Here is a 66,195-nt window from a genome sequence, read left to right as displayed (position 1 = left end):
ACAGACCGTCGAGGGTACAACGGTCCGTCGTAGATGTACGTTAGTGGACACTTAGAAAAAAAATGGAGACCCTTAGGACAAGGGTCTCTGACAACCATGACGGTTGTGCAGGACGGACCGTCGTGGGTACGATGGTCCGTCGTAGATGTCCATCAGAGGACACTTAGAAAAAGTTGGAGATCCTTAGGAATAAGGTCTCTGACAACCATAACAGTTGTGGAGGAAGTACCGTCGTGGAAACGATGGTCCATCGCATATGTCCGTTGGTGGACACTTAGAGAAAACGAATAGTGGGGTGTTGGGACAGATCCTATGACGGTCTATCATCGGGGGTCTCGTTCTGTCATTCAGTGACAGAACTGAGGATGCCACAATCATCCTTTGTGACTCAAACGGAATACTTGATATTAACTTACATGTTTCTAACCCAAATACCTAGCAAACTAGCAATGCTAAAGCACTAATTTCTCGAATTTTGACAAGGCAATTCGAGGGAGTCTCAACCTAGGTCAGACAAAATTGGATCAAAGAGCAAACACCCACTAAAAATAAATAGGCCAATAGTAATTGAAAAATAAAAATGCAGTGTAAATGGGTAGAGATCAGAGACACATACCTGAGAAGAGAAGAAAAACAAGCAAGTTAGGCACTCAGCTATCAAGAGCAGAACCACGGCAGCAGAATCCGACCACTAGAAAGAAGATTTGGGGATTTCGGGATGTCAGGAAGTGATGTGGATCAGTTGATAGAGAAGAGGATGAGAAAAGGTAGGAAGTTGGAAAGGGAAGAAATGGGATAAGGAAGGAAAGAAAATGTTTAAATGAAGGGGTGGGGGTTTAAAAGGTTGAAAACTTTTAAAATTCCCCAGTTGGATCGGGTCGGGTTGCTGGTTAATGACGCAACGAGTCCTCAACATGGTCCATCGTAGATGCAACGGTCAGTCATGGGTTCCGTCATGGGTGGCCTAATTTTGAAAATAAATGAAAAACGTACCTAGCACGATGGATTCATGTGACGGTCCGTCGCAAGCATGACGGTCCATTGATGTGTCTGTCAGTGAATGTTGCGGAGTGATTTTCTGCAGAATTTCCTGGTGATGTGCTACATGCAAATTTAAAACCCATTAGTAGAAAATGCTACCATTACTAGAAAGAAAACTATAGTTGGGTTAGAGGATACGTATTGGGTTTCCTCCCAACCAGCGCCTAATTTGACGTCATGGCATGACTGAAGACACTTGATTACTCAGACTTCTTCAAGATGGTATGCCTCGATCACTGCATTCACCGATTCAGCATGCCCAAAATAGATTTTTATTCGTTGTCCATTCACCTTAAACCTCACACCCTCCTTGGTTTCCAACTCAACTGTTCCATGAGGGAATAGTTGGGTAATCATGTAAGGACCAGTGTGTTTGGACTTGAGCTTGTCCGAAAACAAGTGCAACTTAGAATTGTATAAAAGAACCAAATCCCCAACCATAAACTCTCGTTTTTTAATTTTTGGTCATGGTACTTCTTCATCTTATCTTTATAGAGGGCTGAGATTTAATAATCTTTCACTCAAAATTCATCGAGTTCATTCAACCCAGTTAACCGTTGTTCTGTAGCTTTGTTCCAATCCATTTTCAACTTCTAGACCACATGGCTTTATGCTCTAATTAAACCGGAAGATGACAAGCTTTCCCATATACAAGTTGGTATGGGGACATACCTATGGGAGTCTTATACGCTGTCCAGTAGGCCCAAAGAGCATCATCAAGCCTCCTTGACCAATCCGTTCTACTAACATTTACTGTTTTTGACATATCAGTTTAATCTCCCTATTTGACACTTCAACTTGCCCACTAGTTTGAGGATGGTAAGGAGTGTCCACATTATGGATAACCCCATATTTCTCCAATAATCCCTTGACCCATTTGTTGCAAAAGTAGGATCCCCCATCACTAATAATTGCCCTTGAGGTACCAAATCGAGAGAATATATTCTTTTTCAAGAACGCAGTGACACTCTTCCCTTCATTGTTTGCGAGGGTGATAGCTTCCACCCAATTAGTTACATAATCAACCACTACTAAAATATACTTCATTCAATGAGAACTCACAAAAGGACCCATAAAGTCAATACCCCAAACATCAAATAAATCAATCACAAGAAAGGGGTTTAGAATCTTGAAATGCTGCCATTTTTTGGCATTTATCACATGCTTTGGATAACTCATGAGCATCTTGATGAACAATTTTCCAATAGTAACCACATTGTAATATCTTATGAGCGATTCGGATACCTCTATGATGTCCACCAATGGGTGAGGAATGACATGCCTCTAAAACACGCAACATCTCAACTTCTGGCACATAACGCCGAATAAGCTCATCGGCACAGCTCCTATATAAGTATGGTTTATCCCAAAATAATTTCTTCACATTGTACATGAACTTTTTTCTTTGATGAAAGGACAAGTCCGATGGAACAATATCACTAGCCAGATAGTTCGCAAAATCTGCGAACCATGGAATCAAGTCTTGTGAGGCAGCCAATACATGCTCATTGGGGAGAGTATCATCAATATCAGTCTTATCCCCTAATATCTCATAGCTTCATCTTCTAGACGCGACAAGTGATCGGCAACTTGATTTTCGTTCTTTTTTCTATCCCTCGCCTCAAAGTCAAATTCTTGAAGCAGTAATACCCAACGAATCAACCTTGATTTCGCATCCTTCTTTTCCATCAAATATATCAATGTCGAATGGTCAGTACGCACTATAACTCTAGTACCTGGCAAATAGGAGCGAAATTTTTCAAAAGCAAAGACTAATGCAAGGAGTTCTTGCTCAGTCACTGTGTAGTTCTTCTGGGCTTCATTTAGGGTTTTACTAGCATAGTAAATGGGGTGAAGGATTTTGTTTCTTCTTTGTCCTAACACCACACAAAGAGCAACCCCACTAGCATCGCATATTACCTCAAATGGAATGTTCCGATCCGGAGAAATAATGACAGGTGCAGACACCAATTTTTCTTTTAGCTCTCCGAATGCTTTAAGACTAGATTCATCAAAATAAAATTTACAATCTTTCTCCAGCAGTTTGCACAACGGATGCGCAATTTTTGAAAAATCTTTGATGAATCTCCAGTAAAAACCTGCATGCCCAAGAAAGATTCTCACACCTTTTATAGAGATAGGTGAAGGAAGTCTCTCTATTACCTCGACTTTAGCTCGATCAACCTCTATGCCCTTTTCTGAAATGCGATGACCCAAAACAATACCTTCTTTCACCATGAAGTGGCATTTTTCCCAATTTACAACTATATTGCAGTCTTCACATCTCTTAAGAACCTCAGATAAATGGCTCAAACACCGCTCGAATGATTCACCAACCATAGAAAAATCATCCATAAAAACTTCAACAGTATCTTCCACCATGTCGGAGAATATCGACATCATACATCTCTAAAATGTGGCGGGTGCACGCAAAAGTCCCATATGGACAAGTAAAGCTGGTTTTCTCTTGATCTTCTAGTGCAATAGAAATCTGATTGTACCCCGAATATCCATCAAGAAAATAGTACCACCCTTTTCCGGCAAGTCTATCCAACATCTGATCCATGAAGGGCATAAGAAATTGGTCTTCTTCAGTCCATGCATTTAATTTATGGTAATCCATACACACCCTCCATCCAGTAACCGATCTCATTGGAACAAGTTCATTTTTGTCATTGGGGACCACAGTCATTCCCCCTTTCTTAGGTACAGACTGAACAGGGCATACCCAACTACTATCGGCGATCGGACTGGCATCCAACCATTTAATGATTTCCTTCATCATGACCTCTTGCATAGGTGGATTTAAGCGTCTCTCGTGCTTAATATTTGGCTTATGATCGGGCATGAGTTGGATTTTATGAGAACAAATACCAGGAGATATCCTAATAATGTCCACAATAGTCCACCCAATAGATCTTTTGAACCTTTTTAGCACTTTCACCAAACTCCCAACTTGTTGTTCATTCAAGTCTGATGCAATGATTACCGGCAAAGTGTCACCATTTCCTAAGAATTCATACCTGAGATGATGTGGGAGAGCTTTTAGTTCTGACTTTAGATACTCCTTTTAGTCTGATGCAATAATCTGGCATTTGTTCTAGAGCTTCTACCAAAGGGACATTGATAGAAAGCGACTTCAACATTGTTATAAAACGCCGATATTTGCCATCCTCTGTCTTTTTCACTAATCTTTGACGAAAAGGGGGGTCTAGGCATGGGATTTACCTTTTTAGGCACGTCGGCATCTTTTCTAGTGTTATCTTCTACTTCACCACTAACCTCTATCACTTTATCATTATTTTGTATGACCTTTTCCTCATTATACGGCATAGGTGGGTCAATGGTTTGCTTACCACCCCGAGTAGTGATTGCCATACAGTGTCTATCATTTTTCGGGTTTTGGACAATGTTGCTAGGAAGAGTGTCAGGTTGTCGTGTGTTCACGGTCGCAGATAATTGGGCCATTTGCAATTCAAGCTACTTAATCGATATTGCATGTGTATAGACTTTCTACCCGATACCCGCTAAATCACTCCTTAACTCTTTAGTGTGCTCATCACTAGCATCGAACCTCCTTATCATTTTATGCAACATATCCTCAACTCACGCCATACTACCTCCACCATCCCTAGGAGCAACTACACAATTTTGAGGAGGAACATAGGGCCCATTCCTATCATTTTTGTTACCATAGTTACCCCTATTGAAGTTGTTGTCGCGGTTGTAATTTCCATCTCAGACATAATTACCCTCACGATTATAGTTACCATAGTTCCGACCTTGATTTCCTTGACCTTGGCGCCAAGTCTCCTAATTTGAGCCTTGGGCATTCGGTCAAAAACCTCCTGTTTGCTCACTTACCGCAAAGGAATACTCCTCATAATAATATTCATCATTTGGTGGTGGTGGTTTAGAAAAGTAGTTCACTGCATTTATCTTTTCTGCACCCCTAGTAACATGTTTTAATATCAACCCAAGCTCAGTTCTCATCTGAGCCATCTCTTCACGAATCTCATCTGTGGCTGGGTTGTGTGTGGATTGCACTGCGAAGGTATTTCTTCCAGCATTTGACTTCCTAGTACTCCAAGCTTTATTATTCCAGGAGATTTTTTCTAAGTTTTTGGCAATCTCAGCCTAAGGACACTCCCCATAAGAACCACCCGCTATAGTATCCAATACCGCTTTATTATTATCATCATGTCCCCGATAGAAGTATTCCTTCAGTGACTCATCATCTATGCGATGATTGGGGACACTTCTCAAAAATGAAGTGAATCTATCCCAAGATTTGCTAACTGACTCTCCTAGTAGTGCCACAAAGTTGTTCACTCTGTCTTTGTGATTTAGTTTCTTGGAGACCGGGTAGTAACGTGCTAAGAAAACATCTCTTAGTTGGTTCCAAGTCAAAATTGAGTTATAAGGAAGCTCAGTGAACCAAATAATAGCCTCTCCCATCAGTGAGAGAGGAAATACTCTTAGCCCTTTTACATGATGCCCTTACCTTAGCTATATAAGCATGTGGGTCTTCAGAAGGTAGCCCTGAAAACAAACCTCTAGCAGTGAGCATTTGCATAAGACTACTAGGTACCACAAAGGTGTGGCCTAGTGGTATAGGAGGCAAGACAGGTGGCCCATCCGAGTCTGCAATATTATCATGATCTCTGTAGTATTCTTGAGGACATGGAGCGGTATTTTGCCCCCTTTGTTGATTTTCACCAGGATCATCGGGTAATAACTGACCATGAGCATCAACTGGAGATGGGATGTTCTGGTTTGGATCATCATCGTTAATACCCAAGTTTCGATTCATATTCTGTAGTGTACGCTCTAATTTTTGGTCGTAGGGAAACAAGGGTTCTCTTCCTCTCCTTTTATTTGGCATACAAGGAAGATAGTTCTGCAAGAATCAAAAACAATAGAAAATTAAAATTAAGAAAATATTGACTAAACTTTAGTAATAAGTTTAAGTTAATCTAAAAACCATTTTCCCCGGCAGCAGCGCCAAAATTTAATACGCTCAAACTTGCTTCTCAAATAAGGAGTAAAGCGGTCGTATCAAGTAAAGAACCCAACTAATGAGGTTAGGGTCGATCCCATGAGGAAAATAGTTCAAACTTAACTTTATTCTATTATTACTATTATTTAGTCAACTATTTCCCTAGAAAGCAAAAGACAAAAAAGGGAGGTTTTATTTCTAAATTAATGAAAATAATTTAACTAACTTAAAGTAAACAACTAATAGATTCAAATCTCAGAGCTTAATCAATTAATAAAAGTAACTAGGGCTTAAGTGTTCCCCACAGGTTCCTAACTTGATAATTCTAACTATAACAATTCTTTCCTAGTATCTTGCATGTAAAGTGATAAGTTATGTATCTCTAAATCCTTGGTCACACATCTAGAAAATTTCACTATGCAACTTGGTCCGTCTATGTGTGTTGCTATACTAACCCTTACCTTTACCTCATACTAAGCATTGTATTCGATATTTGACTAAGTTATTACCTCGTACCAATCGACACTAGACTATTAGATAGTGTACACTAAATCTATGTTGATAATTCTTTTCCTATTATCTACCTCCTTGGTCCGGCAAGTAGAATTAAGGTGAGTTCTAACGTTGGTCATCCGTTAAAAAGACTTCTAAACGAAAGAATTATCAATACATGCAAGACACTATTCTAGAATTTCTATTTTAGTTAGATTTTACCTCACTATTCATCCATGGTTCCCACAACCCTAGTTATGGAGTTTATTTACCCATTGTCATAATCACACTATTCATATATTTAATATAAGAATTCATGAACTTACTTTAATGAGAAAAAATCCAGAAATTCACTTGATTAATCAACAAAAGCACCAAGAATCAATTCCAGAAAAAGTGTATCAATTACTGAAATTAATCCTTCAATACTTGAACAAGAAAACTAAAGATTATCGAAAAGTCTAACCCTAAAAACAAGGTTTTTCGAACTATCTATAATGAAAATAAAAACCTAATAAAAGAAGGATTCTAATTACTGAAAATTTGTCAAAACGCGTTTGAGTCGACGGACCTCGTGACAGACCGTCGTGGTCACAACGGGCCGTCATGGTCTCCGTCGTCCCATATTTCACAAATTCTTCTGCTGCTTTCTTCATTACCCTCAACGAACAGGTATGACGGACCGTTCCAAGCACGACGGTCCGTTGAGGATCTCTGTTCCATAATACTTTAACTTCTTGGAATTTGAGTACTAGACTACTCTCTAATCATTAAGATGAACCAGCAGGACGGACCGTCGTGGATATGATGGTCCGTCATGGACTTCCGTAATTGCACACTAGGTCAGACTTCCCTATCTTCCTTGAGCAGCTTCTCTCCTCACTACGATACCACCTACAGACCATCATAGATTCGACGGACCGTCATAAGCTCCATAGAACCTCTCTTCTGCATTTCTCGCTCAAAAACTTCCTTGTTCATCTTTGGATAGATTTCCTAGAAATAAGGAGAAATTTACATAAAAATCAATACATTAAGGCTTAAGACACAAACAAAACTTAAGGAAAAAGCATTTAAAATACCGTGAAACCACGGTACATCAAGGGATTTTGCGGGGTTCAATTCCCATGTACGCTAGCATGTTTTGGGTCACTTTGGCCAGTGATTTCACCTCTTTTCGATGTGGGGTTTAATGACACTGGATTTCATGGTGTTCACATAATCTATGTCGGCTAAAGTTAAAGTTCCCCATGAATGAATGAGGTCACCCTCAAATGATGTACATAATGAAATGAATGATACCAAAGGTGTTAGGATAAGATAATCAAGAGGTAATCTAGACTTAAGCAATGACACTAGGTCATTCTTGATCATTGCACAGTGAACCTGATGAAAGTCTTGAACTACATCCTAGGTATAGCTGGTGTTTACACTAGCCTATGAATGAAATGAAATGAAGTAAGTATGAATGAATGAAGTAGACTCTGTGTTTGCTAAATAAGGATGAGCCCCCATTTTTGGGAAGTTTTGTTGTCAAGTCCATGATTCCAAGGTCTCATGGCCGGCATATGAACGAATGATATGAAAAATGTTATGTGTTATATGCAATATGGTATGTGCTATGTGCAAGATGTTATGTGGTGTGTGCAATATGATAAGTATGATGATGCATGTCACTCTCGTGGCATGACTTTGCTAATCCAAATTAGGAAAGTTCACTCACTTTTCTAATCCAAATTTGGAAAGCTCACTAACTTTCCCAATCCCAATTTGGTAAGTCCACTGACTTGACTTTCCATAAACATGTTGTTAGGAAAGAGTTGTTCTTACTCATACATGTCCTTGGTGTGTGATTGCATATACCCATACTTAGTACAAGTGTGTACTAATTCCATACAACTCTACAATTTTAGGTGCAGGCACAGGTGGACGCTAGAGCTACGGGTTGACGCTGAAACTATCCGGACGTGGAGCATTTATCCGAACTTGGTAGGCCCTCATGCTTTCGAGTATGCTTGCCCATTATATTCTAGCTTAGTTATAGGATTGAGCTAGTGGAGTATGTTCCACTAGCGTTTCTTTCCACTTTTGTTCAGACATTGTATTGGTGCCATTTTAGAAAGTATACATTTAATTCTATATTAAATTATTTCTTTCATTTGATGATCTTAATGCTAGATGGTTGATGGTGAACAATTATGAATCTAATAGAATGATTAGTATGTATGTTAAGAAACAAAAAGTTTCAAATTTTCCGCTAAAATTAACCTAGACGAAGTAAGAATAACGTAAGTAGGCTTGTCTGCGACCTCTGAGAGGTCAAAGACGCTGGTCTCGTCTGGGGTCTAGACTCCGGTCATGACAAACATAATCAATTCCAACAACCTTAATCATCTACAAGTCCAATTCATAGCTAAGGTTAGGAAAAAGGGTTCAATCATGGATCTTTCAGAAAACTAGGCCAAAGACTAAGAACTACAACAATTAACCAATATACAATCATAATCTATCAATATTAATCAAATGAATTCAACATCATAACAATTTGAAAGACAATTCATGGAATTGGATTAAAACCTACGTTATAGACATCTTTAGAAACCAATTTTGAAGAGCCTCTTGTGGAAAGAGATCCAAAGAGTGAATAGCTTTCATACATTAAGATTGTTTGAAGATTGATGGAGAAAAACTAGAGTCTTGGAGCCCTATAGAATCTTGAACCTTGGTCTTCAATGGTGGGTCTTGGAATAGAGAGATAAAGTAGAGAGAAGTTGCAAAGAATTGAGTTTGGAAATAATGAGGTGTTAAGTTGGGTTTAATGAGTTGGAACCTTTTTATAGTCCCCCAACTATATTAATTAACCACCCGTTAATCCCTAAATTAATTAACTAACTAGTTAACTAATTGACCGAAACTTGGCAGTGAACCAAGACCCCAATCGACAACCCCCTCTCTATGGGTTGTCGACCAGACCACAGACCATATTTGAAGTCTCATTTGAGACACTTTTGGAAAAAGTCTAAGTGTTAACCAACGATGCCATTGACGGTTTGTTGACCCATCAACCTCTCATCGTTTGGTCCGTCGTTAGCCACTTTCAATTTGACAAGTTTTTGGTCAAATGCAAGGGTCCTCCTCAAGGACTCTTAGGGTGGTCCTTGGTAGTCGTACCCAGACGTTTCGACCCTAAACACACTCTACTTTATTTTTCACACCTTTCCACAAAATTTAACTCAATTTTGACTCTTAAAATCCCTTGAAACATGCCAAAGCACACTAGCTCAATTTCATAAGTCTCCCGATGCCTTGGTCGTTTCTTGAAGTGTTGGTTCTAACACTTCCTACTTAGTTTCAATACATTAATTTAGGGTTAGACACATTGTTTTAGGCTTATTTCATCAAGTAAGGCTCTAGCTAAGTCATGGAACTTTCGGAGTGTTACAAATTGATATGGAATTGTTGTATTCTAACGCATCCAAGTCAAAATTGATCGGTTATGCAGTTGCTGCCTATTTATCTGGTTCAGCTATATCATGGCTTTTGATGAAGCAAATACTACTTGCTAATTCTTCAAATCATGCAAAGATTATAGTCCTTCACAAAGCCAGTCAAGAGTGTGTATGGTTGAGATCAATCACTCAACACATTTTGCAATGATGTGGTCTTTCTGTGGAAACAAAGATTCCAAAAACATTGTATGAAGATAATGGTTCTTGCATAGCTCAATTAAAAGGAGGATATATAAAAGAAGACCGAACAAAGAATATTTCACCTAAGTAATTTTCAACTCATGATCTTTAACAAAATGGTGAGATAAATGTTCAGCAGATTCGTTCGAGTGATAATCTGGCAGATTTATTCACTAAGACATTGACAACAACAACATTTGAGAAGCTAATATATAAGATTGGAAGGTGTTGTCTCCAAGATATCAAATAAATTGTTCATTAGGAGGAGTAAAATACACGTTGTACTCTTTTTCCCTAAGACAAAGTTTTGTCCCATTGGATTTTTCTGGTAAGGTTTTTAATGAGGCAACACTCAAGGCGTTTTACAAGATGTGTGTACTCTTTTTCCTTTTCTAGGTTTTTTCCCATTGGGTTTTTTCCTAGTAAAATTTTAACGAGGCACATTATCGATAAACATCCAAGGGGAATGTTACAAATTCATTTAATATGGATGTTTCTTCTCATCGACCTAATGTTATGCATGTCTTAATTTAAAGCAAAAATTAATGATTTCTGAAGTATTTTGGTTGAGGTAGTAAACGGATGATTTATACCTGATATAAAAGGGTCTTCTTCACCCTTAAGAAATACAACATTGAAGATATCAAAGAATACTTTTACTTAATATTTCTATTTGTCTTACCTCCTTGTTTTAGTATTACAATATTTTACTCTCATGTTACAACACTTTTGAGTTTATAAATAAAAATATTTTCCTGCAGTAATTTATAAAATATTAAAAATTAAATATTCACAGTCTTATGCTTAGTGCCTCGAAGCTTACTCCTCGCGCTACGTCGTCTCATGACTTTTATAACACTGATTAAAAAATTCTACAGATGTCACATCTTGCAAGATCATGTTGCTCCTCTGTCAAAATTAATCTCTTGAATTTTTGATTTTCCAATTATAATTAAAAAGTTGTCCCTTTAGGTCCACTGGAATATTAGGTTGAATAAGTCTTCCATAAAAGGATAAAGACTGAGACTTACAGGAATATTAATGGTGCTAAAACCACTATCTACAAGGCCATGATGCATTGATTCTAAAAGTTTCTATCACCATGTCTCTTTGGCAAAAGTGGATTTTGCTATCTAACTTGTGAAAAGTCTTTTGAGTTTTAGTTAAGGCAAAGACTTGATTTGATTCATACCTACTCGAATCACTTTCTAAAGTTAATGTGTGGACCTGAATTTTTTAATTTAGTTTATTTTATTTCTTATTGTAGTCTGACAATTTGGAAGATTTCCCTATTTTGTTTAATTATCTAAGATGTAAGGTAGCAATCTATAAATACATACAAAAACTATATTATAGAAATTATATTTTTTTTAAAAGGTGTGGTGCAATTAACTAGGACGCAATAGTCAATGGACAAAAAAAATCTACCATGGAGTTAGAGAAGAAAATTCTTTCGTAACCACTATAATTTAATCGAGACTATTTATTATATCATTATCACGATTCAAAAAGTCATGAGTGATAATCATACTAAACAATATGGTGGAAGAACCAAAGACCAGACCAAACTAAACCCAACATCCTTTTTATAAAACAAGTTCATCACATAAAGTAGTAAAAATAATTAAACAATTAAAGAATTAAGTCTTCATAAACTCAATCCACTAATCAAAATATCTATGCTAAAATAAAGTCTTAAGAACTCAAAGTCGTTGTATCAAAATTTTAATGTCTAAAATGAAGGAAATGTAAGCCCAGAGTATCTATTTTTTAGTTTTTACAACATACCTCCTTAAGTTGACGTTCCAAACTATCTCTTTAACATCAAATTCGATTTCGGGAGGTCTACTCGCCCAAATTCGATTTTGTGAAGTCCTAAAAATTTCTTAATATCTTAGCTACAAGAAAAATAACAACCAAGCCTAGACATTACTCCCCACTCCCCTCCCCAATTCTCGGATGTTCTTACACTGCACCAAGCATAGATTCCATCCGAGGTTGGCCTAGCCTAAAATTTTGTATGTCACCACTCTAAATGTTTTTTAGTCCAAATTCTTTCATTATTTGCTTAATCATAATGACCGTGAGGATTATTTCACTATAATATTTGGTTCTTCAATCTAAAATTTGGTAATCTGTATTATTAAAGTATTTAGAACAATTATTTTGAAAAACTTCGTAAAAACAACAAAGCTGAAAGAATATTTTCAAAATGAATAAACAAAAATTACATAATTTCATTAGTTTAAGGTATTCTTATAACTTTTAATTTAATTAGGAGAGATTTTTTGTGCTCAACTCCAAAATAAAAACTCTCAAACGCCTAAAAGTACTTTCACCACCAACAAATCACCCAATGAGTTTCTACTACACCCCGTCCTAATGTTTAGATTCACCACTTTAATGTAGTCTACTTCAGCATCGTTTTCTTTCCTATCTACAAATTTATTTGTATTTTTTTAAAATAAATTAGGACTTAAGATTATGGGTTCTGCATTTTAGAAAACACATCTTGCTAGATAATTTATTCATATTATATGTTAAGAGTTAATATCTCATATGGCCACTCAATTTTGAATAATGCATTTGAAAGTCACTTAGAGTAGTTTACTTATAAAGCCACTCAACTTTGTTTTGTAACTTCAAAGTCATTCAAGTATTAATATTTTACTTAGAAAGTCACTCAATTAGTTTAAAAAATTTTAATTATTAAATATTTTTTTTATTACAAATTTTTTTTGAACTAATTTTTATATAAAAGATAATATGCTAATTATAATTACTTGCGATAAGGTACAAGTAACGCTCTAGACTATGATCGAAATCTCATAGACACCTTAATTAAACTAAAGTGACTTTGATTTTGAATAGTTCTATAAAGGTTATATATAATACATAGATATTAGTAACACTAATAAAGCTCGAATAAAATCAAATTTATACTAATGTTAACCAAAAAATTAATTCAACGCTAATAATGATAATAATGTTGAATAATTTGTCTTTTAATTTTTTATTGCTTTAAACATTTAAAATACATAACCTATATTTAATTTATTTTAATGTTTAATCTTGTAATGAACACTTATTTAGACTTATTTTAGCACGATTTAATAATTTTAAATTATGATCATTTTCATTATGAATTATAACTTGCAAAATTTATTTTATGTGATTTCATTATTATATTTTGTTGAATATTTAGTATCATCACTTATCAGGGTTGTATTAATTTTGATTTAATTTATAAATCTAAAATTTCGCGACAAATAATCTAATAGTTGAAAAATCTAAACTAATTCTGTCATAAATAATAATTAAATGCACACATTTTTACCGAATAGGAACTATGTATATGTATGTGTTCCAAACCCATTACAAGAAAAGGCAAGCTTTAAAATTGTGCAAGTTGACTTAGTCAATCTGTAAATATGTATGGAACAAAAGAGAAAAGACATAAAAGAGATCATCGAAGTTGTCTCATATTTGCATAAAAATACCTAAACTTTTGAAGTGTCTCATCACCCCACTAAACAACTATATATCGTTGTAAATTAGTCAGTTTTACCCATTAACTCATCTGGGTTGTTTACACGCACGTTAGGCGCGTCATGGGTCATTTTTCCTTTTTATTTACCAGTTTAAAAACTGCCACTTGTCATTTTCTTTCTTTAATATTAATTGTTTAATTAATTTTTGTATCTTCCCGAATTTAAACTCAAAAATAGCCTTTGGTAGCCCTAAAATTTTGATTTTCATGGCAAGAACAATATTGGTTCTCTCTTTTTGACGACTTCATCATCTTCCTCAAGAAAGTAAGGTAGGAATTCGTCTTTTCTCTTCTAATTTCCAGTATAAACGTTAATTTGAAGTTTTTTTTATGGTTGAATTTCTTCTCAATTTTGTGGTTAGTTTTTGATTGAAAATGTCAAATGCAATGTTGAATCGTATTTGTAACAATGGCAACTGTAGGAGGTCGATTCTAACACTTCTACACTATAATAATCCATAAAATCAGAATAATCGAAAAAAGTGAAGATTTTAGAACCCTAACATGTTAGACCTTCAATCTCCAAGAATCTTCACAAATACACATCAACAACAATCAGCAATGATCAACAACGAGATTGTCAACAACAACACTGTGTATTTCGTTTGATTTTTTAGGGAAAAGTTGAGAAATGAAATGAAAAGGAGTTCACGAATTTTCTTCAAAAAAAAAAAGTCGGGTCGGGTTACCTAGAGAGTGAGCAACGCGCGCATTACATAGATGACGGAATGAGTAAAAATGGTCAAATTACAACGATATATAGTTGTTTAGTGGTGTTATAGGACACTTTAAAAGTTTAGGTGTCTTTATGCAAATATGGGACAACTTCGATGGTGTCTTTATGTCTTTTCTTTGGAACAAAACAAATCCTACTTATTTTCTCTCATATTATTCTTCACATTTTTCTTTAACATTTTTATTAAAAAAATTATATATTAAAATAACTTTTATACTTCATTCTTATATTTCATCAATAAATTGCGCTTTATATAAGTTACATTTGTAATATTGTTTGAACACATATTACAGTACTATATATATATATATATATATATATATATCATTTTATAGAATTAGAAATAAAAGTAACAAAAATACTTTCTCAAATTAGAAAAAGAAAGAAAATGTAACAATTAAAGATTTAGACCTTGCAAAAAAATAACAAATAACAATTATTTATTTTCTTAATTTACGTATTATTTTATTGTAATTTGAATTTTTTTTCTTAACTTTAGAGTACTATAAACAAAAAAGAGATAATAGCTAAGATTGAACAAAAAATAATTCTCTTTTTATATTTTTCAATAATATTTATCTATTTATAATATTAAATAAGAATTTGAATATGTATGTTTTAATTAATTAAATTAAAAATGTAATCAAAATTTTAGTATTAAATGTTTAAAATTATTTCTCCGTATAAAATAATCTTAATATTAGAAACACATTGATACTTGTCTTTTTTTTTTTTGTACTTAGACTTTAAAGCACTTTTTTTTAATAAAAAATTAGTCAAATATAAACTGCTTATCAAAAATACTTTTCAAATGAATGTGGTCAAAAAAAAAAAATTCTTTTTTGAAAAATACTTTTGTAAAAAACTATTTTATAAAATCGGTTCCAAATATAAGCAATTTTTAATAATAATATCAAACGGACTTTTAAGTTTCAGAGTGTGCTACAAAACTTGAGATACCATGTACTAAAGGCGATTCACATGTGAACAAATTACATACTTTCTAAGTTATTTAGAATCTCTTAAAAGTTGTCGTTATAATTTAAATAACTAAGATATATAATTGAACATCTCTATCTTCCTGAATTTAAACCATTTGAATATTTTTTTAGCTACATGACATATTATTTGTAATTCACGAAATTTAGGGGCGTGAAATGTATTTAGTTTTGTATTTTTGTTTGTAAAAGATGTTCTTCCTTCATCCTCACCTCTTTGCCATCACTCCATCCACCGCACCAGTTCGCGGCCGCAATCATACAACCTTCTTCTTCCTCTTTTTTCCTCCGATATTTTAGTTCTTCTCTTCCATCTGTTTTGTTTTTCTCCATCGCCATTCATAGTAGGATTAGTCGTATCGTCATTTCCACTGCCATGGCAACCATCATAATAGTTATTTTTATCATGTTAATTTGTAGAGGGATTGAAGTTTGGATTTTATTTTTGCTGTAAATGTAATGTTTTGGGGTTAAATTGATGTAGATTTGTATGACTTTGTTTGATTAATCAACTATAGAACTCAAAAGAAATTCGACAGTACTCAATTTTCCCCAATAATGTCATTGGATTTGGTTAATTTTCCGATGAAATTCGTTTCACTGTACAAAAAATTGAACGAAGAAGAAAGTTAACAAAAAGTTATATCCAATTTAGCATAAAGAAATCGACAAGAATTAATGTCTTGGAAAAATTTATCATCAATGAACCAAGAAAGTTAGATAATATTTTCTCAGTTTCAAAAAGATTGATTTAGTTTGACTTGAAATTAAATTTAAGAAAAGAAAAAAACTTTTTAATCTTGTGATTTTATTTGAATTTATGTCAAATTTACCAAAATATTTTTAATTTTGTAGTCTTAAACATGTCATGTGAAAAGTTAAAGTCAAAGTTATTAGAAAATAGCATACACAGCGGAAGCATTCCAGAATCATACATCTTGCATGAATATAATTAACAATCACAAATAGTTATCACATACAAAGTATGCTGAAAATTAACTCAGGATTACCTCTTGAAGCGTGTGCAGATATCTTGAAGTAAATCCAACTCCAGTTCTATAGTCTTCTACAGTGATCCCAATCAACAATTAAACTCACTCAATACTTGGGTGGGCAAGTATTGTATAGAATACTCTCTTAAATCTAGGTTAGAAAAATCCCTATTTATAGAGATGTCTTCCTAGTCCAAAGAGGAGAGGAAAATCCAATTCTTTTTCTTTTAGGAGAACTTGAAAACACACGTTTTCCTCCAAAGAAAAAGAAGGCTACTTTTCCATCTTCTACTAGAAAATAGGATTCTGAGTTCTAGTTAAATTTGGCACTAGAGGGACCACAGAATTTATTACTGAGGCTTCCTATTATGGAAATAATTCTAAATAATTAATTTAAATTATTTTTACCATAATAAATTACAAATCATTCCACTAAAAATTCGTAATTGAACTCCTCTATTTATTTCAAAATTCACCACTAAACACTTATTTGATTCCCCATGTTAAGATTACCAATACTAATCAATAAATTAAATTACTGACGAATTTAATTCAATGATTAACTTCTTTTAGAGCAATACTTAAATTATTTCATGTGCTAGATTCATAAATCTACCGGCCGGGTTTACACATGAAAACTTACAAGCTTCTCATAAAAGGTGTATCATCAATCTCTATACTGAGACATGGATTCTATCAACTAACTAATTATTTCACCAATTTATATTATTATCATCTAATCTACCAGGCATATTGACCCATCTCAGAATCTTACCTTTTAATAAACCAAAATGATAATTAATATATACAGATCATAATCGTTATATCAAGATTAAGAATATAAGTACATTTAATAGTTTCGAGAATATATTTTTATCAGTCAGTCTAAAACAACTATCTCTGCTTGGTCCCGTTCAATACATACCAAATGCACTAGCACGAGAAGTTAAAACTATGCCATTCTCATAATCAAGATAAATTACATTTAATCTCGTGCTACAATCTTTCTGATGATTTTGTCCAAATTTCCATCTATGATTGTGAACTATAAATTTTAACTTATAAGAACTGATGATTTAATCTTCTGTGTATAAGCTTAAACTCTATACACCAAATCATCTACTATATAAGTTAAGGACACATATATGATAATTGATCTATTTAATGTAACACTTTATTGAATTGAATAAATGAATAAACAATTGTTCAATATTAATACTATATCAAAACGCATGGTTAATAGTATATCCTAACAATCTCCCACTTAGACTTATAATCATGCACCCACAACTCTAACACCCATTCCTTCAACATGTCTATCAAAAGACTTTTGCGGTAAAGCTTTTATGAAAGGGTCTGCAAGGTTGTTCTCTGATGCAATCTTCGCCACCATCACATCCCCTCTCTGTACTATGTCTCGAATCAAATGGTATTTTTGCTCAATGTTTTTGCCTTCTTATGACTTTGTGGTTCCTTTGAATTTGCAACCGCTCCACTATTATCACAAAACATTGTAAGTGGCATTTCTATTGCAGGAACGACCGCCAAGTCTTTCAGAAAGTTTCTGAGCCACACTGCCTCCTTAGCTGCTTCAGAAGTTGCTACATATTCGGCTTCCATGGTAGAATTAGCAACACAGGTTTGCTTGATGCTTCTCCAAACAATGGCTCCACCTCCCAAAGTAAACACATTTCCTGAGGTCGACTTTCTAGAGTCCATATCAGACTGAAAATCTGAGTCTGTGTACCCTATGGGCACCAACTCATCCGAATGATAGACTAGCATGTAATCCCTAGTCCTTTTCAGGTACTTGATTATATGCTTAACTGCTGTCCAATGTTCTCGTCCAGGATTAGACTGATATCTGCTAACCATGCCTACGGCAAAACAAATGTCAGGTCTAGTGCATAACATGGCATACATGAGACTTCCTACCGCTGATGCATAAGGAACTGTCTTCATGCTTTCTGTTTCCTCATCTGTCTTAGGACATTGATCCTTAGATAAAGAAATTCCATGTCTAAAAGGAAGAAAACCTTTCTTGGAATCGTGCATGCTAAACCTGGTAAGAATTGTATCAATATAAAGAGCTTGAGATAAACCTAACATCCTTTTCTTGCGATCACGTAGAACCTTGATCCCAAGGATGTGAGCAGCTTCTCCCAAATCCTTCATATCAAAGTTTGTGGACAACCATTTCTTAACTGAATTCATCAAACCCACATTATTTCCTATGCGCAAGATATCATCTACATATAATACCAAAAACACCACTTTATCCCAATTCCACATTTTGTACACATAAGACTCATCAAGAAATTGCTCAAAACCAAAAGACTTGACTGCATTGTCGAAGCAAGTGTTCCATGCCCTAGAAGCTTGCTTTAATCCATAAATAGATCTTTTAAGCTTGCACAACATGTGTTCTTTTCCTTTTTCTATGAAACCATCTGGTTGTCGCATAAATATGCTTTCATCAAGACTTCCATTAAGGAAAGCTGTCTTGACATCCATTTGCCAAATCTCATAATCATAATGAGCAGCAATGGATAAGAGAATTCTAATAGACTTAAGCATGACTACTGGCGAAAAAGTTTCCTCATAGTCGATCCCTTCTTTCTGAGTAAACCCTTTTGCAACAAGTCTAGCTTTGTAAGTTTGCACTTGTCCATCTACTCCTCTCTTTTTCTTATATATCCACTTGCATCCAATAGGTTTGACTCCATCTACAGGTGGTTCTACAAGATCCCAGACTTTGTTAGAGTACATACACTCCATTTCTGATTTCATAGCAACAATCCATTTTTCTGCATCTTTATCTTGTAGTGCTTCGTCGTAATTCACAGGTTCGGTATTCGACTCTTCAGGGATTCTGTCAAAAGACTCTCCCAAGAGTGCATACCGAAGTGGTTTTCTTATCACTCTCCCACTACGACGAGACACTACAGTTGCAGGGGCAGGTTCAGAGAGATTTGCATTATTATGATCTTGTGGTGGAACCACATCATTTTTAGGATCTTGAGTTTCCATGTTATCTTCAGTATCTTGCGGTGCAGAGATATGAACAACTTCTTCCTCTAATGCAATCTGCTCATTATTACTCCCACTACCTTCATGCAATGAATTTTCAAGATCTTGTACTTGCAGAATTTTATGTTTGTTAACATCTCTCCCACTATTATAATGCAATGGTATGTTAACTCTAACATGTGGGGTTTGAATTTGGTTTTCATTATTTTTAGTAGATTGATTTGTTTTCTCTTTGCTCAATTCCTGTAAAACTAGTTTACTTCTAGGAATATGGTTTGTTAAAAAATCCGTTTCCAGAAACTTGGCATTGGTAGACACAATGACCTTCTTTTCTTTAGGATTATAAAACATACCACCTTTCGTTCCTTTAGGGTATCCAATAAAAACACATACTTCTGTTTTAGGTTCCAATTTTTCTGCCTTCCCTTTTAATACATGTGTTGGACATCCCCAAACCCGAATATGTCTCAAACTAGGTTTGTGCCCAGTCCACAGTTCAATGGGTGTCAAAGGAACAGATTTAGAAGGAACTAAGTTCAGAATGTAATTTGCAGTTTCTATGGCATATCCCCAAAACGAATGCGGCAAATCAGAGTAACTCATCATTGATCTAACTATTTCTAAAAGAGTTCTATTTCTTCTTTCTGCTACACTATTTTGTTGTGGCGTTCTAGGTGCAGACATTTGAGATGTAATTCCTTGTTCTGATAAGTAACTAATAAAATCATTAGAGAGGTATTCGCCACCACGATCAGATCGCAATGACTTGATATATATTCCATATCGTTTCTCTGTTTCAGCCTTAAACTCTTTGAATTTATCAAAGCATTCAGACTTACGACGCAACAAATATATATATATATATATATCCATATTTTGAGTAGTCATCAATGAAGGTCACGAAGTACTCATACCCACCTCTTGCTTGAATGTTCATTGGGCCACACAAATCAGAATGAATTAACTCTAGTTTATCATTGACTCTATTTCCTTTTGAGGGAAAAGGTCTCTTAGTCATTTTTCCTTCTAAACAAGATTCACATGTTGGTAGTGTCTCCACTTTTGATGAACCTAAAGGTCCATCTCGAACCAACCTTGAAATCCTATCTAGATTTATATGACATAGACGCAAGTGCCATAGATAAGTCTCATTAAAATCAGAAGAACGTTTTCTTTTACTTTAAAGGTTAACATTATTCAATTCTACGATTTGTTGCAGTTCTGGAGAGACATTAATAATAAAAAGACCATCAATCAATGTACCAGCAGAGACAAGATGTTTATTATAACTTATAACACAACCGTTATCAGAAAAACTAACATCATAACCATCTCTCAAAACTTTAGAAACTGAAATCAAATTTCTTCTAACAGCAGGTGCATATAGAACGTCTTTTAAAATTAAAACTCTACCACTATTAAACGAAAAAGTAATATTTCCTAATGCTAAAACTGGAGCTGCAGAGCCATCTGCTTGAAAAATGCTAACTTCACCTCTAATCAGCTTGTGCGTTTCTAGAAACCCCTGCATAGTAGTGCAGATATGATCAGTGGCTCCTAAATCTACACACCATGAAGTGGTAGAAACAACCGCTAAAAATGTTTCAACGACAAGTGAAAGTGAGTTACCTGGTTTGTTTTTCTTCTTGGCTAAGAAATCTGGACAATGTGCCTTCCAATGACCTGACATCTTGCAATGAAAACACTTACCCTTAGACTTTTTCACTCCCCCAGTTGGAGGTGCAGTTGCCTTAGCTTTGTGAGCCTTTTTCTTCTGTTGTCCACCTTGCGGTTTAGAAGTAGAACCTTTCTCAACATTAAGTGCCATTGATGGTGCATGTTTTTTGACAAGGGTTTCTGTCGCCTGTAGCTCATTCAACAATTGTGCCAAAGATAAACTCATCTTATTCATATTATAATTTAGGCAAAATTGTTGAAAACTATCAGGCAGAGACGCAATATCATCTCAACTTGGGAGTCATTGTCAATTTCAGCCCCCAAAACCTCTAGTTCATTCAGAAGACCTATCATCTTCAGAACATGGTCTCTTACAGGAGTGCCTTCAACCATCTTAGTGTTCATGAGAGTTCTCATGGCAGTCTGCTTAGCTGATCGACCCTGGTCTCCAAACATTTGTTTGAGATTCTCCAGAATTTCAAAAGCAGACAACATAGCTTGATGTTGATGTTGCAAAACATTTGACATTGAAGCCATAATGTAACATCACGCCATCTCATCAGCTTTGCGCCATTTCTGATAAGCTAACTTATCCTCATCATTTGGTTTCAATGGACATTCCTCATGAAGCACAAACTTATATTCTTCAGCAGTTAACACAATGTCAAGATTTCTCCTCCAGTCAACATAGTTAGAACCCTCTAGTTTGTTTTGACCCAAAATAGTACTAATGGGATTAAAAGGAGACATGTTGAATCTGAGATTGAAGAAATAGTTACAATAGATCAATAACATAGTCATATAACATTGAATATTTACATTCAAACTCATGATATACATATACATTCATGCATCTTAAATAGCCAATTGTTGGGATTGGAGAACTATTCATACAATGTACATATATAATGACCGATTATTCACTCCATAAACTTATACAGACCTAACTCAGTTGGAGAGTCTACTGTTACTTTAAGTCAAGTGAAAATCCTCTAGTTGCATTGATCCAATCATATATTACTCAGTTTAGGAGAGTTAATACAAATTATCAAACTAGCGATTAAATACGTAATGACTTGTATTAAATTCATCCGATGGGGAGGAAGGTGTAAGACAACACATAAACTTAATACTTCATTACTATTTAATCTTGGTAATTATTTTTTTTTAAAAAAAAACTCATCACTATTTTATTTTCTTGGTAAAATTTTATACCAACAAATTTCTAGAAAGAAACTATGCAAACAACAAAAATTCAGCTTATCATATTTTCAAAACTGTTACAGTAAATCCTTTTTTTTTTTAAGTTACTGTTTCAATTTTTTTTTTTCAAAAGTGGTTCAAATTCTTCCAAGAAACATGGGTCATTAATTTGCACATTAATGAGTCAAAATAATTTTATAAAAAAAAATCACAAGTGGTAAGTCTTTTTACGAAGAAAAAGATTACACCCAAACACATGTGATTACAAACAACCAGCAGCTACCACGATAAAAAAATTGAAAGTTTTTCTGACAATTTATATCCAATCACGTGAGGCCAAAAAATTAATTTACACCCAAATCTTCCGTAATTTTTTTTAATATATCAGGAAAAAAAACAGCCACATAGTATGAATATAAAATTGTACACAATTGCTGCCACAAGACAACACAGAAAATTGACCGATGCAGCTATCAAATTTCTCTTAAAATTATCCATCCAAGGAACACCGTGCATGACAATATGAAAATATTAACAAATCTTACAAATCAATTTTCATAAGTAACTATTACCGTATGCATTTAACAGAAAACAAATCAAATCAATTTTTTTTCTGTCCTTTTCGTGATAAAACAAAATTTACAATCACGAATCATACATATAATTTCACATATGCATATTTTAGGTTATGTATAAAGATGCAAGTATGGCTCTTGATGCCAATTGTTAGAAAATAGCATACACAGCGGAAGCATTCCAGAATCATACATCTTGCATGAATATAAATAACAATCACAAATAGTTATCACATACAAAGTATGCTGAAAATTAACTTAAAATTACCTCTTGAAGCGTGTGCAGATATCTTGAAGTAAACCCAACTCCAGTTCTATAGTCTTCTACAATGATCCCAATCAACAATTAAACTCACTCAATACTTGGGTGGGCAAGTATGGTATAGAATACTCTCTTAAATCTAGGTTAGAAAAATCCCTATTTATAGAGATGTCTTCCTAGTCCAAAGAGGAGAGTAAAAGCCAATTCTTTTTCTTTTAGGAGAACTTGAAAACACACGTTTTCCTCCAAAGAAAAAGAAGGCTACTTTTCCATTTTCTACTAGAAAATAGAATTCTGAGTTCTAGTTAAATTGGGCACTGGAGGGACCACATAATTTATTACTGAGGCTTCCTATTATGGAAATAATTCTAAATAATTAATTTAAATTATTCTTACCATAATAAATTACAAATCATTCCACTAAAAATTCATAATTGAACTCCTCTATTTATTTCGAAATTCACCACTAAACACTTATTTGATTCCCCATGTTAAGATTACCAATACTAATCAATAAATTAAATTACTGACGAATTTAATTCAATGATTAACTTCTTTTAGAGCAATACTTAAATTATTTCATGTGCCAGATTCATAAATCTACCGGCTGGGTTTACACATGAAAACTTACAAGCTTCTCATAAAAGGTGTATCATCAATCTCTATACTGAGACATGGATTCCATCAACTAACTAATTATTTCACCAATATATATTATTATCATCCAATTACCAGACATATTGACCCATCTCAGAATCTTACCTCTTAATAAACCAAAATGATAATTAATATATACAGATCATAATCGTTATATCAAGATTAAGAATATAAGTACATTTAATAGTTTAGAGAATATATTTTTATCAGTCAGTCTAAAACAACTATCTCTGCTTGGTCCCGTTCAATACATACCAAATGCACTAGCACGAGAAGTTAAAACTATGCCATTCTCATAATCAAGATAAATTACATTTAATCTCGTGCTACAATCTTTCTGATGATTTTGTCCAAATTTCCATCTATGATTGTGAACTATAAATTTTAACTTATAAGAACTGATGATTTAATCTTCTGTGTATAAGCTTAAACTCTATACACCAAATCATCTACTATATAAGTTAAGGACACATATATGATAATTGATCTATTTAATGTAACACTTTATTGAATTGAATAAATGAATAAACAATTGTTCAATATTAATACTATATCAAAACGCATGGTTAATAGTATATCCTAACAAAAGTGTTACAAAAAAAGCTCATTCTTTTTGGGCATAATACATGTATTGGACCCTAAATTTGATTTTAAATTTTTATTTTGATCTCCAACTTTCATAATGCACAAAGAAACACATTAATTATTCAACTTTTAAATATATAAACACATAATTCTACATGACAAAATAGACATAGGACACTACGTAGGACAAAAAATTAAATGTAGGACATGTGTGTCTATAGTTCAACTTTATACAAGTTTAAGTGTCTATTTGTGCACATTCAAAGTTGAAACATATAAATGTGATTAAAAACTAAGTTAGAGAATATATTTATGTATTATGTCTTCTTTTTAAAATAAATTAAAAAAAAATAGAATTACTTTTTTTTTTGAAACGAAAGAAGTAACATATTTTATATCTATCTATCTATCTATCTATCTATCTATCTATCTATCTATCTATATATATATATATATATATATATATATATATATATATATATATATATACATACGCGCGGGTGGACGGTGGTTGTCGTGTTTGGGGTGATGGCACCGTACAGGGAGAGGACTTTTAGGCTCCGCTGGTATAAAGGGGTGGGGTAAGTTGGAAGATTCTTTTTAAAATGTCTATTTTTAACTTTAAAAAAAAATTCTTACTTTATAAGACATTTTAATATTAAATTTTGTACTAAAAATTCCGAGATGTCATTATTTACTTCGTCAACTTGTTATGTCATCAAGAATATATTTTACGCACTTTATTTTTTAGTTTATTATCAAAAATGTTTAAATAGTTCAAATTTAAAAAGATAAAAGTGTTTCATAAATACAAATATTAATTTAAATATATAAGTGAATTATGCTGACAACTTTAAGGGTTCATGAATGATTTAAGTCTTACGTTTTCAAATTCAAATTTAACTATTGATACTTAAATTATGCACTTTTAGATTGTCAAGTTGAATGAGTACTATTCAAACTTATATTAATTGTAGCCACAATTTATAACATCTCATAAAAACGTGGGAAGCCTACATCATATGAGCCGTCAAATTAACGATGTATAATTTTAAATGAACGTTCTTCCCTATTTCTTAGATACTTCCTAATCTATTTGTACTAAAAATACATAAAATTAATTGATTTATAAGTCCTTTTGACAATGGTGCTGGAATATTGCGTCCACACACCGGGTTTGACTGGTCTTTTTAATTAATTAATTTATAAGTCTTGTTGGCATAATTAGTCATTTAAAAAAAAAATGAAGATGTTATTTAACCAGGTAGGCAAATATTTAAAACCAGAGGTAGGCAAATATTTAAAACCAGCTCATGAGAGTGATGATATTGATTGGTTATCAATAGATGAGACTATAATCGAGTTAAAATCTTGAATGGTTACTCAACTAAAAAAAATAACGGAAAGAAATTATTAGTTAAGTGACTTTTTGAACTTTTAGTTGAGTGATCTGAGATATATAACAACTCGATTATACTCTATAGAGCTAGCTCCTTACAAATAAAATCACCTTTTATTTGTTTTTCAATTTATTTGGAGTCCATTTTGAAGTCTTGATTAAATTTGGATTAATCATCACATGACCCACTGCCAAATGACGCTCTCAACATATTTTTTTATACCAAAACTCGAACAATGACATCTGATTAAAAATTAAGCAATCTTATAACCATAATCCATGTCGGTACAAATAGAACCACTTTATTAACAGCAATGCCAACTCTAACAATCAGAGATACTGTGTAAAGAAAACTAGAAGAACCATTTCACTTCTTTTGGCATGAGTCAGTTATGATAATAATGAATCATATTTAAGGTGCAAATATTGTATATAAGGCAATAGTTTTCACATGTCTGTTTGGATCAGTATTTAAGTTTATTAAAATAAAATAAAACCAAATAAAATTTGTCTTTGTCAATTTTGGCTTGATTATTCATTATACATAAAATATATATAAAAAAAATGATCCTCTTAAGGGGGTCAACATTTCATTAAAAAAATACTTGCTGTGACTGATATATATTAGAAATTAATTTCCGATTCTGAACTTGTTCTGAATAAAGCTTCAAAAATTTTATTTTTTATTTTTGGCCTAGACAAGAAAGAGATATGATTTTTCTAATTCAATGAACTATCATATACATGAAATAAACAATAAAAAATGTGTTGAGTTTGACCTTTTTCGCTTTCATAAATAAATTTTAATGAAAATATGTATAAAATATTTTAAGATTTAAATTATTCACTCGTATATTATTGAGATATAATATTAAAAAAATATCTATATAATTTGTCAGTTTGACTTTTTCTTTGTTTTTTTTAAACAAAATCAAAATAAAATAAAATATTACCTATTTTAAAAAATTTAAAACCAAATTATTCAATTTGGCTCTACTTTTTTGGTTTTGATAAATTTTTATCCAAACAGTAAATAACGATAATAGTAACAGTGTGTTTCCCTTAAATATAGGGTAAGATTGTTATGTATTTAATGTTGAAGAATTTTGTTACCATATAATAGGATTATTTGATTTACCCCAAGCAAATATTGTTCCTTTTTTCTTTTTTCCTATTAGGATTGTATTAATTCAGGATATGATTTGTTATTGGGTAGACCCCAGATATGATGTGGTCAGGGATTTTTCTTTTTATTTTGACAAATACACTATTATGAATTTTTGAATTTTAGAAAACACAACTAACTTACTGCATATATATATTTGATAAATAATACTCATTATTTATATTAAAAATAAAAATAGAATTCTAAGTGAAAATTATTTGAGTTGTGTTTGAAGTGTATAGCTCTGCCCCTTAATATAATTCCTATATAAACATTCCATTAGGTAGCAAATTAGATTGCCAGAAAAACAATATGGGGAACGTTAAGTTTTTGTTGTTCGTGTTTTTTCTAATACTAATAATGGCGAATGGTTGTTGGGAGGAAGAGAGAAGTGCTCTCTTGGATCTTCAAGCAAGTATAATAAGTTCAAATAGTGAATTGTTGGTCGATTGGGCTGGATATAATAATTCTAATGGTTTTACAGATTGTTGTTTCTGGAAAAGGGTAAAATGCAGCTTAGAAACAGGTCGAGTGATCAAACTCAATCTCAAAACAAAATTTGGTAGAGGGGATGGTTGGAGATTTAATGCCTCTCTCTTTCTTCCATTCAAGTCACTGCAAGTTCTGGTATTGTCTTCCCGAAATATTATAGGGTGGACAAAAAATGAAGGTATATATGGAGTATTATGACTTGTGAAAACTGATGAAACAAATTACTACTAACATGTTAATTTCTTTGTTATCCAATCCAGGTTTCAGTAAACTAAGGCAGCTGCCTAACCTGAAAGAAGTGGATTTGCAATATAATTCCATCCATCCTCAAGTTTTACTATCATCTTTGTGTTCGATTTCATCTCTCGAGGTTCTAAAACTTGGTGTAGATGTTGATACCTCTTTCAGCATACCAACGCCATATAATAGCACTAGTATATCCTCCAACATAAACTCTTTAACTGTGGCCATTATAGTTTGCAATATATATAATACTTATAGTATAGTTGTTGTAATTTTTGGATGAAGGCATGAAGAGTAAGAAATGTGGAGGAGGACTAAGCAATTTAAGAGAACTTTGGTTTGAAGGTTAAGGAATTGATGACATAAATATCCTTTCTGCATTGGGTAAGGTGTCCTTTCCACAAGAGAAATTCAGAAAAATCAATTCACACTAATTCCAAGTACAATTTACTTTTCATAAATCAAATGCAGGCAGACTGAGGAATTTACAGAAACTCAATTTGAATTTTAATAACTTCAATTCCACCATCTTTTCATCGCTCAAGATTTTTCCGTCTCTCAAGCATCTCAATCTCGCTGCCAATGAAATAAATGGAAATATCGAAATGAATGGTTTGTTACACTCTCTTCCCATAAAAGTCTTACCCGCTAACCATATTTTGCTCCACTAAGATGCATCTAAATAAATGGAAATATCAAAATGAATGGTTTGTGTCCTTACTATTTGCATGTGCAGATATAATTGCTTTGAGCAACTTGAAACATCTGGATCTCAGGGCAAACAATATAGAGAGCTTTGTGACTACCAAAGGTACACGATGCTCTAATGAAAATGCAAATTTGATCAGATAATGAAATGTGAACTAGGATTACACATCTTTACTAACTCATGTAATAAGATTGATTTATTCATTCTTATGTAAAAACATATATGATTTATTTAACAGGTATCAAAAGAATGAGTTATTTGCGAAATTTACAATTCGAAAGTCTTAACTCCAACTCGAGCAGAGTCATACAATCCCTAAAATCATTCTCATTTCTTAAATCACTTTCTTATGAAGATAGTGATCTCACTGCTCCCACCATAATTTATGGTAAGCTCAAAATTGAATTTTATCTAACTTACTTCTATTCCACTTTTTCTTTTGAAATATGAAAAATCCTTTTATTTTTTTATTTTATCGTATAAGCATTAAGAAATCTGAGCACGGTGGAGTACCTATACTTGAAGGGATCTTCTGTAAATGACAACTTTCTCCCAAACATTGGACAAATGACTTCTCTTAAAGTGTTGAGTATGCCTTCTGGTGAAAATAATGGCACCCTCCCTAATCAAGGTACCCTATTTTTCTCTCTTTTTGTCCTAGTGCCTGCATTCTCGTAAATATAGGGTGTGTTTGGCAGGGAAAAAAATTGTACTAGAAAAAACAAGTTTCTTAAAAATGAGAAAAATAAATTTACATATTACATTCCATATAAAATACAATCATATCGGAATCCTCCAAGATGGCTTATCTTCACCTTACCCCCTATTCCACTACCCCACTCCTCACCTCCCATAGACTCTGGATGCTCAATTTTATATCTATTCGAAAGTTAATTTGATTAATTTTTCAAGGTAAATTAGATATATTAATTTGATATTTTAAACAAAAAATTTAGATATCCAAAAATTATACAAAGAGGATTGTAAATTGCAATTTTTCGCATATCAACATAATATAAAAATACATCATTTAATCAAAGTTTTTATGGTTTAACTATAAAAAAAAAAAAGGAAACTATAACAAATAAAGTGGAAGGGGAGTACAAAAACTATATTTTGTTTAAGCACCAAACACACACAAAAAAAAAAGTAACAAAACTCACCTACATTCCTAGAAAACATTTTCGTTTCTGTCAAAATACACTTCCACACACAATAAAATAGTATAATACGGTTTGGCTTTTTTATTTTTATTTTTAGCTAAATGTCTCTGAACCTTTTTTATAACAAATATATATAGGTTGGTGTGAACTCAAACACATTGAAGAAGTGGATTTTTTAGACAATAATTTTGAGGGAACACTGCCTTCGTGTCTTGGAAACTTGACATCACTTCGATGGTTGTGTTTGGCCATGAATTACTTTAGAGGAAATATAGTGTCACATTCTATTTGGAGGAGACTTACATCACTTGAGTACCTTGATATTTCACATAACCAATTTGAAGTTCCTCTGTCATTCAGCCAATTTTCCAACTATACGAAATTGATCTACTTGGATGTTGGTTATAGTACAATAATTCCAGATACCGAGTTCCAAAATTGGATCCCGAATTTCCAGTTGGAGTTTTTTGGTATATATGGATATATAAAGCTTCAAAAGTTGCCTTCTTTCCTTCACTATCAATATGACTTGAGGATTCTTGTTATAGATGAAAATCAATTGCAAGGAAAGTTCCAGACATGGTTATTAGAAAATAACACCAGACTTGCAGGGTTTTATAGTAGAGATAATGCTTTCGACGGACCATTCAAGTTGCCATCGATTGTTCACCTCTATCTAGAGACGATTGATGTTTCTAATAACAAACTAAACGGGCATATTCCAGCAAATATGAGTTTAGCCTTTCCGAAGCTTAGTTTTTTGAACATGTCACAAAATTATCTTGAAGGTCCTATACCTTCCATGTTTTGTGGCACTCATTTAGAATTCCTAGACCTATCTGTTAATAAGTTGTCCGGAGAAGTTCCTGTTGATCTGACAATTGGTTCTCCCCAATTGTTGTACCTTCGGTTGTCAAACAACAAGCTGAAAGGACATATGTTTTTGGAGGTCAAGTCACATGTATTGTCCTTTTTGTATTTGAATGGCAATAACTTTGAAGGACCACTGCCTGAGAACATTTTTCTCAGATCCCTTATTGTACTTGACGCTAGCAGGAATAGTTTCACTGGGGAGATTCCGAGATGGATTACAGATAATAAAAGATTGTTACAGCTTGATTTGTCCAATAATCATCTCCAAGGTTTGATTCCAGTTGAGATTTGCAATTTGAAGTTTCTTAATGTCTTAGCTATATCCGAAAACAGGCTTTCAGGATTTATACCTTCTTGTGTGAGTTCTTTACCTCTCAAACACATCCATTTGGAGAAAAATCAATTGGGTGGTGAATTGGGACATGTACTTTTCAACTTCTCTTCACTGATAACTTTGGACCTTCGCCGCAACAATTTTGCAGGAAATATCTCACACGCCATAGGCTCACTTACTAATCTCAACTACCTTCTCCTTAGCCATAACCAATTGGAAGGGCAGATTCCAACTCAGATATGTATGCTGAACGACTTATCTATCATAGATTTATCTTTCAATATGCTTTATGGTCCTCTCCCTCCTTGTTTGGGTTACTTAACACGGACCAAAAAGGATGCAGAGATAAGTTGGACTTATTATCCTGCGACTTCCACGCGTTCATGGTTAAGTTTTGAGATCTGGATGCGTTCGAAAAGGCATTATCACGATAGTCATGGACTTCCAAGTGACTTGTTTTTGATGGATGTGGAAACTCAGGTCCAGTTTTCAACAAAAAGAAACTCATACACTTACAAGGGAAGCATTCTTAAATATATGTCGGGTATTGATCTCTCAAGTAATAGATTGACAGGTGAAATTCCTGTTGAGTTAGGGAACATGAGCAATATACATGCATTGAATCTATCGCACAACCATCTCAACGGAAGAATACCAAATACCTTCTCCAACCTACAGGAAATTGAGAGCTTAGACCTTTCCTGCAACAGATTGAATGGGAGCATTCCTGTTGGTCTACTTGAGCTGAATTCTTTGGCAGTATTCAGTGTTGCATACAACAACTTATCTGGTGCAGTGCCTGATTTTAAAGGTCAATTTGGAACTTTTGACAAAAGCAGCTACGAGGGAAATCCTTTTCTTTGCGGTTATCCATTAGATAACAAGTGTGGGATATTGAGTCCTAAATTGTCAAAGATTAATAGAGATGAGGAGGAATCATCAGAATTGGAGTGTTTTTACATTGGGTTAGTTGTGTCATATGGAGCGATCTTGTTGGGATTAGCTGCAGCGCTCTGCTTGAATAATCATTGGAGAAGAGCATGGTTTAGGATGATAGAGGCATTGATGTTTTATTGTTACTATTTTGTGTTGGACAACATTGTTACACCCATCAAGAGTAGAAGGTTGATTAATTAGGTAGTTCTTTTAAAAATATTGTTGCATGTCTATCACTATATATTATTATGTTGTCATTCTATTTTATAAATATTTTTTTGTATGAATTAAAATGTTCCATTTTCATACATGTGTGTTGGAGTTGTTACAGCTAATTGGGCTTCAAAAAAGAACTTTTCTTGATCAGGAGAAATTTAAAGATTATTATGCAGAAGAAATGACCTCGATTAAACTGGTGCTCTATCCTGCAATATTTGGATGATAAGTGCATAATTAAACACTCATGAAGAGGAAGAGAAGATGTAAAAAAAAAAAATCTATATATCCATACAATTTGTTCTGGTAAAATTTGCATCTCATTAAATCATTATTAAAATCAATGACAATTGTTTTCTTTCTTCATTTTGATTTTCTTGTATTATAGTATAATAACATTGTTCATATACATTTTGTAGGCATATTTCCTATAAATACTTGGTGCTTGCAACAAATTTTAAAGGGACGAGAAATAAATTGCAATCACAAATAAAATATGAAGAAATATAATTTTGCTGGTAATATTATGTTTATCCCTTGATCCGTCTATGTGATTCGCACGTAGTTAATGGAGGTCATATCTTGATTTCTTTATGAATATTCCATTAAAGTGCAAAATATTTGAGATGTCTTTTTAAAAAAACATAATATATTTATATATAGACATAAAATAGGGTTTAGAGTTAGAGTATTAGTCTCCAAGAATTCTAATACTTATATGTGAAGTCACAACTAAAATTGAACAGATCTTGTAGTATCTCACAAATTTTCAATGTTGTCATCACTGGCTCTAATATTACTTTCTTTATTTTAATTTATGTGACACAAATAAAATTTAGACAATCAGTCAAATTTAATATGTTTTTTAATAAATATTTTAAGTTGTTATTTTTGGGTGCTTTATAGGTACTTTTTATTTCATTTTCAAATAATATGTCACTCCTTCGCTGTTTTAATTTATGCGGCACAAATGGAATTAGGTGTGGCAACAAATTTTTTTTACATGATTTTTATATATTTTGATTCTTTTAGTTACTATTATTTATGTTACCTTTTACGTAATTTGTAAATAGTATATGTTATTTCATTTGTTCAAATTTATATGACACATGTAGAATTTTATTTGTTATTATAATTTATACAACTTTGTATATAATTTCAAATATATAATAAAATATTTTAAGTTGTTATTAAAATTTTTATGCTGCTTTTTATGTAACTTTCAGATATATAATATAATATTTGAAGTTGTTAATTATGAAGATTTATAAGAGTTTTAACTTAATTTTTAAACATACAATATATTTTAAAAAGTATGAAAAATAAATTATAAACTAATGAGGGATATATTGCAATTCATATTAAAACTATGGATTTATGTAAGTATACTAAATTAAAAACGAAGATCACCAAATTTTGTGAGGCGGACCCTCTTTGTAGAATGATAATGTATACATAATGTGTGTGTGTATATATATATATATATATATATATATATAAAGAAAAGCCTAGGCTCGCCTATGTGGCGCAACCACAAATAAGAATTTTCTTTTATATTTATTTATTTTTAAAACTAGCCTTCCTCTTTTCTGTAAAGATGTGATTTTTATGAAAAGTAGCGGTTTGAATGAAGAATTGTGACTTTTATAAAAAATTGTGACTTTTAGAAAAAGTTGTGACTTTAAAAAAAATTTGCGACTTTAATGAAGAGATGCGACTTTATGAAAACTTGCGACTTTAACTAAAAGTTGTGAACTTTCCTAAGGGTTGCAACTTTTCCAAGTAGTTGTAACCTTTCTAATACAGCACAATAAATATTTATTCACACTACCCTTTGTTGTATATAAATAGAGGAGTTCTCTCTCATTTTAAAACAACAAAAATTTTGATCTACTTCTTCTACTTCCACAAAATTAATTTTTCGTATGCTTTGCTCCTGTTGAATGACTTAATGTCATCAGTGTTTTTTCTATCAATAAGTTGGTGGATAAAATGTTTCCATCCTGAGAGGATGTAGTTCTTTGAACCTCTTGAATTAGAGGGAAATAACTTACTTAAGGGGGACATTGTGCATTCATTATACTCGATCTGTTCTTTCAATTTTATTTTATTTTAACATTTCATGATTTTTATTTACACTTATAAATTTATGCATATGATATTAATTGTTGTTTTTGAGTACATAATTAAACTCTGTTATTTATGTTTCTGCAATGTTTTTGTCTCCGGTTATATTGAACATATAAACGTATAGTATGTTTGTTCATTGTACATAAAACAGTTATTGTACTTGGTTCCAAAAATTCATGTTTTTGATATTATATATGAAATTCTATAACTTAAAAGTACTATGTATAATCTTACCATGTTGTTGACACTTAAATTTTGACCTCCCCGATGAATTAACTAGCTAATTCCTTAATCTAAACGATTTTGAAATAATTGATTTTATAAGGTTTAAAGTGTTCTCTAAATTAGTCTTTTTATTAACTTTTAGTTAATATATACGATTTACGTAGTTATATATACAATTGATATGCTTTAGATTTATTCGAAAGTCGACTCAAAAAGATTTTACTTTGTTTAAATATTTCACTAATTAGTTTAGTTATACAATAGTTTTATTTCTTGGATAAGTTATTTTATAGTTACATCAATTATTTTATTTCGTTAAAATTGAGAAGCTTGTTTAGTTAATTTATTTCATCGAGTTACCAATTTAATCCATTGGGGCAAATATTTTGGGCCTCTTCTATTTTTACTTTTCGATAGCCCATTCCGCATTCAATTCTTCCCAAATTCCTTACCAAAATCCCGACCGAATTCATTTTTCCACGTCCATTTCCTCTTGACCAATTTTCTTATACCTGACCCGCCCAACTAAAGGAAGCGTAGAAGCGCCAAGGGAAATAAACAATAGCCCCAGACGGCATGAAGACGACACCAGCAATTCTCTTCCATAACGTTTCAAACGACTCCAAACGACGCTCCTTTCCGTCGAAATACACGGAAAAGCAGCCAAGGACAAGCAATACGCTGCAAATCTGTTTTCCCTCCTCTTTTTTTCTCTCTCTCTCATCCCAACAGTCCTTTTCCGCGATTTTAGCTGCTGCCCAGTACTTACCGCTGCGGAGAGCTTCCTTGGCTCGTGTGGATGGGCGCCACATCGAGCACAAGGACGTTGTAATCAATCCAAGCCATTCGTTTTCCCTCATCTGATTTCGTGGGAATTTGTTTGAAAATTCGTACAATGATCCAGCTGGTTTTGATCCTGAAGGTTTTGAAATCATTTTGATTTGAAAAATCTCGACTTTGCCCTTTTCCTGCCCCTCTGTTGAAAACCCTAATCTTCTATTATCTATTCTCTTGTTATTCACTACTAGAAGAGGGACCGATTTTAGAGAAATTTAGAGAGTTTTTACTGACTTTTTTTTTGAGAAATTTTGGGATTTAGAATTTTTAAAGTTTTTTCTGAGGGAGAGAAGCAGTAAAAAAAGGGAGGATTCTTGAGAGAGGATTTTCGGATTATAGATTTAGGAATTATTTTAGTTGGAGTTTTTTTTCGAAGAGAAAACAGAGAGATTCTCTCATGGGAGGGAAATTTTTGATAGAACATTCTGGCGTGAGAAAAGTTGAAAGAAAAAACAAAAAAGATACGTGCAAAACAAAAGTTCTTGACGATATTTGGTTCCGTCTTGGCTTTGGCTTAATCTTGTTCATACAAGTCTTTGGAGTCGTTTCTTTTGGTGTAGAAGTTGGTAGTCTTCCACGCTCGTCTGTTCCATTCGCTGCCCGCAACAAGGTAAACACCTCATAGCCCCTCCCCCCATTTTGAATGCATCTAGTTGGTCGACACATTTTGTTAAGGATCCCACATGGGTTCGTGTGGTAGTTTCATATCTAAGTCTGTTCTTCCATGTTCTTAGAGTTGAAATCTGTGATTATGTTTGTCTCGAGCTTAGCTCGATATTTGTTAACTGTCATGATTTTGTTCTATCTCCATTGTCGAAATATTTTTCTCATTTTGACTATATGTCCTCAAGTTTCGAACGAGCTATTTCATTATGTCCTTTAGCATATTTTTGAGTATAGACCAGAAATTTCAATTTGTTTCATGGCTGTTTATTTTCTTAGTATCATTTTATGGTACGAAATTCTTGGATCCGTTCGATACTCGGTGATTACATGTTTCTTCAACTCGTCCAAATTCATTGTTTAATGTAGTTGGTTCTGTATTTCTCTACTCATATAATGTCAGGCTGCTGAGATAGTTTGTTTGTTGTTAAATATTGTTATCTGTTCAAATTTAAGTCCTAAAAAATAAATCAAACATGTTTGTTCCTATGATTCAATTTATCTATTTATGGAATATCTTTGTGACATAACTGTTATCATGACTTGCTTAAAGCGGTTGTGTACCTTTTCCTGTTGCCCAACTTTCGGTTGAATATCATTTTACTGTTGTGATTAGTGGCATAGTCCAAAACCTCGAATTCATCTTTTGAAAGCGGCTTCAATGTTCTTAAATTTTTGTTCCTAAGTTAAATCTAAGAGTTAAATACAACAGTTTAATTATCGTGCTCTTTTATTTGTGTTTGTTCGGCATAACAATCGATTATATTCAGACTCGTTCTTGTGTTTACTCTATCTCCTTTGTTCTTTTCTTTTATATTCTTTTCAAAGTTCATTGGGATAGTTTCATGCATAGTCCTGTTAGATTCACCTGTTTCAGTTTACATTTACAATTTGAGTCGGTGAAATTTGAGTAGTTTCTTTTTTTATTTGTTCACTCTTAGTTTTGTTGGAGTTTTGTATTTAAAATCATTTAAGGCACGATTGTTGGTGATTTGATATGTCCGTTGGTTCTCTTAATTTCGAAACTTGCTAATTTAAATGCTAATTGTCTGTAAAGTTTACATCACAATGATTTTTAATCATTTTCTTATTAGGATTCATGTGTATGCTTCTATAGGAGACAGTAGCTTAAGCTTCCATTTTTGCATGAATCTAGGCACTACCTTTGCTTGTGCATTTGTTCCTCTCTATCTGAATTTCGGCGTTGTTTTGATTAAATTTGTTTCGCTATATTATTATAAGATGATGATTATAACTTGTTCATCTCGAGGCTCTGATTCTTACCATCGTTTTGTTGCATGTAATATCTGTCTGAGTCCAATTGGACTCCTTATCTCCTGGCATTATCGAAGAGTCATCAAGACACATATTTCCTTCACTCGAGTCAGTCAACCCGTAAAAAATGAACATGTATCGAAGTTGAAGAATACAAAGCAAGTCGGAAGAGTTGAAGAACTTGGGGCAATTAACCAAAATTTATTTCTATCGCATTGTATTTATTTTAGGCATAAGTCTTGTCGTTTTTCTATTTTTTGTATTTATTTTGTATTCATTATTTGCTTAAATTAGGACGAGTACGAAAGAAAGAAAAATGGGTTAAAAACCCAAAAAGTCGAAATTGGTCAAAAACCCAAAACAGGTGGGTCCAAAATTTCAATCAAGGCGAACAGAACTCGAATTTGGATCCAAATCTCTTTCCCTCTCTCTCTCCCTTTTTCCCTCTTTTACTTTATTTAGCTTATCTGTTTTTATGTGATGTTAGTTTTAAGTCAAAAAATTTCAATTTCCCGCAAAATGTCGTTTTGGCTTTAACGACTTAAAATAAAGTAAAAGACTTAAAATATTTTACAAATTAAAATTGACTTAGATAAATAATACTCTTTCAAAAACAATCTTAAATGATTTTTGGCTTTCATTTTTCAAACAACTCTAAAGAGTATTTTCATCGCAATTGTAAGCCTTAACCAAATATAAAGTTAGTTGTCGGATAACCGTAAGAAAGTGGAACGTCTTAGGCACTTTCAAAACCTTCCTAAGATGTTAATAAGAATCTCCGAACTCTTTTATATATTTTCAAATGATTTTATCTGTTTAAGTCTTTTGAAAATAAAGGTTTTCTTAATTTTTCTCAAAAATTAAGTGGCGACACTCCAAAGAACCTCAAACTTATGAAAAAATATTTTTTGGATAAAACAGAAATGGCGACTCTGCTGGGGAACTTAGAGGATTCTAACCTTAAGACTAACATGTTTGTCTTTTAATTGTTTATTTGTTTATCGCTTTATATCAACTATTGCATCATTGTCATAGCACTTTTCCATCAAACGACAAGTATGACATTCCACTTAAAGGACGATTATGCGGGTTTACAATCGTTCGTTAACCAAATACTTCTCGGGGCACCATGACGAATATAGTTGACTACTTGATAGTCAATTGTCGTTAACTGTCCAGCCAAAGTAGTCCGCTTGGTTTACCCTTTTTACTATAAATACAACTCATTCTTAGTTAAACTAAGATATAGCGAAACCAAATTTCAAAAATTAGCGCATTGGCCTAAGATGACCCAACACCCAAGGAGTGTTGGACCTATTAGAAAGACATCATTGGGTCCAAAGAGCCCACGACTCGATAGGACACTCATTTTGATTGTCAAATCTGAAGGATGTTTGCATGATCAAATGTTTGTTGTATCTTAGGGGGGGGGGTTGGAAACTAACTAGTTGTATGTTTTGTAGATGTCGCGTCAATTCTTCACTTTCAACATGGTCACCGAAACACCGGACATTCTTCGAGTATGGTGGAACAACCTCAAAGATTATCAAAAGAGAGAGATCTCGATTATTTGGGCTACTAACCCACAATAATGGACTTCAAGGTTTGGACCACGTTTATCGAGGAAATTACTCGGTTTTGGGTTGACAAAAGGATGGTATTCTTATTTAGAGATGTCGAAATAACGCCAACAATAGAATAAATTAAGGATTGGTTGGACTCTATTGGGACAAGGGGCTAGAGGAAACACTGTCCCGATTACTAAATCTTTCTATCTGACAGGCCAACCAGCCAGAAGTTGAGAAACATGCTATTATTGATGAATGCAAACTGGCAGAATGATCAAGATATACCGCTAATGAGATTTTTTGAAATATAAGGGCACGATAATTATTTTTCACAATTTCCAAGAGAATTCCATAATCATAGTACTTGGAGACAAACTCAAGTCATTGCGTTCTCTATATGCCTCTTTGGAACGATGGTGTTCCCACGAGATGAGTGAAAAATGATTGATACTCGGATTGTGACGGTGGTAGACGCCAGTTTCAGAGGGATTGGTAATGAAGGAGAAGATAAGAAATACTACAGTTTGGCTCCTGTCATTCTGGCTCACATTTATCGGTATTTGAGCTTGTGTAAGAACGCGATCCCATTTTTCCAAGGTTGAAACATTCTGCTACAGTGGTGGATGGCTGGACATCTTTTAAAAAGGCACGGCCAGCCAAAGGAGTTAGCCAAACCGAGCTAGACAAGCCCTCTTGAAAATTATGAGGTCTATCTGAGCCTCCGCAAGTTTTGGATTCATACCACCCGAGAGGCATGGGCAAGAGTGGTTTATGACATAAGAGAAGGAGACATACAATGGATGCTATCAGACATCAAATCTAAAAAAATAGCAGTGCAAAAGGCCAAACTGTCATTTTTAATTCTTCCTGGCATCAGAGGATTGCGACCCTACAACCCAGCTAGGGTGATACGTCAATTCAATAGAACAAAAATCACTCCCGCCCAAGGGGATACTACCCTTTTTGTTGTCGATTATAGCAGGAACGAGAAAATACCTTTCCCCAACATCATTCTCAAAAAATGAGCTGGACGTGTTAACTTTAAATGGAGTATGGCTGGAAATGGATATGAGGTTGGGTATGTCGATGAATACAAGACGTGGCTGCAAAACGATTTGCAAGGAGTTGTGGATCCAACACCACGCATAGGTCGAGAAATTGAAAATTTATAGGTAAGGCTTTAGATCCACGTGTACCATTTTCAGCAAGAATGGGACCGAAGGGAGCAAGAGTTTCAGCAAAGGGAGAAATAGTACCAGTCTAGGGAGTTGGAAAGTCAAAGGGATTTAGCTATGATGTCATAGGAGCTAGCTGATGCAAGGGCTTGTTTAGTGCATCTGGATACGTTTCTAGATGAAGAGATGAACACTCTACAGGCTGTGCCGCCATCTTCCAAAGTTGTGTTCGCCAAGACGTATGTGGTAACAAACAAGTGTGTCATCCGCAATGAGGTAGAGAAATCCAAAGAAGAAGCCGGACCGTCAAATTTCTAACTCTCATGCGTGAGATTGTTTTCTATTTTGTAATTTGCAATGTATCCCCTTTCCCTAAAAATGTATCCCGTTTTAATTGAAATTATGTAACGAATGCTATGATTTTTAGTGAAATTTATTTTTTGGGGATACAATAATTTGTTTAAATGACTCAACACATCTTTCAGATTGCTAGCCTACCCTTGGCTCAAAAGGATCACATGCATGATTAGGACGCGATATATTTGTGATTTAACTGTTTATGTGTTATGTTGCTATGGTGAGGATATTGGAAACCCACTCTTGCCCATGAAAAAAAGACGGTCCGTATTGCACAAAATTTACATTGTTGCGTATTGCATATGAGAAAAAGATTGATGTGTATTGCACATGAATATAGGATTGATGTATATTTTAGGAAACTCTCGAATTGAGAGGCAAGAATGCGAATTGCATGAGATGAAACAACATTACATGTGAAGACTTTGGAGAACTTTTTTTTGTGATGTCCATCTTTTGACTTGTAATCCTTCATTTTGGTTTTGTTCCCTTGTTGAGCAAAAAAAAAAAAGAGAAAGTTGTTAATTTAAAGCGGTGGTTGGTTTGTGGCCTTGATGCTCCGATGAATTGACCATACTCCTGAAATAAGTTGAGGGTGTTGTAAGAAAGGGGAAAGGGTGGAGAAGCGAGTGGTCTGAGTATGATCCTATTATTCTTTTTTTATATTATGAGGTGGGCTTCGGATTGACTGATGATGCCTAACAGTACGTGTGGTTGTCTGATACTACGCTTGCTATGTATTTTTGACAAAGACTAGATGCAGGATTGGTGATGTTTTATTAGGCAAAGATGAAGAATTCCTCCATCAGCTTCAACTCTTCTTTCCACATGGTGGGAGTGTGTTCTTTAATTAAATGATTGTTCATCATTACTCTTAGTAGCTCTTATACCTGTTATATTATATCCTTGGAGTTGTTAATTACTTTACAAATTTGAAATAGTTCGTGAAAAAGGATTTGTTTATAAAGGTTTAAATCCCTATTATGTCTATATTTTGTTATTTTCCGCATGTATAAACCTTTGGAGGCATGCATGTTCTCCTACTTGGGTATTAGAGTAGGTACCTGCACGGCCTAGTGGGTTGGATCGTGACAATGACTACACCTTAGAGACTTCATGCCCTCTACTTATTGGGGTCTCCCTTTGGCTTCAAATACAAAGCACCTGAGATATGGAATGGAGTGGTGAAAAAGGCGGAGAAGAGGCTGGATGTGACCCGTAGTGGTGGGAGGTAGCAAGTACCTTGTGGAAATTGATTTTAATGTACAATGGATTGTTGAATTAGTTATTCTTATTGCGATTTTATATACTAAATTCATATATGTTGGTAGCTTTTAATTTTCTGTAAACGGTGTTCTTCACTTCAAAGCAGTGCACGATTCATTTCTTGCATCCAAGTCCCATGGCTATTGTCATATTTTGTGCTTCTCACTTTTAAAAACATCATTTTCTACCATTTCTGGTAGCAATAGAGAACAACGAAGGAATACCAACATATAGTCAGGTGTCCGCCAAATCTAATTGGTGGACAGTGTTGCATGCCTGGAAAACAAAGGAGAAGAGAGCAAATATGTTAGATGAGTTTCTCATCTATCATTTGGAGAGCAGTACAGACATTGGTCCTAATTGAAAAAAGAAAAAGTAAGAAAAGGAGCAATAAGAATAGGAAGATGTAGAGTTTGTGGTTGTACATTAATTAGGTAACGACCAATATCGAACAACTATTGCAATGTTTCTTTTGATGAAGTAGTAGATTTTATAGGAAGGGCGTCAAAAAGATGCAATTAGACCAACATTAAATATCGATTGCAGATTTTAAATAGCTTTTAATTAGGTTGCAGCTCCTCTCCTGATGTCATACAGATAGGGGTGTGTATGTGCACTCTTAAGACACAACTTATTTGAGCATTTGTTTTGTGTTTATGCTCAACTCACTGGCTGTGATTGTGCATATAAATATTTATCACTGCAGATTAGATTTAATTCATCAATACACATAAATTCTATTTACCTGTTGATGTGAGGTCAAAATACATACTTTTAATCATTATTTGCCTCACATTTATTATTTATATTTGTCCTTTTGGAGCATGAATTTTATGAATTGTGTTAAATAGTATTTTCTATTTCTAGAATTAATTTGGTGTGAAGATGAAGAAATTTGAAGCTAAAACGAATTAAACATGGAAGTTTCAAGAAGAAAATCAAACAGACAGCTTAATGTGACAACAACAAAGGGAGAAAGGCACAAAATTTGAAATGCACGGCTTCATGCGGAGAATAAAAAGGAAATTAATGCATTTTAGGTTTTGAGTTCCTAATTTGTTTTGGACTCAATTATTTTTTTATAATTTTCTTACAATATGATTGTTTAGTTATTTTAATTCGGCATGATTTGTTTATCATATTAGTTGTTCTTATATTTTTGCGATTACTATTTTGATGCTTGATCACCATTGAAATAAACATATTGTCCAAAATGAACTCGAGAGAGGAATAAGAGTATGGAACGTGGAATTTAAGGAGCTTGCTTGGATCACCATATAGGAATATAACTTAATACTCGCAGGAGCGACTCAACATATTTTGACTCCTAAAGCGAAATTTTAATTAGAGGCCTAAAATTTACATTAATTTTATCTGTATTTATTTAGTTTTTCTAAATTTTAGATGCGAATTATTCGTTAATATCTTTTTTTATGGAAGATTTTTTCAAATACTTTTTTAATTATTATTTTTAAGAAAGAGTTTATAAATTCAACATTGAAAAATATCATTTTATTGAGACAATTATTTTATATATCAATAATATAGTTTTATAAGTAATAATTTGATAAATTTCAAATAAGAAAAGAGTTTAGAATCATAGAATTTGATTCAAAAAGTTAATAACTATCAAAGATTTGAAAAAATAGAGTGCAAAAGATTTGTAATTTATTTTTGTTCAAAACTTTTCGGCTATTAATTCATTTTTTTCGATAGAATATTATACTACTATCAAAGATTTGAAAAATAGAGTGCATATATATACATACACACACACACTTTTTAGTATACATAATTAATTTTTTTCATGAAAAAATTAAAACTGACTTTTTAAAAGAAATTTGAGGCCCCCAAAAATTGGGGTCCTAAGGCAATGACCTTAAAATCTATAGGCAAGAGTCGGTCCTGAATGCTCGGTATTCAATAATTTTATCCCCGCACAACGATGTAGTTAGGGTGTTATTTATCTTAGCTGATTAGAGGTCGAGAGACCATGATCATACACCTTACCCTGTGATTTAATAACTAGATAATCAATTAAGTTGATGAAATTGATATTAAACATGAATGTTAGTAAATTATAATACTAAATCGATTCATTCATTGATCGTATAAACATGTATATTTTATTTGTTAATTGTCTTTTAGTTATTTTTATTTTTAGTTCAATTAATATATGCATCTTTTGAATCCTCCCCTTAAATAAATAATTACAATAAGTATAATTTAGTAAATAGTTAATTGACAAGTCCTTTGGGTTCGATAATCTGATTCTTTTAAGGATCATTATATTACTTGTGTGACCGCATACACTTGCGCGTGCAATTGGAAGAAAAAAGTTTTTGGAATTGTTGCCGGGGACTTAGACATTAACTATTCTTCTAGTTTATATTTTTTTTCTTTTTATTTGTTAATTTGTTTATTTATTTTGATACATATTTTTTTCTATTACTACTAATTAATACTTCTCGTGAGATGTACGGGAATGAGGATTATTCATAAGTGGTAAGACCTTGTCCTTACTGCAAAGGAGATCACTTTTGGCAACAATGTAATTATATTCCCAAGGGAGAATTGTGTGCACCATCTCTATCATGTGAATTTTGTAGGGGGGTGTGGATTGATTGTACCATGTGTTGCTACCCTACTCCAAAACCCTCTCATGGCGATGCTAATAATCTTTCTTTCTTTGATAGTATGAAATCTTGCAGGAAATTAATAGAGGAATATGAAGAGAGTCGTATGAGAATCATATATGAGATGTCACACCTTATAGATAGAAAAAATGAAGCACTGTGAAGATGTTAATATGTTTTTCTTTCATACCCAGAACTTAAGAAATGAATTGAATGCAAATGTTGTTGCATTTGAGGCCAAACCATTCAATTGTGAGTTTTGTGATACTGAAAGGCACTTAAAAGTCAAATTGATGATCTAAAACGAAAGGATATGCAATGCAATTAAACCTTTCCTGAAGGTGCCACATTTGGGAAAAAGTATAAATCTAAGCATGTTGCAATTGGTGTAAGTTTGAAAGAGGGACATATTGGACCCTATTCAAATCACTTTTCAACATTATGTTTAGATGATGATGTATCATTCAAGTCATCTGAACTAATGGAGAATTGTATCGATGACGAACAAGGTCCCTACATCTTAAGGTTTTCTAGTCCACATAGACAAATAAATATTTCTCGCATAAGGGCCAAGAAGTGCTAGATAAAACATATATTACTTGGTTCTTTTATCTTTATACCCCATCCCTCGAAAAAAGCAAAAAATTAGATGTAATGTTAGGAGTGCAATTCATAAGTTCAAAGTGGAAAGAAACGTGATAACTTAATTGTGTCGTGTCGCGATGTTAAATCAAGTGCTTAATGGGAGGCAACCCAATATATAGTGTAACTTTTTATTATATTTTTTTAGTGTCACTTTTTGAGTTGTTTTTACTGGTTTTGGAGAATTCCGAGTATCCAAAATTTGGAGTTAAGGAGCACGTTTGAGCTTAAGTGTGGGTGACTACCCATGATGAAAATAAAGAAAACATGCTACTAGCTAGGCCTAAAGTCCCCGGAGCTTTTCTAACCTTTGTTTTAAATTTTATTTGATGCTTTGGGGACATATCATCTTTTTAAGTATGGGGTGGAGGTATAAATTCCTTGTTTTTACTGTTTTATTGAGTCTTTTTTTTCATAGGATGGATTTCTCGCATTTTGTTTTCAGTTCTTTTCTCGAGGATAGTCCCTTTGAACCGAGTGTCTTTTATTTTTAGGAAGTAAATTTTATTTTTTATTTTTTTCGGAGAGAAAAGAAAAGATCCTTTTTCTTGAGTCATTTGATACTTACTATTTGGGCCTAATTTTGAGTAGTACTTTTTTGAGAATGCTTAAGTGCTAGTGAATTGCAAACTTTTTGATATCTAGGTTCATGGTTGTGATTTTGCATATAGCTTATTTTATTTTTTACTTTGTTATGATCCTGTTTCTCTTAGAAGTGGAATTAATCCATCTTGATTTATACTTGTGCCATGTGTGGTGGGATTTTATTTATTACATGTTTTGCATCTTAGTCTAGAACTTGTCCTGCATGTTATTGAAGCGAAATAAAAAGTGATGCTTTGTTTAGGAGATGATAATACACTTTCTTTTATTTGTCTGATAATTTTAGCCTTTTCAGATATTATATCACTAGTTAGCCTTTTTGAGCCTATAGCCTTTTGTTGGGACCCATATTTTTCCCTTGACTATTTGTTAAATCCCTAGTTTTTGCACCCTACTTCCTTGAGCAATGTAGCATAGACTTATTATAATTGTTAATTATGACGAAAAGGGGATGGTTGAGTGAAAGGATGATCAATGATAGCTACAAAGTACTTAAAAGCCCTCTTTGAAAGAATGTGATGTGAAATCTACTTTTTCTTTTTGGTATATGAGTCAAATAAAATTATATGACTATACAAATGGTAAAGATAAACATTATAAAGGAAGGTATTGCTTTCAATGAAAAAGAGAAGTGAAGCGCACGTGAGTAGTAGCCACTGGACTACACTTGGGGTGAATGGCATTTTAAGACTAATTACTCGAATAAGTTTATAACAAACTAAAACGAGGTTACTTAAACCATTCTTTTGTTGAAAATCGTTTTCTTAAAAGTGAAGTAGTATATGTATTATAACTCTCTCTGAGATGGGACAAGAAGAAGTAATTCCAAAAAATCTACAGTCATTCTCTTTTATCTTTGTTATCATGAAAAATACATGGCGAAATGGTTTGGTGAACTCTTATACTTGTATCAGATTGTATTCTGAACCCTTGTCATCTCGACCCTTAAACTCAATTAAAATGAGACTTTAAATCTCCTTCGACCATGTGTGTATCTCACTCTCCTTTATATAGTTAACATGTCATATCCACGTCAAATATATTAATGTCATATCATAATTATTTCAAAATATTTTTAAAAATTATTAACCAAAATTATTTAATAAAATGTAAAATAATAACATTTTAATATATTTTTGGCAATTTTTAAAGTGAATTTTGATACATTCAATTCTTTTAATTTTCACTGTTTCATGATTAAAATCGTCCGGAGAAAACTATTGTCGCCGTCATCACCATTTTTTCTGGTGAAATCACATATACGTTCTCCCTCACCCGTTTTCATCTCAGCCGCACATCTACACTATTTTTTCCTCCTCCAACCTCCACAAAAATAATAACCTAAGACACCGCACCACTAGATCTGGCCGAAAAACCTCTTCACCGCCATGACCTTACCCTCACCCACCTCGTTCTCCTCTCCACTAGCCATTGCCACCTCTCTCTCACACTAATCTAATGTGAATAGTGGTGGCGTTCACCACCAACGCCGATTCTCTTTCTCACGCCACTGCGATTCAGTGGTCTCCGGCGAGCGTCGGTCCGCTTTCTCCCTCCGCGGTAAATGAGACACCAAGATATGCTAAATAATCAACTTTGAATTTCTATTTCTCCAAAAGTAATTTAAAAAATAAATAAATAAAAGTGTACCATCCTAAGAAGTAAGCAAAGGGAGCAATGAAGATGGTAGCAAAAATAGGTTTAAATGCTGACTGAACGAAAGGATCTATCACACTATCCATCACTAATTTAATTATTATCATCCGAATAAATTGTGGAAAAGGAAAAAGAGAAGAAGTTTGGTCATGGCTCTTGCATGAAAATGGCCAAGATGGAGGCGGTAGTGGCCACTGGTACTAAGTAAGGGATGTTCACGGGTTGGTTTGGGTCGGTTATTGCTCAAAATAAAAATCAAACCAATTTAATCGAATTTAAAATTATCAAAACCAAACCAAATATAATGTACATTTATCGGTTTGGTTTTTTTTTTGTTTTAATTTGGTTTGATTTGATATTCGGTTATTAACGATACATAAAAATAAAAGAAAAAATTCATTCAAAACGTGAAAAAGTGACAATAATCCATTCAAACGAAAAAATAGTTAGAATGAATCCCATTACAAAACTTTTGATCATTGAATTTACCGAATAAAACTTCAAAATTCACTATTTTTGTATTATAATGAAGAGACAACGATATTTTCAGTCCCACAAAGAATTTCGGTAAACACTCATATACATTAAATCAATAAGAAAAAAGTTCTCACCTTGGATATTATTTTTTTCATAAATAAATTATAAATAAATTTTGATGAAACATACATAAAATCTTTAAAATTGTTTACGAATATGAATATTATATATGTATAATAATAAAATTTATGTATATAACTTGTTGGTTCGATTCGGTTAGTTCTGTGATTTTTTCTAACAAACCATAACTAAACCAAATACTATTGGTTCTTAAGAATCTAAAATTAAACCAAATCAAAATCCAAATTCAATTGGTTTGGTTTGATTTTTCGATATGGATCGGTTTTCATCCAAACCATGAACACCCCTATGCCAGTGGGGAACAAGACTTACTTTTTAATTAATTTTTTTTTTAAAAATATTTCTTTTATAGTTTAAATTTTCTTTTAACCTAAAAAAAGTTATAAGTTTGATCAATGGTCAGAGGGATTTGTTAAATTGCGTTTTATTAAGTTTATGGGTTCAGATAACAAAAACGTAAGTAGAAAGATTTAGAATACAAAGTGATACAAGTATAAGGGTCTACCAGGCCATTTCGCCAAAGATATTAGTCAATAATTTACGGCTCTTTTGAGCTTCATATAGCGGAAGTCCAAAATATCTCAAAGTCATTTTCCTTTATCCTTGTTATCATGAAAGATATATATGTCAATGATGTGCAGTTCTTTTATTTTCTTTGATTGCACTTCACGATTCTATCATTGTTTGACTACTTAACAACATTTGTGCTGAGTAGTAGTTAGTTATTTTCCTTCAGTATATCCTTGCTTAAAAACATTAGTTCTTCTCTTTTGATTTTCCTAATACTGAAGTGGTACTCAATAGTACTCTCTTAAAACCAGTGAAAAGGGATTAAAAATTTCTCCATGTTCACATCCAAATTTGTTCTTCTCTTTTGATTTTCCTATGGTATTATTGTTGGCTGAATTTTGAGGGTATTTTTTTTTATATATGTGCATAAATGATTATCATCCTTACTCAAAACAAGAGTACTTCTGATCACCACCTCTTCTCCAATTGTAGTGTAATTTTAGAACAAATCCGTAACAATCTTCAAATTCTTTAACTTCAATCATTTTTGTCTGAATTTCAATTTCAAGTTATTTATAAACAGTCGTACGATAATTTCTTAAGCGATAATTTATTAGTCTAGCATTGGGTTGTGCTGAGCACGGGCTATGCCAATCTAGTCTTTTGAGAAGAGATAAAGGGTGTGTTTGGTAGAAGCATTTTCCTAGAAAACAAGTAGACTTTTTTGACTTATTTTTTCATGTTTGGTTAGTGAGTGAAAAATATTTTTCTGAAATGATTTTTAGTGTTTGATTTATGAATGAAAATATATTTTGAGAAATATATTTTATTTTTACTAGAGTAGAAAATAATTTTTGTGGGGGAGGAGAGGGTGTAGGGGTGAAAAAATTAAATAAATTGAAGTCGAAAATATTTTTTAAAAAATAATATTTTTTGGTGGGGGTTCGAGATAGAGGTGAAAAAATAAAAATTGAAGTCGAAAATATTTTTTTAAAAAACAAACTTAATTTTTTTGGGGGTGGTGGTGGGTGGTCGAGGGTAGTAGGGGGTTTGTAGGTGGGTGGAGGTTAGGAAGGAAATATTAAAAAAATTAAGTTGAAAATATTTTTTTAAAACAAACTGAAAATTTATTTTGGGAGGTGGGTGAGGTGGGTTGCGTGGGGAGGGGGGTCAAGGTAGGGATGGGGTGGGTTGCGTGGGTGGGGGGGTATCAAGGTAGGGATGGGGTGGGGTAAAAAATAGAAAAATTGGAAGTATTTTTTAAACTTTAAATTTATTATCATTTTGGGAGTGGGGGTCTGCGGATCGAGGGTAGGGGTGGGGTGAAAATATAATTTGAAAATTGAAAATATTATTAAAAAATAAACAAATTTTTACTTGGGATGGGAGTGGCGGAGTCAGGGTTTTCAATAAGGGGTTTCAAAATTTGTAGAAATAGACACATGGAATAACCGAAGAAGGTTCGACATCTACTATATATACATAATATATTATTTTAACCATGTATAAATAGTATATTTTCCATCGAAGGGGTTCAGATGATTTCCCTTGTACCAAGGTGGCTCCGCCCCTGGAGGGGGGGGGGGGGCTAGGAGATGGCTGGGAGGGGTCAGGGGGAGGGTGAGTAAAAAAAATTGAAGTTGAAAAATGTTTTTTTTTAAATTAAGCTTTAAATTTATTTTTTCAACAAAAAAAATGTAATTTCAAGTTGGAGGAAAGTTTTAGAAAATGTTTTCCTAAAGTTTTTAAGGGAAGTCATTTTCCTTGAATTTGAGCGAAAATGAGGTTATTTGGAAAACATTTTCCAAAACTTTTGTACCAACCAAACATGAGTGAATTGAAAAATATTTTCTAAAAAATGTTTTTCTTCATACCAAACACACCCTAAGGAAACACAAATGGTTCCAAAAGTACTATTTTCACATTAAGAAAATAATTACTATTTTAAAGAAGAGCATAAACAGTTTTTAAGAAAAATTTAGCCAAATAAAGAGAAGTTCAGGTACCCACTAAATAAGGTATTATTTTCACATCATCAAAGCTACAAACTTCATGGTCGGACATACATATGTGTTACATATTTTCTAATCAGCGATAAAACAGTTATCGATTGATCGTCTTTTACTTGTCTACTATTTTAGAAATATATGTTATCTTGGACATTCATTCTTTATGTTTAATTGAAGATGAAATTTAAGTTTGATATTATTCAATTTGTCAATGCATAGTTAAAACTTTTTCTTGACTTTTCGCTTAGGTGGATGTCATGAGACAGGCCACCTTACCCTAGCAATATTTTACCTTTTATGTTAGTTAGGGTGATTTAATTAATCTTTTAATTTTTTTTAAACCATTACGTAGAGTTATCCTGTACTACTTCATGAAGTGAGAACACTAGGTTGAAAATATTAGTTTGAAAGAATCTGGACAAAGTTGTAGGCATTGGGCATTCGATCTACTTTTTCTTGCTTTAATAGTGCAAATTGTGGATGAGCCAAAGTAATCTATGAGGTCAGTTTTCGTTAAAAAAAAGTGACCTAAAATTCAACTTTAACCTAAGTCGCAAAAAGTTTGGTAGCTTTTTAAAAAGTGACCTCTCTATAATTCTGTATATCAAATTGTATATGGTAATTAAAATATGTATTTAGATATATCTGAATTGAGATCTTATATGAAATTATTACTTAGTTTGATATTATCAAACTATAGGGAGAATAATAAATATTGAAGGAATGTTTGTATCGGATAATTTATGCATAAATCTTTCCAAATCATTGATTTACAAAAAGAAAGAAAGAAAATGTTTTCTGAAAAAGTTTATTTGTAGTGGGGCTAAAGAAAATTAATAATGTGTGTTTAGAGTCATACGCATGTATGGTAGTAGTAAAAGAGAGGGACATAAGCCTAACGACTTCTGAATTAGATGGAGGATGAACATGCTCATCCCTATCCAAACATGAAGGATAAAAAACAAAAATAATTTTTTTTAAGATTATAAAATGAAAAATAATTTAATGTTGAAACTATTTCTAATCAATATGGATGTATGTAATAAAATGAAAAATATGACTGGCTAGTTGATAAAAAAAAAGGTAACAATGCAGGCTAAACTCAAGTTGAATCAAACCAAAGTAAGTTTTCTAAATTATTGGAATCGTGTCTTAGTGTAGGGGTGTCACTGAGATGGCTTGACATGTTATATTATAAAATATACATCATACAACTTTTTCAATTATACTATTTTGGATTAGATTCTTTGACATCGTCCTATCATATCAATTTCTCTTTGTTAGTGGTATCAAAAAGTTTGATTAATTTTATATATATATATATTTTTAAATAGTCATGTTAGTGTCACAAATATAAATTAGGTGAGAGTTATTATGGTCGAGTGATATTGGTTGGTGGAGAGGAGTGTAGTAGTGGAAGAGGAAGTAATGGAGGGGGTAACATTGGGTTGAGATGATTGTTGGGGTTTATTTGCTTTGATTTTTTATCATAAATATGCTTTTTTTTAAGGAAAAAGTTTAATATTTTGAGTAGCCGTTTTCTTGTAGGAAAGATTTTAGGACTCTATAAGTATATGTTTGTTCTTTCTAACTTAATCTGCATTCACAATAGGGTTTTGAGAGTTGCGGTTATGAGGGAGAATTTGTGTGCCTCCTTGTATTATGAGTGAATTGGTTGATGTTGTTTCTCTCTATATTTTATACTCGGAGATCTGTAGTGTATTGCTCATCTCTTTTGTGTACATAGGTCGATTGACCGAACCACGTTAAATCTTTGTGTCTTTTGGTGTGTTTCTCGTTTGTCTTGTTACTCTTGGTCTTTCAACATTTTTTTGCTAACTTTCGCATTACACCTCCTTATTTTAGGTCCTAACAATGAGATGGCATGTCACATAACATCCGCCATGACAAATTATCATGCCATGTGTAATGGTAATGATACGGTCGAAGCCCTAATGGTGTTAACCACATGATGAATGTGTCGGTAACTTTGGGTTTTTATTGCCTTTGTTTTCAATTCTCAATGATTAAATGAGAATTATGGAGATGGTACTGTATGTTAAATCATTTTCCTATTAGAATGTACATGTCCATCATGTTACTATGTTTGATAATGCACAAAATTCAAAAAAGAAATTAATACTTTTAAAATTTGTGATTTATCCCCCACCCCTCCTCCTAGTAAGAACATAATAAAGTTCTTATAAAAGTCAAATAATGTGAATTCTACACTAGTTGAGCAAAGATCATTAAGCGAAGCGGAGACCCCTTCGCAAAAGTGAAGCTCGCTTAAGCACGAGCATCGCAAAAGCGAAACTATCTTAAGCGACATGTCTTTCACTTAAGCGGAGGCCGCTTAAGCAGTATGACCTTCACAAAATCAAGGTCTGCTGCATCAGAAAGCATAGATAACTCCCAAAACATCGAAAGGACACTTAGGATTTGTTCGAAACCCCATAGACACAAATTAGGTATGCAAATCAATTATACTCGACGTTATACACTCAATGGAACTTTCAAAATATAATTCCAAGGTTTTTTTGTGCTGACATCCATAAAAACCACAAGAAACTAACTTACGCCTAAAAAGGCTAAAACAAGCTCAAAACCACTCAAAAATATACCAAAACCTCACCTAGGCCTAAAATTATCACCAAATCCAATCGAACTCTTGGAATTTTAATCTGAGCATTTGAACCTTGAATATTGAATAAAATCAACAAAAAGGCTATATTCCACAATTTCACAACCTAAGATCTCAAATCCATAAAAAAAAGACTCGAAAATTGAAACTAATAACTCCTTATGCTAAGATTCAACATTTCATGAATAACGTGATCAACAAAATTCTATTCAGACACTTAAAACTCCAAAAGACCCCCCAAACCACTTCCTTAACAACTTATCCTTTAAAACTCACAAACCTACCGAATTCTCAGATTTTAACTCAAAATTGAAAAATACCTTTTCAAACTCATTCATAAAATACTCGAGGTCAATATAGAGAGGGTAAAATGGTAGATTTAAAAAACTTCAAAAAATGACCGACTGGGTTATTATAACCAACTAGAGAGTTTCGATATTAAAGGTAAATATCAAATGGTGTGTAAACTAAAGAAGTCAACTTATGGACTCAAACAAGTCTCATGACAATGGTAAATAAATTTTAATGATACCATAACATCTTTTGAAATTATGAAGATTAGCATTGATCGTTGAATATACCAAAAGTTTAGTGGGAGTAAGTCTATATTTATAGTCCCATATGTGGATGACATTTTACTTGTTGCTAATGATTTAGACATATTGTGTGAGATAACAAACTTTATCTCTGTGAACTTTGAAATGAAATATATGGGTGAGACATCATATGTTATATGGATAGAAATATTTTGTGAAAGATCACAAGAGTAATTGGGACTATCTCAAAAATGCTAGAAAGAAAGAGTTCTACAGAGATTTTGTTGAAAAGTGATTCAAAACAAAGTTGGATAGTTTGGTTGAACTAGTCTTCTGCTTTCTGTTAGGTGGTTTCTTAGTGTTGCTGAAATAGTGTTTAAGTGGGTTATAGGACCTATATTTTAGGATTAGTTATTTATTTCTTAGCCTATATATCATATGGGCATATTTTGTTATTCTGTAACTTCCTATCAATTAGAAATTATAATGTTGTCGCATAAGTTTTTCCCTTCTCTTTTTATTTCCAGATTCTTATACTTTTTTCTCCAACAAATTTGGCATCAGAGCTAGTTCGTTGAGTATGGAACAACCACTTATTCCTGTGTTCAAGGGAGAAAGCTACGAATTATGGAGTATACGTATGAAAACTATACTCAAGTTTCAAGATCTTTGGGACTTAGTAGAACGTGGATATACAGATTCTGATGAAGAAAATTGGCTGCGAGACAACAAGAAAAAAGATGCTAAGGCTCTGGTGTTTATCCAGCAGGCTGTCCGTGACAACGTTTTTTCACGAATCGCAACAAAAACTACATCGAAGCAAGCGTGGTCCATTCTGCAGAGAGAGTTTCAAGGAGATTCAAAGGTCATTGTGGTGAGACTACAATCACTTCGGCGTGACTTTGAAACCTTGATGATGAAAATTGGTTAGTCTATTGCTAGTTTTCCGTCAAGAGTAATGACAATTGTCAGTCAAATGCGATCATATGGACAGAAGGTCACTGATCAGATTATTGTTGAAAAGGTATTGAGAAGCTTGAATCTAAAATTTGATCACATACTTGCGGCTATCGAAGAATCTAAGGATCTATCAGTTTTTTCCTTTGATGAAATGTAATATCTCTTCAAGCTCATGAGGCGAGAATCAATGGTTCAGTTGAGAAGAACAAAGAAAAGGCATTTCAAGTGAATGACTCAACCACTAAGGATGGGGATAATAATCGTCCAGCAAGTAGAGGTCGATGAAAAGGAGGATTTTGCGGTGGTCGAGGTCGTGGTTATGGAAGAGGCAGAGGAAGAAATATTGGTCATAGGCATTCCAATGAACAAGGAAACACAAAAAATGGCGTTCAATGTCATCATTGCCATCACTATGGGCATATAAAGACTGATTGTTGTTTTAAAGATAAAAAAAATGAACTTTGCAGCAGAAAGAAAATTAGGAAGAGGATTATGTTTTTATGGTTTGCATTGATACAAACCATAAGCCAAGTGATATATGGTTCATAGACAGTGGTTGTTCAAATTACATGACAGGGGCCAAATCTATATTCAGAGAACTTGATGAGAAACAAAAAAAAAAGGTGCAGGCTAGGCAACACAAAAGAGATACAGGTTGAAGGAAAAGGCAAGGTGGTTGTAGACAATAGCCATGACAAAGTAAAAATGTTGGATGATGTTCAATTCGTACCAGATTTAGGATTCAATTTGTTAAGTGTTGGACAACTAATGGTTGACGGATATTCTCTTTTGTTTGATAATGATGCTTGTGTCATTACAAATAAGAAGTCAGGCAAAAATGTTCACATCACCAAGACACCAAACAATATGTTTCCGCTGGACGTTTCTAACATGGATAATTTTTCTCTCGCTGCAAATGCAAAGGATGACTCGAAGCTATAGCATTTGAGGTACGATCATCTCAATATAAAGGGCTTGAAATTTATAGGTGATAAAGGTATGGCTCTTGGATTACCAAAAAATAGCTCTCTTGATTCATGTGAGGGGTGCATTTATGGGAAACAACCGAGGTAATCTTTTCCAAATTGAAAAGCATGGAGAGCTTCTAAACGTTTAGAATTAATACATGTTGAGTTATGTGGTCCTATGCAGACTAAGTCCTTACTTGGAAGTCGTTATTTCTTATTGTTTACTGATGATTATAGTCGCATGAGTTGGGTGTATTTTCTAGAGAGCAAGTCTGAAACATTTGAAAATTTTTAGAGATTTAAAGCTTTGGTGGAAAACCAAAGTAATTGCATTATCAAAGTTCTTCGCATAGATAGAGGAGGAGAGTTTGTGTCCAATGAATTCAATATGTTTTGTAAAAAAAAAATGGTATCCATAGGGAGTTAACAACTCCTTATACTCTGGAGAAAAATGGTGTTGTTGAACGGAAGAACCGAACCATTGTTGAGATGGCAAGAAGCATGTTGCGAGCAAAAGAACTCTCGAATCAGTTCTAGGCAGAAACTGTGGCAGCATCTGTTTACTTACTGAATGTTTCACCAACAAAAGCCGTCATGAATAAAACTCCTTATGAAGCTTGGCATTGCAAGAGACCAAATGTAAGTCATTTTCGGGTTTTTGGATGTGTTGCTTATGCGTTGATAAACTCACAAGTTCGTCAAAAGCTTGATGACAAATCAGAAAATTGCATTTTGTTGGCTATTGTACTCAATCCAAAGCATATAGATTGTATAAACCTCTTAATGGAAAGATCTTAGTTATAAGGGATGTAATATTTGATGAAAATACAAGTTGGGAATGTAGTAAAAAGTTGGTCCGACAAGAGATTCCTATGCCTCTTGGAATCACTGAAGAAGAAGAAGAAACTCCTGCTAGTTCACTTTCAGGTTCTTCCATGGAGTGTCCAAAGTCACCGATTTCAGCAACTCATGAAGTGTCTTTAGATGGGATAGTTCCATTAAGAAGATCAACAAGGCTTAGAATGCCAAATCCCAAGTATGCTAATAACCTTTATGCGACTTGTCAATTTGCTTTCTCTGTCTCAGATCCCTTAAATTATGAAGAAGCGGCAGAAAAAAAGAATGGAAGAAAGAAATGGTGGAGGAAATGAAATCCATTGAAAAGAATAGAACATGGGAAATGATGGAGTTACCAAAAGGGAAAAATGCAATTGGTCTAAAGTGGGTGTTTAAAACAAAATTTGCTGCAGATGGTAGACTACAAAAGCACAAAGCTCGTCTTGTTGTAAGAGGCTATGCACAACAGCATGGTGTTGATTTTGAAGAAATATTTTCTCCGGTAGCTCGATTTGAAACAGTGAGGCTGGTTCTAGCATTGGCTGCACAATTGAAATGTCCAGTTTACCAATTTAATATCAAGTCGGCATTTCTAAATGGATACTTACAAGAAGAAGTCTATGTAACTCAACCTGAAGGTTTCATAATGGAAGGCAATGAAACAAAGGTGTTCAAGCTGAAAAAGGCAATGTATGGCTTGAAACAAGCCCCACGAGTGTGGTATAGCAAGATCGATGGTTACTTTCAGGAAAATGGATACATGAGAAGTGAGAATGAACCCACCTTATATGTGAAGAAGGAAGGTAATAATTTCATCATTTTATGCCTTTATGTTGATGATATCATTTACAGTAGTTCTTCTAATTCTCTTGTGGATAATTTTCAAGTCTCAGATGATGAATGAGTTTGAGATGTCAGATATGGGGTTATTGCATTATTTTCTGGGTCTTGACGTCCACCAAACCGATGATCGAATATTTCTTTTACAAAGGAAATATGGCAGAGACATTCTTAATAAATTTGGCATGCTCAATTGCAAGCCTGCGGCTATACGAATGAATATAAATTAAAAATTGCAGCAGGTGAATGAAAAAGAGTTAGCAAATGCAAAGAGGATTAGAAGCTTAGTTGGAGGTCTAATATATTTGACGTACACTAGACCCGATATTGAATTTGTTGTTGGTGTTGTTTCACGATTTATGCAGCAACCTTCAAAGGTACATTATGGAGCAGCAAAGAGAATTTTGCGGTACATTGTGGAATTTTTGACTATGGCATATGGTACTCAAATACCAATAATTTCAGATTGTGTAGGTACACAGATAGCGATTATGGAAGTTCATTGGATGACAGACGAAGTGTTTCAGCAAATGTTTTCACTCTAGGTTCAGGTGTGGTGACTTGGAGTTCAAAGAAGCAAGCTACAACATCATTGTCAACTTCAGAAGCTGAGTACATTGCAGCAACTTCACCAGCTTGTCAAGCCGTCTGGTTAAGGAGAGTATTATCTGATCTTCAACAGTAGCAGAGAGGAGCAATATAGATATTTTGTGACAATAAAGCAACTATTTCCACGACAAAGAACCCAACATTTCACAGCAGGACAAAGCATATTGATGTTCGTTATCATTTCATCTGTGACTTGGTAGCAAAGGAGGATATATTATTGGAATATTGCAGCATACAAGAGCAGTTGGATGATATATTGACAAAGGCTTTATCGAAGGATAAATTCTTCTACTTCAGAGGATTGTTTGGTGTATGTAGTTTTGAATCAAGAGGGAATGTTGAAAAGTGATTCAAAACAAAGTTGGTTAGTTTGGTTGAACTTATCTTCTGCTTTCTATTAGGTAGTTTCTTAGTTTTGCTGAAATAGTGTTTTAGTGGGTTATAGGACCTATATTTTAGGATAAGTTATTTATTTCTTAGCCTATATACCATATGGGCATATTTTGTTATTCTGTAACTTCCTACCAGTTAAAAATTAAAAAGTTGTCGCATAAGTTTTATCCTTCTCTTTTTATTTCCAAATTCTTATACTTTTTTCTCCAACAGATTTTACACAAACAATTGTTTAGAAGGAATTGCTCCTACAGAAAATGTGACAAATTTAATCTCATGTAATGTCCAAAGAATGATGTAAAATGAAAGGAAATAAAATCAAATTTTTACTCTTCTATTATTGAAAGTTTGATGTATATTCAAACTTGCACAAGATCGGATATTAATTTTACGATCGGAATGCTAAGAATATATCAAAATAATCCTGAAATTTATCACTAAGAAGCTGCAAAGAAAGTCTTAAGGTATCTTAAGGAATGAAGGATTACATGCTCATGTATAGGAGATCCAATCACTTAGAATTTATTGTACATTCAGATTCAGGTTTTGCTTAATGCGCTGACACTAGAAAGTTCACATTTGGTTATTTGTTCTTATTAGCTGAATGATCAATATCATGGAAGAGTGGTAAAAATCTATCATTGCACCATCCACTTTGGAAGCAGAGGTTGTGGAATGTTATGAAACCACAATTCATGCATTATGGATGTATAATTTTGTTTCATGAGGTGGGGTTGTGGACGTCATTGCCAAGTTGCTATTAAAATATTATTATAATAATGCAACAGTATACTTCTCCAAGTACGAAATTTCTCTAAAGGTGTCAAACATATGGAATTAAAGTACTTTAGAAGTTCAAAAACAAAGAGTGTTATTTGAGAATATTTGAAGTGATCTTATGATTTCAGATCCTTTAACAAATGGCTTACACCTAAAGACATTTAAGGAAAATGTTCAAAGAATGAGTCAGTTATGATTGATGTATCTATAATGATTTGTGACTCTAGGCTCAAATACATTTTTCTGATATATATTAATGAATCTCGTGTTTCTCATAATGATGTACACATTATTGTTTTGAGATATTACAAAATAAGTTTGTATGAGACATTATTGTGAGCTAGAATTCTACATGTTTTAGAGGATATGAATCTAGTATGATACATTTCTTATGTAGTAGTATATAAAGGGAAGTATGTAGAATAAAATTATGTACAAGCGCCATAACTTGCATTAGTAGTTTATCATATTGTGGTATCTATGATAGACATTATATATGAGATTTATTGTTTGCACCTAACTAATGTTATGAAATATTAATGTTGTGTGGTCATTCCAAATGGAGAAATGTTAGAATTATATCTTACATATGGCCCAAGTTTACTTATAACCCAAGAAAATCATAAATAACATTTAATGATGAATAGGTCTCGTTCGTACATCAATTACTTGATTAACGTACCAAATTAAATCTTTACCTCTATAAATTGGTCCTCCCTCCTCCCATTAGGGTTACCACATACTCTCTACATTATTTTCATCCTCATCCGTCAACGATAATAATAATGTAGAGAATATATGATAACCCTAATGGGTGAAGGTAGAATTCAATTATATTTATAGAAGTTTAGATTTAATCTGGTACTTCCATCAAGTAAATGGTATACTGACGAGATCAATTCTTCTTCAAATGTGCTTTATAACTTTCTTGGGTCACAAGTAAATTTTGGCTAAGATATCATTCTTATATTTTTCCATTTTGTCCAATAACCATATAACATTAATATTTCATAAACATTAGTTATGAATACAATAAATTTCTTCTATAATGCCAATCATACATATTACTTGAACACCTTTTATTTGTTTTTTGTAATTTTATTTTTAACGATAATTTATTGTAATTTGTGGTTTATACACCAACATAAAACTTTGACTAATGTTTAAAATGCATTTTTCATCGTATTAATATGAAAATAATTGCACCTTATATTCTTTTGGTATATTTTCTGAATATCCAAATTTTATTTTATAATATTAAATTAATATAATTCAATTTAGCTTCAAACTCGCCGAAGTAGAATTCCCTCATATATGCAATATTGCTCCTGCGACACTCACTTGCCAGAAGTTGATGTCCACCTGATTATATTTCAAAATCATAATATGAAAATATTTTGTATCTTACAGAAACTTCATTCCCTAATTATGCATAAAAGAATATTACTAATATAGTTATATTGTATATTATTTAACTATTAAAGATTTCAAATGTTATATAATATATAGTTTCATAGTTTCTATTATTGGCAACTCTAGAATTTTGATTAAAGTATTCAAACATTTTAGTATATAAAGAGTAGTACTCTATTAAATGTATACCATACAATTTTATTGTTTATTTAACTATATTTTCTTGATTATATCTTAAATGTTATAGGACGAAATATATTAGCAACCTTTAAAGTTGTTGGGTAAATTTAATTTTGACAATCAGATTATAGATTTTCCCAATAGAGCCTCTAAACAAAAAATTCTTATATAAATTTTTGAAAAACATCAAGATATTTTCTCAAGCTCTAATTATATAAATTAGTTAACCACGTTAAACAAGTCATTCATCAACCTAATTGAAACTTGAATGAGGTTTTACAGCTTAATGAGCCTAATGTATATAATTGAAGAAGACAACATTTTAAGAGGATAACTTACTTACATAATTGGCACTTCAGAACACAATCAAAAGCTTTATCAATATTAATGTAAGAAATATTTATTAGAAATACATTATTATTTATTCCAATGCAATATAAATTTGAAAGACGAACAACTCAATATTTTGAACGATAGTGTTTATGTGATATGTACTATTTCTTGAATGTCATTTTTCGATTTGTTTGTGAGGAAGAATTTTCAGTAGCGGTTGAGGATAAGGCCAATAAAATTGTACTCCGACAACATCTACGTTTCCTCGAACCATGTGATATTTCTGACCAGGTAAATTCTTAATCCTGCCCCAACTTACTAAGACTACATAATATTCTTGTGAATTATGGCTAATACCAAAAATATAAGTAGTGATTTCAAATGCAGAGGTTAATCGTACTTCGACAACTTCACGTAAGACAAAGTTTATTTTTTGGGTGATAGTGAAAAAGTTGCCACACAAGTCACCATTACTTACACTCCACATAATCCAACATGAGTTTTTCACCTCAAACAACTCATTGTTCAAATCTTTCAGACTTATTGGATCCTTTTCGCGTTTGAGGATCCTCCTCTTCCCCAAAAAGTAAACTCGGACCAATTTATTACGTTTTCATGCTCCAGTTGGATAATGTCCATTTTATAATATAATTTCAAAGTAAAAGTTCATGGGCTTTACCAAGTATATGGAGATCCAATTATAATTTTATATATAAGAAGAACAATAGATTTTTCTTGATCAATCTATTTTCCCCTTATTCTTCAAGAATAAGAAAGATAATTTTAATGTTTGAATTTGTTCATTTGGAATCTTGGTTCATATACTTCATATTTATTTAATATGAAATAGTTTCTGGCTTAGATGTATGTCCTTTTACTATTGACACTATCGCAATTGGTCACTTGATTGACACTACTATATCAATATTGATTTTTTTGGGTCATTTATTTTATTTTAATGCTTATCATAGAGATGTAATGTATTAATCATAAACTCTATTATTAATTTTTTTAATTTTTTATGCATTTGAATTTCTATTACATATGAACAAATGATAAAGTATTTTTGTTTGACATTTTTAATATAAACATTGAAAATGTTTCTTGCGGGTGTTCCCAAGTTCCAACTTCTTAGAAGCCTTATTTAATTAGTTATATATATTAGCCACAATAACAACAACCCAACTCATGCTCCAATTTAGACTGATGTATGACATATTTTATTTGATCAACTTATCAATATGATGAGAGTTTGAGAATATGAGGCGAAGCTTTTCAAAAATTTGAGTAAGAAGTTTCTGTTAAGATGCTTTATTGGTATAATCTATAATTTGATTGTTTAAATAAAATTTATCGACATGTTTAAAGGTTTTTGATACATTCATCATATACAATTTTTGCTATGAAGGAGAATATAAAAATCATATTACATAAACGAATATTACTACTAGTTATGTACTAAATTTTGAATACTTTTATTAAACTTCTTATGTTGTCAATGGCGGCAACTATGAGACTGTATATTATAAACAGAATTCTTAGATTTTTATTTGTTGACGATATACAAAAATATTTATGTTGAAAATATTATCTTTATGCAAAATATTTAAGTGAATTTTATTTAAGATACAAATACCCAACAACTATATATCAAAATCATACTATAATAAAAGTATATTTGGCAAAGTTATACAACTATGTTATTTTGAAAATTATACATTTTGCTATCTAGATAAGTTGCTACAATACTTCGGAGGTCTAGTTTCATAGTCCAAATGAATCAATAGTTTAGTAAATAGCACATTTACTCGAATATGATTTTCAATTTTAGAACAGAAAATATCATCCAAATTAAACTTGATTATTATAGTAAAGTTGATATAGAGAGTTATTTTCATAGAAAAGTCTTAACAATATTTCATAATGTAAGTATTAATAGTTATCCAAATTGTTCAAACCCTAATCATAATTTAAGCACACTTTTAATATTTTTCCCCTTCTACCATCTCTCTCTTTTTTTTGTGTGTGTGTTGTTTAATATTCAATACTATCTTTTTAATTTTATCACTTGCATATTCAATATTGATTTTTTTTATTTTTCATTTGTTGAATTTCTACATATATGCTTTAGTTATATAGATCGATATAGATGAGAATAATTTGAAATATAATTAAATAAACATGCAACTTACCTCTTGTAAGAATTATCATGACTTTTCACTTAACTTAATGGCCATTTCATGTGTTTGGAATCAGCCATGAAAAAATATTAACTTCTTCAAGTGAATCTACATAATCAATTAAGATGAATCATCCAATTGAGTACCGGCTGCACTAGAGAAATGACAAAGTCTAAGAGATCACATACAAATCTTCGCTTAATCACAATATTCATTAGGTAGAGAAATTTGATAACACATCTTCACAAAAGGAACATGAAGCTACATTAATCCTCTTATAAGAACACAAAGATGTATAACAAAAAGGACACAGATTTACGAGTCTTACTTCTAAAAGTTGATTGCCAGCGATACACACCACTTAGGAACTCGAGTGGTGATCACCTAGAGAAAAAGAAAAATCATCCGCCATTTAGAAACCTTGCCTTCTTTAACATCCTAGAAGAACACTGGATGCAGTGGCGGAGAACAAGAAGTTTCCTTTGGAAAACCCTTATTAGATAGAGAGTATATATTGACGAACCCATTTAATCCAATCTTGTCCGATTTCCTTTCTTGTTGTTTTTGCTTCTTTTTTTTGTTTTGGGCTCATTTTGGGCCTAGACTTGTTTTGTTATTTTTTTATTATTAAAAAACTTAAGTCTGACGATCCAATCCATTGTCCGTGTGGACAACTATGATAATAGGTAGGTAGAAGAACCTTAACTCTTAATTTAAATGCAATGCGAAAATAGATGAGAATATAACTAAACTCCCTATTTAAATACATAAATACTCAAAATTTCTCACACATGGTATTTTTGTAAATAAATATATTGAACCCTTACAAGGAACTGTTCTAAATCAATACAGGAGCTTCTAAGAGATTATAAAGTTCAGAATAATAATAAGACAAAATCCCACCATAATGAAGAGAGGTAGAAGTTGTTGGAGATCACCTTCATATGCGCCTAAGAAAATCACTGATCGTGCAATCAGACTATGTAAAGTTGACTAATAAGAATATTCTAAAAAAACATATGTATAGATACCATCCATCGACCAAAATCCACCACATAATAACATGCACATAATCAAACAAACATGAAGTTGGGATATAATTAGGACCTTGATCCTTCAGTCACCACCCTTACTCCCAAGTAATATTAACCTTGAACTCATAACCTTTATCTCAAGTCATCTGACCTTATTCCGTTACCAACTCCACCATCCAGGTCATTTCACCCTCTAACCCATTATTGCTTTAACCTACAATGACTCTTACTAGATAACCTTAACTCCCAAGCCCATAAGACAGGTCCACAACCCTTATAACATAAAACAAGTAATACTTGATTTATGACACCTTTCAAATACACAAACCACCATAGATCCCTAAGATGTCATCTACAATGTTTAACATGCAATTTCGATCTATAGAAGAAATATTCCATTTTTAAACACAAATTTTGATAACTCATGGACCAACAATGTAACAAGCATAGTACAATAAGTAAATTTGGATCACTCATGGAACTAACATATTAAGAAATAGTCAAGAATATACCACATGTGGTACTCGATCCAACCAATAGGATCCCATACAAAGCATGGCATTCGAGCCAACCATTAGTAAATATTACCAGTGCCTTATTCAAGTGTCACGACCCAAGCCTACATCCTAGACGTGGTTGACACTCAAGAACCATCATTTGTCCCTAAGAGAATCCTTCGCATGGCTGAATATAATCAAAGGACTAACTCAAGCATACATAAACTTACAAGTGAATTAAATTTGTTACACTTAATAACTCAACTCATAAGGTTTAGAAAATACTAAATACAAATACTTATAGTTTCTAAAACAACTCAAAAGAAAGTAAATACCAAAAGACTCATCAACTATAATTATCTATGAAACCTCTATTATTAAACAAGGATATGGAGAACATGCCCACGACTTCTCAAAACTACTAAACTGAAAGTAAATATGAAGTGCTCCTGAATACAAGGAGGCTCACCACTTGCTAACCGAGTGTAAAATGATCTCAACAAAGCGCCTACTGATAACCTTAACACCTATATCAGCATAATAGATGTAGATTGAATGACATAAAGTACATTGAACTCAAGAATGTAAGGAGAACCAAAAACGTAGATAACAGAACTGACAAGACTAAAAAAGTGTTCAACTCTAATCATTAAAAAAGATGTAATAAAAGATTTACATGTTTAATATTGATAAATGAGAGACATAATCTCAAGAATGTATATAAGGAATAGAATAAAACTACTCTTTATATGCGCTTAAGAAAATTACTGATCGTGCAATCAGACTATGCAAAGTTGAATAACATGAGTAGTATGAATACAAACAACACGTACGAATAGATATCATCGATCGATCAAAATCCACAACATAATAACATGAACATAATTAACCATACATAAAGCTTGGGATATCATTAGGACTTTGATCCTTCGATCACCACCCTTACTCCCAAGTAATATAACCCTTGAACTCATAGCCTTTATCTTAGTCATCCTACCTTATTCCTTTACAAACTCAACCATCCAGTCTATTCCACCCTCCAACCCATTATAACTGAAACCTTCTATTCTATAAAGACTTTCTTGAACACTAGAATTCCTCTATTATTTTCAATCATGTATCCCAAACCACTACTAACTCTATCAACTGGTATTCTCCCTTATGCCTCTATGCAAATATATAGCCCTTGACCAACTTATTAAACCACCTAAAATAACTCTTAACAGATAACCTTAACTCCCAAATCCACAATACAGGTCCACAACTTTCATAACATAAAATAAATCATGCTTGATTTATTACACCTTTTAAGTACTCGAACCCCCCTATACCCCTAAGATGTCATCTACAATGTTTAACATGCAATTTTGGTCTACACAAGAGTTATTCTAGCACTTAAAAATAAATTTTGACCATTTATGGACCAACAATGTAACAACCGTAGTATAATAAGTAAATTTCGATCACTCAAGAACTAAATACAAAGAAATAGTCAAGCATGTACCACATGTGGTACCCGAGTCAACCGCTAATACTTTATATTAGGCGGGTACTCCAGACAACCAATAGTATCCCATACCAATCATGGTATTCGATCCAACCATTAGTAAATATTATAAAGGTGGTATTCAAGTGTCATAACCCAAGCCTACACCTTTGACGTGGCTGACACTTGAGAACCATTAATTATCCCCAAGAGAAGAGGAGGGCTAACTCAAGCATACATAAGCTTAAAACTTTATTAAATCCATTAAACTCAATTACTCAATTCATAAGGTTTGGGGAATACTCAATACAAATAGTTA

The 66,195-nt window shown here is 32.9% G+C and overlaps 1 protein-coding gene and 2 long non-coding RNA genes across 7 annotated transcripts; 2 read left to right on the top strand and 1 right to left on the bottom strand.

Moving 5' to 3' along the window:
• Positions 1-15,450: 15,450 nt before the first annotated feature.
• LOC112941998 (uncharacterized) lies at positions 15,451-16,756 on the bottom strand. Its single transcript, XR_003247765.2, has 2 exons — positions 16,516-16,756; positions 15,451-15,876 (listed from the first exon to the last, which is right to left on the bottom strand). It is a non-coding gene; the product is annotated as an uncharacterized lncRNA (long non-coding RNA).
• A 10,406-nt stretch (positions 16,757-27,162) lies between these two features.
• LOC101255316 (cuscuta receptor 1-like) lies at positions 27,163-32,108 on the top strand. 5 transcript variants are annotated; one of them, XM_026032538.2, is made up of 8 exons: positions 27,163-27,720; positions 27,803-27,976; positions 28,071-28,169; positions 28,257-28,397; positions 28,522-28,596; positions 28,733-28,882; positions 28,979-29,125; positions 29,795-32,108. In XM_026032538.2, the coding sequence occupies exons 4-8, from the start codon at positions 28,391-28,393 to the stop codon at positions 31,999-32,001; spliced, it is 2,586 nt and encodes an 861-aa protein (XP_025888323.1). In that variant the 5' UTR covers positions 27,163-27,720; positions 27,803-27,976; positions 28,071-28,169; positions 28,257-28,390; the 3' UTR covers positions 32,002-32,108. The 5 variants fall into 5 exon arrangements, with proteins under 5 accessions (XP_025888323.1, XP_069143830.1, XP_069143828.1 ...); XM_069287729.1 differs by having other exon boundaries at positions 28,049-28,169; XM_069287727.1 differs by having other exon boundaries at positions 28,071-28,397.
• A 72-nt stretch (positions 32,109-32,180) lies between these two features.
• LOC138337629 (uncharacterized) lies at positions 32,181-32,535 on the top strand. Its single transcript, XR_011210992.1, has 2 exons — positions 32,181-32,322; positions 32,436-32,535. It is a non-coding gene; the product is annotated as an uncharacterized lncRNA (long non-coding RNA).
• Positions 32,536-66,195: the final 33,660 nt, after the last annotated feature.

The sequence above is a fragment of the Solanum lycopersicum genome, chromosome 8 (assembly GCF_036512215.1).
Source record: "Solanum lycopersicum chromosome 8, SLM_r2.1".
Classification (NCBI taxonomy): Eukaryota; Viridiplantae; Streptophyta; class Magnoliopsida; order Solanales; family Solanaceae; genus Solanum; species Solanum lycopersicum.
The sequence above is the reverse complement of the archived record's forward strand: the minus strand, read 5'-3'. Positions and strand labels throughout refer to the sequence as shown.

Bases quoted from the DNA above. Each gene is read 5' to 3' on its own strand.
- LOC101255316 (XM_019215435.3), top strand. From the start codon at position 28,458: ATGCATCTAAATAAATGGAAATATCAAAATGAATGGTTTGTGTCCTTA. The intron at 28,597-28,732 runs GTACACGATGCT...TTTATTTAACAG, and splicing joins GAGCTTTGTGACTACCAAAG to GTATCAAAAGAATGAGTTAT. The intron at 29,126-29,794 runs GTACCCTATTTT...AAATATATATAG, and splicing joins TGGCACCCTCCCTAATCAAG to GTTGGTGTGAACTCAAACAC.